Here is a 72,089-nt window from a genome sequence, read left to right as displayed (position 1 = left end):
TCCTCGGTGCTCACAGATCTACGGCAGGAAGCACACAACAGCTTGCGTTTGTCACCTATACCCTGTTTTTCATAGACAAGTCATAACATTGGCTCCGGCATGGAACACACACAACTCTAAGCTTGGTTTTGGCAGGCAAATGAGAATGAAAAAAAGGCATCCACCCTTTCCTTATGGAATGTAAACACCTCACTGCTGGGCAGAAATTTACATCCAATTTTCATATTTGTAAGGAGATGTATATATGTTACTCAGCAGGAATGTATATTTTTATATATAAACATAAATATATATTTTTTCAATTTTTGAATGGTAATTTTGAACCAGCTTATCAAATGGTCTCTGATTTCTTTTTTTTTTTTTTTTTTTTTTTTTAAAGATTTTTATTTATTTATTTGACAGAGAGAGAGACAGCAAGAGCAGGAACACAAGCAGGGGGAGTGGGAGAGGGAGAAGCAGGCTTCCCGCCGAGCAAGGAGCCCGATGCGGGACTCGATCCCAGGACCCTGGGATCATGACCCGAGCTGAAGGCAGACGCTTAACGACTGAGCCACCCAGGCGCCCTGGTCTCTGATTTCTTGATACACACTTTTTTCCCCCAGTCTAATATAATAGAACCTGGGCATATAATGTAAAATGTTTTTTCTTAAATTCTTGGAGTATTATTTTGACGATGTCATTCTGAGCTTACTGCCGACCCCCACGATGAAGTGTGAGAGCAAGGCTGAGCAGTCACGTTACACGAAGGTCTGATGGCAGGAAAGAGTATTGAAAAGGAATGTGAAGGAGCAGGGTCCAGCTTTAAATGGAGACACTTGCCGCATATGCACCACTTGACCTACTTTCTGCTTCATACAGTCCAGCGTATGCAGTTAGGTGAAAAGGAGGCTGTAGATGAAAACCAGATACTACTTCTCAGCTGAGATTTCCATGGCAAATTAATTATGAAATTAAAAGAGATAAATCCTTGCACATGGATTGTGCAACTCATTTCTAAGGAACCTGATTCATAGGCTGTTAGATTTTCATGCACGACTATTTACATTCAATTATTCAGTCAGTCTCATGGAGACAAGGTTATAAGATTGAAGGATGCATATTTCCTCTTACCTTTCTGAAATTTTTTTTAACATAAGAAAAAACAGTTACCTAGATATCAAGATGCAATCACCTTGCAGTTAATATGAAAGATTTAAAAAAAAAAAGAAAAACAAACATTGATTCATCATAGCTATCCAAGTAGAACATCAGTAACTCTCTGAACAAGCGGCCAGCCTAAATTAAATCAAAAGGCAATCACAAGAGAAAGTATGTGGGAGCCATAGATCATTGCACAGGAAGGTCAGTGAGCTCTCAAAACCTGATGACATGACTGGCCCTGAAAAACCTACATAGGTCTCTCCTGACCCTTACCTGGCTCAGAAGCATGAGAAGCCTAAAGAAGATCAGGCTAATTATCAAGAACCAGCTAGTGACCCAGCTGAAAAGCAGTTATGACTTCAAGGACCCAGGAAGGCCATGTGTCTCCAAACATCTTTCGACAGATGGCTGAACCTGGAAAACCCAAGGTTAGGCCCTGGGTTTTTGCCTTCCCTACCAAAAGGCAAAAACCCCTTCATAAGCCATTATTTCCTCAGTAGAAACCTGGTGGATGCCCAAATTGACTTAACATGGGGGACACAGAGGAAGTCCCCATTGTTTTCTGTGGCTAGTTGAATCAATTAGTGAACAAGCACAGAATGGCAACACAAGTAATAACCCTAAAATTTGCCCCAAGGATTGCTAAGACTGAAGGGTATGAGAAATCAATTCAAATTCCTCCCATTGCTGTGCCTTTTTCCTTTTGGAGTTCCAAGGTCTAAATAACTGCATAAAACAAATCAAGGGAAAATAGGGCCCAGCTGCCTGTGGCCTTTGTTGATGAATAGGGCTCTAAGTCAGTCACTCAGCTGTTTTATTACTTGTCTTTAAGGCTGATGAGTCCCAAGCAGACCTGCATCACTGAATTCTCAATAAAGGGTTAGTGCTTGTCCTGCAGAATAATAAGAACCGCTAATGACACCAATTAAGAGCTGTAAATGTCATTTATACTTGTTTGTTATTTTTCAAATCAATAAGGCTGGAAAGACAAAGCAGCCTGAGATAATTTAGATTGGAACAGTTTGTGGGGACGTTTTAATGGATATATTGCAATCGGGATTCTTGTTCTCCTTTTGGAGAAATTGTGTCCCTCATCGGGTCAGTTCTGATATTTATTTAAAACAGAACTTACCCCCCAAATAATTAAGCATAAGGGAAAATACTTAGGGCAATAAAAAGGAGACAAGTCTATACCTTTCTTAATTCTGTTCATTAAATCCCTTTTTTGGAAATGTTCTCATTTTATCTGAGCAGGTATCTTTAATGGAATAATGAATAATTTAATTAAAAAGAAAAAGAAAGAAAATAAAATGATCAGTAAAGATTAAAGCACTATGCTTTGATGCTGTAGGAATTGCAGGGACACCTGTTTTTAAAAGGTTCTTACTCTTTTGCCAAATGTCAATATTGGGCTTGTAATTGGTGCATTGAAAAGATCGTGCATAAGGTGTTTGTTTTGCTGGAATATGAGGCAGTTGGTCAGAACTCTAGAGATATGTGCCTTTTTAATTACAAAAGTTGCATGGGAGTCTCATTTCTCACTGGGGCCCTATTCGAGCAAGAGAAAACTATTAAACATTTCACTGACGAGGCAGCAACAAGGGACAGACAACCCATTCCCCATAAAACAACTGAATTGTATGAATTGTCATAGCTAAAGGGACAACTCACCAGAAAGTTTGAGAATAGCTAACCAAACTATCTTCTGGGTGTTCCTGTGAATGTGTTCCTAAACTTTTCTGTTGTGATTTGGGGTGTTGACAAAGATTATAAGAAGAGACACATGAAATTTAAAATTGCCTATCCCAGTTGTCTACATTCTATACCCTTTCTTCTCTGAGTAGGTTTTCTGCTTTGTTTCAAAAATCAGATTTAAGTGGTTAATCTTTTGAAGGCTTGTTTTTAATTACTCCATATAGGACAGTATAATCAACAAACAAGAGGAAAAACTTAAAACTAAAATTTGGGAAATTACTGTTTTAAACAGTGATCATTTTATGTAAATGTCTACCTGACAATAAAATAATTAGTTAAAAACATAAAATTATAGATACTTAACTTATTGTGACTACACAGCACTCATTATCCAGTTTGATTATTTATGTTGAGGTTAAGCTTGTGTATCTGAAGCTGTAAGTTAGAACAATTTGAAAAATTAAGTTAACCAGTTTTGAAATCAAGCACATGGTGATTCAGTAGAGAAAATTGAAGGATATAGCGAATACATTCTAGCCACATATCTTCTGGAGTTGATTTATTGGTATACATACTGTTGGCCTTTTGTGAGTTTCAACAGTAAGATATCATGGATAAAAGAAATAAAGAAAAAAAGGCCAAAAACAGATTTAGGTATCTGTCTTGGTATGCTGCCGCCCAAATTCTTTAATACATATTTGATACAAAGCTTCATCTCCAGCATTCTCAGGCTTGTCTTTGTTTTGAATAATGTAACTATTAGGTGGCGCCTGGGTGGCTCAGTCGTTAAGCGTCTGCCTTCGGCTCAGGTCATGATCCCAGAGTCCTGGGATCAAGCCCCACATCAGGCTCCCTGCTCTGCAGGAAGCCTGCTTCTCCCTCTTCCACTCCCCCTGCTTGTGTTCCCTCTCTCGCTGTGTATCTCTCTCTGTCAAATAATGTAACTATTATATCCATAGGTTGTCTCTAACTTACCTCCTCACTTGTAGTTTTACTATTCCATTATACTTTCCCAGTATTCTCCATTAACCAATGAGAATACTCATTGTTCCCCAAATATCTCTCATATTCTCTTCTATGTCATTGCCTCCATCTAGAATGTATTCTTATTTACCCTACGTCCAGCTGTGAAAATTCTACTGTCCTCCACAGACCAGTGCATAGTTCAACCCCTCCGTAAGGCATTACCTGATCAACCCAGTTGGAAATAGTTTATCTCATTCATTTGTTCATTCATTCATTCAACACAAGTTTATTGAAGGTCTGCTATGTGCCAAGCATTGTGGTAGGCCCTGCTCTCCCTTAAAAAAATACAAGTTTTTTATTTGGATCATTAGCGTAACACTGGCTTTATGTCAAATGATGTTACAGCAAATTGTGCATGGGTTTTATTTCCGTCCAGTATTGGAAGGGTCTCGAGGGCTGAGACTTCGCTTCAGTCACCTTTGAATTGGTGGTGGCACCTTTCACAGGATAAGTGAATGAGCACCAAGCTATGTATATATGACTCCAGGACAAGTGAAGTGCTCAGTTTTGGGGGGAAAACTGATCAAAATAGGAAGCCCGGTGTCGATTTACATAAAACACTAAGTTGATTGGCTTATTTTCTTCTTTTCCCTTTCTTGTCTGGGTATTATACAAAAGTGATGTTAGATGTATGTTCTTACTTTATGAATTTGGTTTCTTTTGCCAGAGGTGAATCAGAATGTTTCAATAAATGGAGTGAATCCAGAAGACCTAGCATTGAGATGTGGTTTAGTATTTTTTTTAACAGAGATGTATACTCTTCAAGTCACTTGCGTTCATCACTGACAGTCACAGAGCTGGATGTAAAGGTATATAGGATCCCTCTACCTCATTTGGTCTGTGAAAAACGGAACTGTGAAAGTCTTCCCTAAGTCTTTTCACTACCTGGTGAGCTCTGCACCAACCTAAAAACAATCTCCAGTGTTTATGGCATATTGCGGTTTCTGATACTAACAAAAATGCTCAAGGCCATGCAGAACAAAGTAGATGGACAGGACCAAGTTTGTTTCACTGTACTTAGTACCACACAGTTTCCTTTTTTTTTTTTTTTTTTAAGATTTATTTATCTATTTGAGAGAGAGCACAAACAGGAAGGGCAAAGGGAGAGGGAGAGAGAATCTAAGTAGATTCTGCACTGAGGGTGGAGACCAAAACAGGGCTTGATTTCACAACCCTGAGGTCCTAAGCCGAAACCAGGAGTCAGATGCTTTACTGACTAAGCCACCCAGATGCCCCCACAGTTTCCTTTTGATGTCTCCTTTTTCTCTCTGTTAATTCCCACTTTTTTCCCTGTCTGAGGCTACTTGAACTCATTCTTTTTCTCTCCCAAAGAGAGCCATCAGAAAAAATCAGAGTTTGGAAGAGGGTTTATTTTAAGCATGGGGAAATTATCCTAAGGGATTCATCACTATCTGTGGAATGTCAGACACCAGGAAGTTGGGTGAGAGTGGACGTTTTAGAGGCAAACAGCCCTAAATTTAAATTAAACTAATTAGGTAACTAACATTTTAATCACTCTGTGGAAAGGTCAGTATGACCCAGGGACTTGGGCTCAATGGATGTCTGTTGACAACTGCATTTATTCATTAGTTTTCTGAAGTTTAGGTATTTGTCTCTGTTACTGACAAAGAATCCAATAAGGCATCATGACCTCAATGACAGAATGGACATCCACTGTTCATATTTTTTTTTCTTTCTGGAAAGAAATGTCCAACTACTTCCCCATATATGGGAGTCAGAGGGTCACTAGTAAACAATACTGTCTGTTCAGAGAGAATTTATGAGTGTGACCTCTCAGCTATCAAATATAGGTCAGAGAGTCTCTCGTTTCCTGAAGGGAAGGCCCGGTCCAGGTCAGGCAGCTCATATAACCATGTATCAACACTGGGGATGATAGAGGGGGGCAAGATGGCAGCAGGCTGGAGTGCAGAGGACCTCCTTCTGCTCATTGCCATACAGGAATGCAGGCTCAGTGTCGCCAAATTTTCACAAGAGTCAGAAATGGACTTTTTATGTGAAGTCTCCCAATTTTCATATTTTAGCTTAAAAATATTAGGATGCTGTTAAAGATAAAATGTGTCTGTGGGCCATATCCAAACTCCTGATTTGCCACCTCTAGTTTTTTAAAAGCAAATTTGTGGTATGATAGAGACTGTCTTGAAAGCAATCCCCATTCTTATCCCTTCTCTCTCCCTGCCCCCCAACTGATTTGACCCCCACCTGGTCAGGTTCCTTGCCTATCAAACCAAGGGAAAAGATATTTCTTGAAGAAGTGCCTTTTTAAATGGTGCATGAGAAAATCTGCAGTAAATGCCTTTGAATCTTTGACATCACTTTCTGGGGTGAAAATGTAGTTTCTACAACAAAAGAAGTAGTGGCCTTTACCTGATTCCCGTGCTTATGCTTGTTTTATGGTAAACATGTATGCACATTAGTTCTGTATTTAAGTGTTAAAAAAGGATTTTTCAATTGCCATTTGTAACTGCAACAAAGAATTTCCTTCTGCATAAGCCTTGCCTATCTTAACTAAATACTCAGTGATTTTTTTCTTATTCTAATGCCCCTAATTAGATTTATAGACTCTTTACAGTGTTTTATGTTGATGAGGACTTAGAATACAATGCACACTAATAAAATATCCCCACTACCCAACTTGTGCTTTTGCATGTTTTATTTCAGTGAATAATGAGTCTTAAATAATGTTCTGAATATGTTGTCGAGGATGTTCTAAAGAAATATGGACTGATGATCCATCAGGAAACATTAATAAACATACAACCACATGGAATTGGTGACCGAGAGAAAGTGATTCATTGGGCTGTAAACTATTAAAGAATTTGGGTCATGAATGCCTGCTACAAATAAAAATGTATTTAGAAAACAATAGTTATACATTCTCATTTTTTCATTTCCTTTCTGTGACTTTTAGCTTACCTTAATGTTTTAAAATTGAAGGTAATCATTGTATAACATGCTCAATCCTGGGGTAAAGAAATTTACTCGACATACTTTCCTTTTCACATGACACAGCCATTTTCACGGTTATAGCTAATTAGCTTCCTTTCGACATTAGATACAGAGGATGTTTAAGCAACGTAAACTAGCTGTCATCCAGCAGCATCATAATCAAAATGGCATAAAATTTGCTATAAAACCTGCAGCTAATAACATTTATAAGGCACCTTATTCCATAAGGATATTGAAGAAGCTCAGACACTGTATATCACAATGCTTCCCCAGGGACCTGGTTCATTTTCCTAATGACTGTGTATGGGTTTACTTTAGGAGCTTTTATGCACATGCCTGAGCACAGAGCTAACCCAGCCAGACTGATAAGAACTGAAGAGTGACTTCCAAATCCAGCAACAAAGTCCTAGATCTGTCTGAAAAGGAATCAGCAATATGGCCGTCCTTGTCATTCACCAGCTAAGCCTTCTCACCATTTCCTGGCCATGATGGTTCTAATATTCTTACATATTTTATTTGAAGGTACTTATACCTGATTTCTACTTGAGAGACTTTGATATTTTCTTCTCCATGCCCTGCTCCTGTAGCCTTTATGCTTCTACTCATCCTTCAAGTTTCGCCTCAAACCATGTTTCTTATATGGGGCTTTCCTTGATGCCTATAACCCTCACTGACCTTTACTTTTGAGTTTTTATTGCTTTCATTATCTGCTCTGCACAAGCAGTGCCCATTCCTGCCCACCCTTTTCTTTTTTAGCAAATTAACAAACCAAATAGCTCAGCCTTATCTCATCACCAAACCACAGTCAGCCACATTATGGCCTTATGTTCCAGCATTAAAAATTTGACCAGTCCTTTTTGGGACTTCCTTTTCCCATGTTGGTTTGCTGCCCAAGTCCCTGTTCATCGTGTTCACATGATTCCTAACTTGTTAACCTAGCTCCTGCCATTCCCCAGTGTCAGACCTTATTTCTGGTGTCCCTTACATTACCTTGAATAGAACTTCTGAACTATGACTCAATCATTGGTTACCAAGAACCAACTGCCACCTAGAAGCCTCACTACCAGTCCTGCCTAGTAATTTCTCATGTAGCAACTTGAATATCAGATATAATCTGCATGGTCAAGATTTTTCTGTTCTCTTTACTTGGTGATCCCTCTTTGGGGAGTAAGACCAACTTTATTATCTGAACCATCTCCCCTATCTCTTAGGACAGTTCCTAAATGCCATATATAACTAAGATACTGTCGATGATAATGAGTTTAGTTTATTTCCTATCATGTGATTTAAACATTATTTTATACCTTAGCTAGTTTGCTGATTATGCCATGTATAAAACTTGCCTTTTTTCCTAACTAGATTATTATCTTCTTATGAAGAAAGACTCTGTCATTACACTTCTTTATCAAAGATTTAATGTGTTCTCTAGTCCTAGGCATGTGGTAGTACTCGTACATTCATCAATAATTATCTTCCCCAGAGAACTTGTACACAGCATGATTCTAATGCAATAAAGACATCATTCTACCACCTGATAGGCTCTGGCTACCCACCAATGAAATGAGCACCATAATCACGGCAAGGCATGCTTCAAATCCATCCTAAACCTTCCTTTTCTTATTGTGGGCTCTCTTTTTTCTCTCAGTTTGATTCTACACATCATTCAGTCCTCAGTTTATAACTTCTGGCTTTATTCCCCCATCCCCTAGCTCTCTTCTGCTTCTTAATCCTTGACTTAAGGACCTTTCTGGTGGCAAACTTTCTACGCTTGATTCTGAAGTTATTTCCTGTGAGCTGCCCGGCATACATCCTGGTTAAGTGTGACCTTTCATCTTGGAATCTCTCTCTCTCCCATCCCTGGATGGCTGCCTTGCAGAAACAATATGCTTTCCCTGTTCTTTAGTACTGCTCATACCATTACCTTTGCCCATCCCATGGAGTTCTTTATGCCTGTCTAGACAGATACCTTATTTTCCCCATCTGATATATACATATACATAGAGATAGAGACATACAGTGTAACATAAAATATAATATTAAGTGGCTTAGCATCTTAAACGCAAATGGTAATGCAAAATACTATAATGGGAACTTTGGAAAGATTTTAAAAATTGGAACCCATGCAAATTAAACAGGAATGTTAGAGATCACAGAATGCCAAAATATGCCAGCAATGGGAAAGCATCATCAAATTGGCCTTCCTATTTGTTAAGTGAGTTTGTGCATTATGGGTTATAGGTTATTATGGTGAAAGGGATGGGAAGAATTGAGAGTAGATGCATTACAATATGGCATGCATATATCTATAACATCTTTTTTTTTTAAAGATTTTATTTATTTATTTGACAGAGAGATAGAGAGAGAGAACAAGTAGGCAGGGAGGCAGGCAGAGGGAGAGGGAGAAGCAGGCTCACCGCCGAGCAGGGAGCCCAACGCGGGGCTCGATCCCAGCACCCTGGGATAATGACCTGAGCCGAAGGCAGCTGCTTAACCAACTGAGCCACCCAGGCGCCCCTCTATAACATCTTTAATAAAGGCTTGAAACTTCTTATGGAGTCCTTAGACATCAATTGGCCAATGATGTTTCCTGTGATGGAGGTTACCATAGAACACTTGAAATGGCTTGAAAAAGGAAACTGATCTCTTCATCTTAGAAAGCTAAGACAGTCATATAAACAAAAGTATAGGCACTATGAACTATTCTAGGAAAATTCTTTGCCCTCATCAAACCTACTTTTTTAATGTGATTGAAGAGGTCACAGTATACAAATAAGTAGAATATATGGTATATCGGATGGTAGTAAGGTTGGGAGAAAGTTAAAACAGGATTATGGGGTGCCTGATAAGGCTGGGCTCACTAATTTAAGTAAAAAGGTCAAGATGGATTTTACTGATGTTGTGACATTGAGCTCTCAGAGAAAGAGGTGAGGAAGAGAGCCATTAGGATATCTGGAGAAAGTATCCTCCAGCCACAGGAAACAGTCAGTGAAGGGGAAATATTTTAGTCTTGCCAGGCAATACCAAAGATCCCTGTGAGGTTGGTGGCCATAAATTTAAAGTGGTATCAGTCAGCATGGTTATGTGTTTTCTGTTTGTTTGCTTTGTTTTTGGCTCTAGGGCTCAGAGTAAGTAGGAGCTGGATTTAACTAAGTTTAGCTTTTTTTTTTTCCCAAGTGAGTATAATAAAGAGAAAGAGGATCGAGAGAGTTGAAAGAGTAAACAAGGAAATGATAATGAAGATGGAATCTAAAATAAGGAAGGAAATGAGAACATGGAGAAGGAGTTGGGAACACTGGAAAGGTGGCAGAATCAATTATAGGTCCTTCTGAGGTCAAAGACTTACTAAATCTGATGGTTAGAGTGTAAGCTGGAAAGGTAGGTGATGATCATCAGAGAACAGGATTCTTAAAATGGGGGGCTGTACAGGGTCAGTTATGTTCATAAGGCCAAGGTGTAACTATGTCTTCCAATAGCAGAGGTACAGTGAAATCCAAGATCCTTGCAGAAGAGGGATTATAAAGAACCCAGAGGACAGGGTATTGGAGACATCATCCAGGTGGAAACAGAAACTACAGTGCAGGATGAAATGAAATAGTTGGATAGAATGAGAAGGAACCAGGAGCTAAAATATCCCAAGAATGAAATAGAATGGCCCTGAGAGCTTGTAAATGGTAATGGTGAGGAGGAGCAGATTCTTCAATCTCATGGCATGAGATTAGGGAGAAGAGAAAGAGAAAGACATCCATCTCCCTATCACCCACTCAGTGATAAGTGGATGTGAGGGAGAAACCAGTCATGCCTTGAAAGGACTGTTGGAGAAGCAGTATCATTGGCAAAGTCAGGTTTCCTCTTGAGTAGTGAATCTCATGCCTATCAGACCTAATGACCTGTTTTTATACCAAATATTTTATATTGTTCCTCTAAAGCCTGTTATAAAGTCAGAGATAATTGAACGTATGAAGATCATAACTTAAAAAAATGGAAAGAATAAAATAATAATAAAGTGATTTTTAAAAAGAGAAGCCACTGAATGATTTCACATTATAAATGCTCACTCACATTGACCCTAGAAGGCACAGTGCAGAGGTCACATGTAATGTGTTGGTGACAGCTGCAAGTGAAGATACAGGTGTATTTTCTGGACAACTCAAATTCCATCAGCAGTAACACTAGCAGTGAATGGGGACACCTCTTGGAAAAGTTCTAAATAAAACAAAATGACATCTACTCTTGATTTCCAGCATAGTTGCATTTCTGGACATTATCATGCCTATTATCCCTGCGAAAATAATGTTTTGAGTTTATAGTCTAACACTGAGTTGTGTTCTGGCCTTGACTATTACTAAACTGCTTTTTCACCTACATGGATATCCAGTGGAACAGTGGAAAATAACGTGGAATGCACAGCACTTCTTTCTTGTGAGGCATCACGACTCTCGCCGCAGGATAATTAGCCACCCCCGATACTTTGTGCCACTCCTCGGGCCCAGTGATTGTGAAAACCAAAGCTACCCATGCATATTTTTGAAATGCACCCATGCTGTCCCATCAGAACAAGATTAATATTCATCTTAGTTTATAGAAAAAGGAGCTTAAAGAAAAGTCTGAAACATAAATGAAACTTTGAAATTGTGATCAAGTCGGTTCTCAAAGTGATTAAAACATAGGACACTTTGGACAAAAGCTAAACTTAAATATATGCATCTACTTTGAAGAGTGAAAATTGTCCATAATATTTCATGATTCAAATATTAGATGTGTCTCTCTTCCATCCACTGCCAGACTTAAAATGCACAAGATTAAAGAAGAGGAAAGCAAAAAGTATCAAAGGATACTACATATTGCTCGTTCCAAAAAATGCTAAGAATTCAGAAATTCTTTGGAGAATTCTATGAACGTGAACTTCAGCTGGGTTTATCAGCTATGAATATGCCTTCTGTATGTTTCCTTAATGCGTGTGGGCCATGAGGGTATATGCCTTTGTTCACCTGCATGCTTACATCAAGGTCCACATGGAAAAAGCTGCCCTTTTGTATAGGAAAGTTTAAAGTTAGTGTTTGCGTTCATGTGTCCCCCTTGCTGATCAGGGGCAGCCTCCTGCTAATCAGGAAGACAGCAAAAGTCCTGGCGAGTGGAGGGTGATGGCGGTGGTAATAGTGGTCAGAAAAAACAAACCTGACAGATCAACTGACTATAGTTCCCTACACCGTTTTCAGTAAGAAAACATAGGTGAAACAGAACAACAAAACAAATCGCTCCCCATTCTATCAACACTTATCACAAAATTTTCCCCATCAAAGCCTTTTCAGGCTGTAAAATAAATACAGCCTAGTTCTATCTTTACACATCTACTCAAGTGCTTCTCTATATGGCCATGAACTTTGTGTGCATAGATAAGCAGAGTTTGGTTTTTGTTCATCAAATATTTCAGAGCATTTTTCACATAGTTAGCTCACTCTTCCCTTAGCTTTTTAAAGATATTTAATATAAAGGGGAAGAAATCCATTTTTTTAAATTCATTTACACTTCAATCATCCATGTTGTTTAATATCAGTGATTTGATATTCAAGAGCCCTTGGGCCTTTTCAAACATGCTTTGGAAAATCTTTTTTTTTTTCCCCCTCCTCTAATAGAAGAAGGAGAAGTAGCATTTTGCCAAAGGCAACCCAGAGTGAATGCCAGGGGAACAGGGTGCTATTTCACTCTGAACTGGTGAATTTTGAGTAATATCTAAATTGGAGGAAAAGAGAACCCTTGGTAACTTGCTGTATGTGCATACTCGGGCACCTGTGTTTTGTTCAGTCATATATGCAATCTGTATTATCTTAAGGAATGAGAAATTTAATTTCATTCTAGAAAGATTGCCTATGAAGAAATACAATTAGTGTATTTCCCTCTTCCTCTTCATCCTTCTCCTCTTATTTTTCTTCTTCTTTTTTCTCCCCTTTTCTCCCCATCCTCTTCCTCCCCCTCCTTCTCCCCCTCCTCCTTTTTTTTCTTTCCTTTTATCTTGTGAAAAGAGTCATTGGCTGTAATTAATCTCTTCTCTTAAGATAATCTTTCTTATGTTGAGAAATAGAGATATAGAGCAGCTTAAAAGAATCATGGAATTTTGATGTTCAACTGATTCATAATTTTTTTCTATTAAATTACATGCTGATAATGATCTAACCTCTAGTTTATTCCAGATATATGAGGCTCACTGACTTCTGAAGGAGGCAACATGCATCCTTAAAAATTGTCGAAATGTATCTACTTCTCCAGGATAATATCAAACTAGATATTATAGAACTAGAGGCCTGTAGTTTTAGTGACCCTCTTTAAGGGAAAGATTTAAAAATATAAATACAAAATCAGGTTTAAAAGTTAATATTTATTTAAAATGGTAAGTGAAACCACAGTATATTATGTATTTTTAAAGCTATTGAAATCCAGAAAAAAAATTATTTATTTATTCACTGCCTTGCACACTTATGTACTATTTTCTTGAAACTTTCTGACTGCTGGCCCTTTGAACACATCTCCATGTGTCAACAATTTAGTAGCATCATTTTTTTTTTTTTGGAGTGAATAGAAAGATAATGCAATCTTTCCTTTAGTGAGATTTGATGGAAATGGGTTTTTAATCATTGATAGTTTATTAAGTTTTCTTTCAGCCTCTTCACTAGCTGTCTGTATTATCGCATAAATTGTTAAGACTGTTGTCTTAAGAGGGTGAACATCTCTCAAGTTTTTTCCCTATACAAGCTGTGTCAGGGCATTTCAGAGTGTGTGTGCGTGTGTGTGTGTGTGTGTGTGTGCGTGCACAGTGACAAACTTAAAATCCTGTGTGAATTGATGACCTACATTGACCAGTTTATGATAAATGTCCTTTTCATAGTGGTCTAGTTTATCTTCATCAATATTTGCACATTGTGTCAGATCAAGGAATTAGTAAGAACCAGTATAGATGCAAAGGGAAAGGCCATGTTAGACAGGGAAGAGTATGTGCAAAGGAACAGCTGGTACAGACAAGAATAGTTTGAATGGAGTAGAGTAGAGAGAACACCAAGGACGACAGGACAACAAATGTGTGCAGGCGCCAGGTAGGGAGGTAAAAGATAGAGATGAAGGCTGAGTAGCGGCTTTCAGCCTATCAGGATTTAACATTAAGGAAGTGACAGCCTGTTAATGGGTGATTATGCATATGAAGTGTAGCCTTGTGATCATTTTTTTCGAGTTCCACAAATCTATTGTTACACGTACTGGCCTATGGAACCCAGCTAGGAGTAATTTAATCATGCAAGAAGTGACTGTGTACCCTATAACCTACTAAATTTACTTTAAATGTACCTGCAAACTAACTTCCTCTCACCCACATTTTTAAAAAGCATGCAGCTACCCTAGAGTCACCTGCCATAGGGCTAATTTGGCAGAAGGAAAGTTAAAGTGGAAAGAGAAAGTGGAAAGATCAAGAGGTAAAAATGTCTTACTTTGCAAATTTTACGGAAAGACATGATCCTGTGAATTATTGCAGTGTTGTTTCCATGCCTGGCCTGAGCAAGTGAAGGGTCCTGGTGCCGAAAGCTTCATGGACTTCATATTGATGTAATTCTGCCCTTCCCCCTTTCTGTCCTTTGGTGCTGGTTCTGCATTCTGGGGGCTCCAACACATGAGTCTTTCAAACATCTGAGAGGAGCTTCATGTTTTTGTTCATGAATCTCTTCTCGCAGAGAAACATCTTCAGCCTGGGCTCACACTCCGGGGTATTTGAAGCATCTCCTCCCTGCTCCCCCCTCCAGGCGTCTAGATGTCATCTCAGGAACCAAACACGATGGTTTATGCTTTTGGTGCTTAGGGCTTGTACGTCGGTTATTTCAACTATTCTTAAGTGTGTAGATCAAAAGTTCTGTCAGGATCACATAGTGGCAACTATGTGGGGGGATAGCATCCACTAATCTAAGGCTGGTGAAGATGTCAGTAGGTGTAATCATTGAAGAAAAGTACTTTGAGCAATAGCTATTTAAATTAAAAAAATCTGCATACTCTATTAGGAAGCACCGGCCCTTAACAGGTTCTGCCCTAGAAAAACACGCACATGTGTAAAGTAAATCATGTAGGAGGATATTCACCCAGCATTGTTTAGACCAGGGCAAATCTGGCAGTTATGCAAATGTTAATTTAGTAGGAAAATGACTTTAAAATGTGGTACATTCACATTATGGCATAACCAAAAGATAGATACATAGATTAATCAATTTATAGTTTGACAAGATACATTTTTGACTGATCATGAAACAAAACACTCAGAATAATACACAAAGGATAATATATTTACTGTAAAACAAGGAGGCACAGAATACATATAAACATATGTGGATAGATATAGCAGTAATTAATACTTCTTTGAAGGGCAAGAATTGGGATGATTGGTTAAAGAAATCTTTTTCCTTAAATGTAGCTTTTTCTCAGTTATTGTTTTAAATAAGAACATAGCCACATATTACTTGAGTAGCTAAAATTATCTGAACCAACATTAGTTACAGAACAGATAATGTGGTATCACTATATTTCCTTGCTTATTCACACACAGAAACACACATACACATGCACATGCAACATGCACAAACAGACACACACAAACCCAGGAGAGATCCTCTATGATTGGTTAAGAATGTGAATTAAAAGTTTAGATTCAGGGCGTGCTTGCTCTCTCTCAAATAAATAAATAAATAAATAAATAAATAAATAAATAAAATCTTATAAATAAATAAGAGTCTAGATTCAAAGTGCACACACACACAACTCACACAAACTAGCGTTGAATGATCTGGAGTCATGTGGTCATGTCGTCAGATATAACCAGTTGTCTTTGGGATAATATTAACCTAGCAAGAACCATGAAATTCTCAGGTGAGGTTTTAGATTAAAAAAAAAAAAGTTTAGGTTATCTGATCAAGAATGGACTCCTGAATGAGTATTTGCAAAACTGAGAGAGGACAGGGGTGGGGAGATGAGAGGCAGTAGATGCAAATAATCATGGGATAGCCTGAAATAGACACCCCATTCTCTCTGCTCCATGTTTTCATCTAGACCTGGGGCTAAAATCAACTACACCCACCTCCTGGAAACATCATGAGGGTCATCTGGACAGCATAAATGAAACCTCTTTTGAAAGTATAAAATGCTTTACAAATGCCAGGCATTGTTACCTTCAACTTGGCGATTGACCAATAAACACAAGATTGACATATCTTTGCTAGCCATAAAAAGTGAGAGAAAAGACTGGAAGGAAAGTCCATGTCTGCTTGGTGAATGGTGACTGAGCTCCATAATGTCCAAAGCATGTGACCATGTCCAAGGCACTGACAAGTCAAGGGAATGAAAATAATCACCCTTTAGGTAGACTGTGGGAAACTTTTGTTCTGTAAACAAAGTCAGTTGAATGGCCAGTGTTAGGTAACATGAACCTAAAAAAATATGTGATATTGTCTTTGATTATTACCATTATGTTGTTAATTGGAACACTCTTGCTCACATGATACTTGTTTCTTTCAATTGCAAAAGTCTGAAGCTGGTCAGACAGGGAGAACTGTTCATCAGGGGACCCTTTAACTGGATGTATATTGGACCAAGACGTTAAGAAGATTTACTCTTTTTCTCTCTCCAACAAAATAATAGTTTCCCTGTTCTCTCCTTTTGCTCTCAAGTCTAAAGATGATTTGTGCCAAGCAGAGCAGATCTGAATCTATTGCTTTAATGTTGTTTTAACATAGTTTTCATTTTTAATCTGTAGATAATCCTAATATAATAGACTGTGAATCAATATTTATAAATGAATTTTAATCTTTTATAGCAGATCCATTAACAAACCCCAAATTTATTGAGCCATAAAAGTTAGGCCAAAGCTATGGCATGTAGTCTAGCCTTATAGTTCCCAGTTGAATCACTAGGCGCTGTAGATGTGTTGCTTCACACCACATAAGTGCTCTCAAAAAAAATGTAGTATATTTGTCTCCTCTTTTACTTTTCCTTGGGATAAACATGGAAACAGTAAAAAGGGGCTAAGGCACCACAGGGAATGTGAAGCAGGCAGGCTGCACAGCCTCCGAGGGAACGTTTGCTGGAGTGACAGGGGCCGTGGCCGGACAACCAGCTGCACTTCCGGAATGAGCTGGTGGAAACGAGGCCTTCTTAACAGGACTGGCGTTTTCCTTGGATGTTTCTCTCTTTGCCTTCGGTTTTTATGAGGACATTTTCAGAACTTAACCTCCCACGGGCAGATGTGCAAACAAGGAGTATAACCGAAGTTTTGCCCTCTGGACATTTTTTTTTAATGGTTGAGTTGAGTAAAGGCAGGTGGAGTCAGAACTGCCAGGCTAAGTGCTTGTTTCTGGGCCCTTTGTCCCACCCCAAAAGATCATGAGAATGTGTGTAGTCCTTTCCCCACTTCCTTTAACAGGGTGTGTTGTTCATCGCTGAAGATTCCTGGGCAGGTTTCCTCTCGACAGTCCCTCAGCAATCTCATCAGCAAAGCATGAGCGCTCACACGGACCCTGTGTGTAGAAACACAAAAGCAAGAAGGTCCTTTAGGAAGCTGGGTTTGGTATGTTGGCCCTAATAAGGACCTAGAATTTCATATGGAAAAATGAGGACACTTGGAGTTGTTATAACCTTTTGTAAAACTGGCCAAACCACTAGAGCACTTGGAATAATTCAGCAGGACCTTGACAAAGTACTATGACTTTGTAGTACCCTTATAACTTATTATAAAGCTTAAGAGTTTTTGAGAGTTATTCTAATTGTTTGGAGATTGATGAAATCACTGCACATTGGAAACCAGAAGAACTGAAGAATTATTTAGTTAGTGCTCTTGGTTTTCCTGGAGACTCTGCATTAGCACTCAGTCGTCAAGGGTCATATGGCCTGTGTGAGGCAGAGCCAGAACGAGCATTTGCGAATATGTATTGTTTTGAAAAATAAAATAATTTGCATTTTCTTCCTCGTTCCCCATGGACATGCATACTTTAGTTCAAAACTGGAGAGCAGTTGTGCCAAGCAGTGGCAAAGGCACAGCATTCCAGTCTGGATGTACTTGATATTTCTTCGCTTGGAAAATCATATTTAAAAGCTGTTCAGTTCCCAGAGAACCAGGTAATTGCCCCTGACTTCTCCCCATATTCATTGCCACCTTACATACCAGTCTCCTGAAAGACACTGTCCACCCTGTTAGCTCTACGAACCCCCAGACTTGCATGTGCCTTTGGTCCAGCTGACAATGCTTTTATATAAACATATTGCACTGCCTCTTCAGATGTTATGCTGCTTCTCAGCGATATGTTACACATGCTGGCGATACTTCTAATTTGGGAAGGGAGTTTTTAACATCTAAACTAACTGGCAGAAGCCTGGTGCTTAGTCGTGGAAATAAGATCTGGTTGTGAAAAAATTGTGGATATTAATTCTTATTTTTTTTAAGATTTATTTATTTGAGAGAGAGAGTTGGGGGGTGCAGAGGGAGAGGGAGAGAGAGAGAGAGAGAGCGAATCCTCAAGCAGACTTCCCACTGAGCATGGAGCCTGACATGGGGCTCAACCTCACAACGCATTAGATCATAACCTGAGCCAAAATCACGAGTCAGACACTAAACTGACTGAGCCACTCAGGTGCTCCGTGAATACTAATTCTTAAAACTATAGCCCTTAATGTTGCAGAGAATAGAAAAATAGAAAAGAAGAGGTAGGAAAAGAAGAGTGAGGGAGCAAGGGCCCCTTGTGACCAGGTTAGAGTTGTTTTCTAGAACTCTTTTCTAGGGCCCCTAAAGGTCTAGAACCCTTTACTAGCCTTAAGAGTCTAAAACTCCACTATATTATCCTACAGTTACCTGCTTTCTTCTTCACTGATCCAGTTTCAAGAGTGAGCTAATCCATGTATAGTAAAGGCCAATTCTTGTGTAGAATGTTTGAGAATTCCCTGTGTCCCTATGGTAGATCACAGCTGATTCACTTCTATATCCCAACTTCTCAATGACATTCTTTAATTAGAAATTGATAGACTAGATACACTGAAAAGAAATCTATGTTGTTCTGAGTGCTTGAACAGAACCCTTCAGAAGAACCTCTTCAGAAGAACCTCTTAATCATAGTTGGAATGGTGTGTGACCTGTGACCCTGCCACTCTATACACAGTTGATGGATATGGGAGTGAAGGGTCACTTGCCCACAGGAAACTCCAACAGTCCATGAGGACTCACCATGAGGTACCTAGATATGAGAGCACTGCCCGTGAGGGCATCTTACGGTGTTTGGTCATGCATTGAACTTTTTGTTAAGTTCTTTGTTGGAATGTGTGATTGTAAGATGCAGAGAGAAGGGGCAATATGGTGGCATGACACAAAGACAATGAGATGCAGGGAGAAAAGATAGTGTACAGAATCATGAGAAGGAGAGAAAAGAAAAGTGAATTAAGTGCTACTAGCTAAAGAAGTGGTACTAGTAAAAAGAGAGAAAGAGGGGGAGTCCAGCAACCAGAATGGAGAACAGAGTGGGACCAGCTGGCAAACATTCACTGAGAGGCTACCCCAAGTTTTGTGGTTGAGGCACAAGAGATTCTGCCTGATCTCTAGAGCTAACGAAAAAGGAAATGCCAACAATTCCTTCATCTAAAGGGTAGTAAATGACTTTCCAAGTCCCACATAGCCTTGTAGAGCACCTGCAGGGATGTTTTACTCTTCCTCCTTTCTTCCTCACGTCTTCCTGTGGTAAATCTTTATTCTCAGAGGTACATTTACACGGGTAAGGGCCGATGCGTTCTGCTGTACACTTGCCATATGTATTTGTAATTTAACTCTTTTATTCCAGAAAAACTCTTCATCAAATAATCTGTAGATTTTTCCTGTTTCCAAACCTCATTTAATTACATCATTTATTTATTGAAATTATTATCAAAGATCAAAGTGAAATGCAGGATAATTATGTTCTGATAATGAGAAAAAAGAGGGAGTTGGAAGAGACATAAGGAAAGTACTATATGTTTAGAATTTTATTTAATGAATACTGACATAGTGTTTGCTGTTTGCTGGTCACCATTTTAAGCCTAAATATTCTATATTACAAATATTAACTCTACAAATTTAACTCACCTAATCCTCATAACAACCTGTGAGATAGGTACTATTATCCCTATTATAGATGAGGAAACTGAGGCACAAAGAGTTGAAGTAACTTGCCAAAGTCCTCACAGTAAGTGAGGGGAAGTGCTGGGACTTTTAACTCAGGAATCTTACTCCAGAGTAGACCCCTTATCTACAACATTATGGTGCTCCTTGAAAATTCAACTGAATATCAAATATTTATTAAGCACCTCTGCTAGGGAATGTGAAGCCCCCAAAATATTTATTCCCTAAATGTATAACCTTGCTCATGTGTCAAAAATCTGGTGAGTCAGTTTTGATATTGCTATTATTCTACCTTTTTTAATTTTTGAAGTGATTTAAAGATAATTATTTAATGCTAATGAGCCAAACCCAACCTTAGTCCCTTGAATACATTATCTCTAGCTATCGCAGTAATTCTTCAAGTTTTTCCAATTTTATGGTTCAGGCAATGGAGCTCAGGGAAGTTAGAGATTGCAGTTCACAGGGACCAAGTTCACAGGTCAGGTAATAAGTGAAAAGCCCAAGATCCAAAACTAAATATTGAAAGGCTATAGACACCATATTGGTACAGTTATTCAAATAAATGAAAGATCAATATGGCCTGTTCCACCAAGAAATAGTTTCAAGAAGGAAGTCGGTTTTGACCTTTTGTTGTTTTCTATTTATCCATGAAACTGCGGGTAATAGTCTAATATTCAAAGAACTGAAATGTAAGATGGGACGGGAGCCATACTTCCTGTAGTCAAGCAAGGAAAACATCACAACCAAAGGTCTGGAGACATCTGGCCTGGTGGGGAAAGAGCAGGACATAAATTTGGGTAAACCAGGTGAAGCTAGATTAAGGAAGTCCTGAAAGACGGCAGAAGAATTTGGACTTAATGTGATAAGAAATAAGGCTGTGAAGACTGTTGAGAGGCAGAGGACATGATAAAAGCAGTGCTGGGGGAAGATTAATCTGTCACTGGTTTGCAGGATGGATACTATTTTAAAGATTGTATATTGTTATAGTACTTTATGTTTCCTTGGGGGTGTTTTGTATATATTTTTCTCTCCTCCGTTAGATTATAAACTCCAGTAAGGCAGAGACCATGCTTTCAGCTGACTCTTTCAATTTCTTACAGCATTTAGCCCATTATTCTTGATGGCCAAGTATGTAGAAAAGGCACTAAATGATCAGTAATATTCAAATATTTTAGGCAATTTGGGACAGAGCAACAGTGTCTTTTCCAGGCTAACTTAAGAGGATCTTTTTTTTTTTCTTCTTTTTTTCCTGAGTCGGAGATTCTAGAACCTTGTGTCCAGTGACAGGAGAAGTTATTGAAAAAGGAGAGGAAGGTTAAGAGGGAAAAGAAGAAGAGAAAGAGGAGACAATGCAAACATGAACTGGGTCAATACAAATGTCAGCTTGTTAGGGCACAGAGGCTTGGATAATGTTGAGAATTGCTCTTTAATTCCACATGGGTAGTAGATTGAGTAACTCTGCTGACCACAAAGACAGGCAGTCCTGGAACTATATTACAGCCCAAGAGTTTTCTCCCCTATCTTGTGTGTGCTCACAAGGCAAGCAGGTGTTCTACTGAGCACTGTGTCAAGGACCATGATGCCATGTCTGCGTTCAAACTTTTTAAGAGAATGAATTAATAATATCTACCTTGGTACAGGATAATGCAGTGATAGCACACAGGGTCTGTCTTTGTCAATTCCAACTTCCCTCAATTTAGAAGAATCTGAAATCCAAAGTGAAATGATGAGTGTTTAACAGTGAGTCTGAAGAAGGAAGGAAGAGTGAAAGCCATGTTTCCGGGGTCACAGTCTGGCCCTTGTTCACTATTCCTGTATCCCACATGCTGTTTCGTTTAGGACTCCGGGGTTCTTTATTTTTCTCCATTCCCCAAAAGTATAAAACTAAGTGACAACTTCTGACCCAAATATTTATAATGTCAGAAGCTTTTCTGGGTGTATTTATAGGTGGAAGAACAAGTTTCCTTTGCTTCCTGAATGTGATGTTCAGTCCTCTGTGATGCTAGATTTGCCAAAGGGAAAATAACTGAATACCCTCTGGGATAAACCAGCATCATTAGAAGCCTCTGCATTCCACACCTGCTTAATGCCTGCGGTGTGAAAGTAATTTATCCTTCAAATTTTATAATGCAACATATCAAATTTTTCCTTCATACCTGCCTTTGAGGCCTGACGCCTTATGCAAACACACTCTCACTGGGTAAAGGGAACATCTTTGTTTCTGTGGGTTCTTTATGATCATGGCTAGTCCCTACTTAGATAATCTCCTCCACCTCCACGGTGGTACTCTTGGTAATGGCAAGTGCAGCTAGCAGTATGGTTTACATCACCATATACAGTCGATTAATGGCCACTTTATTAGGTATCTCCAGTGAGATGATGGGCCATGCGAGAGTATTAACACCTGGATTTACAGTCATCATGATGGAACACACTGAAGTTCTTTACTAAGCTGAATTACTCAATAACATCTTGGAAACATAAATAATCAAGAAGCCTCATTTTCAAGCCTAAAAGCCAGGAGTCTGTCTTGCTAATTGACCGTGATAGAGTTATAATAGTGAAATACAACACAGAAAAATTCTCTAGAAGGCTGCCTCGGGCATATAACATCAATAAAGCACTGGTGATCCCATTTCCAGACCTAAGTTCTTATGAAGGGCTCCTTCACGACAGGCCCATGTTTTGAAATACAGATCTTTGGGGAGGTGTTTTAAATGTCTAGTTATTCTACAGAATAGATAGAGAAGAACTATTTCTACGTAATTAAATGTGAGCTCCAGGATACTTCCAAAAGGCTTCTAGGTTTCTCAGGATTAATTTATAGGCTTCAAGTACCCAATGAGATTAGTTAATTCATCAAGGAAATCAAAAAGTAGAATAGAATAGAGCAGATTTGAACAGATTTGAACAGAATTGAAATGGAATCAAACAACAGATGCCTGGAATTAAACAATATGCACCTATACTTCCAAAGTAAAGGGGGGAAATGGCATAAATATAGGATTAATCTGCAAATAGGCAGTGGTCAACTTGACCAATATGAATGATAATGATAATAATGACTCATTTCCCTGGTGTTAAAGCATTATGTTCATCAGACGACCAATACTTAAAATCTTGATAAGGCAAACATTGCTTACGTTTTACAGATTATAAAATTGAAGCTTGGAGAGAGTAAATTAAATCAGGATGGATGCATATGTTCTGATTCCTACATGGTACCTTTACATATCCTCAGTTCTCAAGTGTCTTGTTTTCTCTGAAGCTTGAGTTTATCTGGTATTTGTACTTTTCTGTCCATGTGCAGTGTGTCTGTGACACTTTTTTATGTCTCTGAAGCCAATGGGAATAGTAAATATGGTTTATTCTTCATGCTAATCTGGCTAGATTACCCTGTGGAGCATTGGGCTGATGCTGACCAACCACTGTTAATTGTTCCAAGAAACAGTATTTATAGCTCAGCCTGCATTACTAGGAAATAAAATGGCAATCACCTCTTTAGGATAGTGGTCTCCCAAATGTTCCAGAGTTTCCAAATGTCAAAAATGATGTCACATTTACACACCATATGGGCAAATCAGAGAAATGCAGACTTGCCTCTCAGCCTTTCAAAGTATTTATATACAGTCAAGGTAAACATCCAGTTTGGATCATTAGAAAGTCTGTATATACTTTTGACCTGAGTCACATAACAAGTTATTTCTTCTGAAGAGCAAAAGAAGTGAATAATTGCAAGAAGCTGATTGTTCGTTTGACGCTTTGGTGCTGCAGCTGAGCCCTTTCAAGTTTGCATATGTTGATACCCATTATCATCAAGAACAGAGAATGTATGATGTACTGTGACCAGTCCAAGGAGTTTCTATGGCTGTCTCTTGCCTTTGAAGAGTAAGACATATGGGACATTGCTTGTCAGAAAGCATTCCTCTTTCTCATCTGTCTTCCTTTTGTCCTCATGCTCCCTTCCCCCTTTAGTGCCTCAACTTCCCACTCTTTCATTACTTGTGAAAATAATGTGTTGGATTATGCAGAACCAAGAGTCTGTCTTAGTTACTCACATACACAAGCCTTCAAAGACCTAGAGAAGCAGTATCCTATCAAAAAATGTCTGGCACATTTTATGGTTTGCAGAAATAGAGGGATATATGCAAGGATGTGGACTCACTTTTGGCAATATTTGTTGGAAATCTCCCCTACCAATATGATTGCTGTGTCAAGATGAAGGTAGAACAAGAGGAAAAGCAGCTAGAATAAGTTATCATCAAATAAAGGAAGGAAAGGACACGGTTTTAAGAAGCAATAAGGGACAGACACCAGAGGAATTTATGTTAGAGCCTTTGCAGAGAGAGTAATTAATACATTGCATATGGAATCAACCCATTGAGGGATGCAATGGAAGTAATTAGTATGAAGTTTTAATAAAGGAGTTAGACATGTATTTAGAGGAAAGAGAATGCTGTGATGTACAATTAATAACTCTGAGGCTGGGACGAAGCATATAGGACATGGGCTTTCTGGCTGCTTTTCCCTATTCCCCCATCAGCCAGTCAGCTAAGAATGTGCCTTAGTGAACACTTTCTACAGCAGGCTCCCAGGAGTGTCTTGTCTGTGGAAATCAGGGAAATGTAAAAACAGCTCTGTTCTGTTTCAGAAAGGTAAATGAACCTTTTATGGAAAGCAGAGGTGTGAAAGGCTTTAGACAAACTCATTACAAGCTCCAGCACACACTTAGTGAACGGAATTGTGACTTAGAACCTCATACTGTCCAGTGTCCCTAGGGGCCAGGAATAACAGATAAAGTACAAAGACAGTGCATTCAATTAAATACTGTAAATAAATGGCAGCATGGCTCTTCCTGCACTCTCTTCCTTATTCTACCCCTGCCCAAAGGAATACAGGAAGCCAAGAGCAAAAATTGGGGCCCTCATCCAAAAACATTTGTATACATGGCCTCCTGTTTTTGGACAAACAATCTCTATCATCCCAGCAAGAATTTCCAATGAATGAATGAGACAAATACAATCTGTGACTGGCAGTCAACTCTAGTTCATCCATGTACCCAACATGTGACTTCTTAAGTAAAAATGTAGCCCATTAACTACATTTTATCTATGAATTACCCATTGAGCAAAACAAACTCTGCTTTGGGCCTAATCGCTTGCGTGAAGTTAGGTTGAAGACATGTATAGAGAAAAGGCATTGAGAAAAAAACTAAGAAAGTCATGAAAGGGTTAGAGAAAAAAAGAACCACATAAAGAATCTCATCCCTTACCCCAGAGACATTCCATGATGGTACCTGATATCCCAAGGTTTGCCATCTGTTATTTTGGCAATTAAAGGCTCTTACGGTGGTTGGATCCCACACTGAAATGTGTTTACCAATAAAAATAGGTAAACATTAATTGATGTTTACCACATTTACAGCTCTATGCTCTTACTGCTCATTCAGTATCTCATTTAATTGCCATGACAGTCCAAGAAGATAGGTATTGATAAGAGCATTTTATAAATGACAAAACTGTCTGAAACCACTCAACCGGAAAGTGGCACAACCAGTGTTCTAACTCAGCTCTTCCTGATGCCAAGGCCATGGCAATTTACCCCAGTGCTCTCTGAGAGCAAGAGCCCATGGAATCAAATTATAAAATGAGGACTTAGCGGAAGCAAAAATGCAAGAAGGGGCTATGGTGGCTGAATGGCAAAAAGGAAGACAAGACTTACTTTCACTTTTTTTTTCTTTACTTTTTTTATTTCACAATGGGAGTGAGCGGCCCTATCTGTGTCTGCTTTGTTAATGGCACTGGAAAGCCAGACAAGTTGTGATTTGGCCAAATACAGTATACAGCATTTCTTTTCCTTTGGGGTGAAAGGTTATAATATTGGTTGCATCTTTTATGAAACAAACAAAAAGTCTAGTGTTCTAGTGTTCCAAAAAATATTGGAAAGACAATTCATTGTCCTTTTCCCCTCCTTTCTGTGTCCTTTCTCTGTGAGTGTAATTTTAAGTAATGTGTCACCTGAGAGAAAGAGGGGACTCTAAGTCCCCTTAACTAATTATGTATAGGAAAAAGGGTACTTTACCCATTTGCAAGCCAAATATATAGGTATTCAGAAATGAAAAACAATGTTAAAAGAGTTGAAAACCATTAGATTCAGTAAGAAAGATGTTTTACTTGGATTAATAGAGGAGTGTATGGATTCTTCCAGAATCAGGTTATGATAATGAATTATGTAGTTTTGGGAGACTAAAGATTGATTAGTGCAGAATGAAGGAAACCTGCATGAATATCCACCAAAGAAAGCTAGATTTTTATTTTATTCATTTATGCATTCATATCTTCATTCAACAAATGTTTATTGGACACCAGCTGTGCTGGTCACAATGTTTTGTGTTGTTGGTATAAATGCTGAACAACCAAACATTGTTTTGTCTTCATGGAGCATACATTTCATTGAGGAAGACAGATAATAGGAAAGTAAAATAAGTACAGTTAGTGATAAATGCTGTGATGAAAGTGACAGAAAATAAATAAAGGAGGTGGAGGAGTAGATGTGGTTACAGGAAAAGTTTGGGCAGGTAAAGCAATAGATCTGAAAGGAGAAAGGTATCAGATAAAGAAACAGGAAACTAAGGTTCCCGTTTTATAGGTGAATATATACAAAGGCCTTAGAATGGGAAAGAGCTGTTTTGCTCTAAGAAATGTTGAAAGCCATGGTGCCTGAGGGAGTGGGAGGCTAACGGTGCTGGAGAGACAGATGGCACCAGCATGGCTCTGTAGGAGACAAGTGACGTAGGGATCTCTTGATTGGAGACCATTCACCAACTGAGAATCAGAGAAAATGCAGAGAAGACAGTGAAGATTTACCACAGAATTCATCCAAGCTAGGTTGGTGGCTTGGCCTACAGGTATGGAATGAGATGAGAGAAATGGAGAGATTCAAAATAGATGATGGTGGGTGCCTGGGTGGCTCAGTTGGTTGGGCGACTGCCTCCGGCTCAGGTCATGATCCTGAAGTCCTGGGATCGAATCCCGCATCGGGCTCCCTGCTCAGCGGGGGGTCAGCTTCTCCCTCTGACCCTCTTCCCTCTCGTGCTCTCTGTCTCTCATTCTCTCTTTCTCAAATAAATAAATAAATAAAATCTTTAAAAAAAAAAGAAATGTACATATATAATAAAACTATGTTTTAAAGGGGATGACAAGGGCGCCTCGGTGGCTCAGTTGGTTAAGTGACTGCCTTTGGCTCAGGTCATGATCCTGGAGTCCCGGGATCGAGTCCCACATCGGGCTCCCTGCTCAGCGGGGAGTCTGCTTCTCCCTCTGACCCTCCCCCCTCTCATGTGCTCTCTCTCTCATTCTCTCTTTCAAATAAATAAATAAAATCTTTAAAAAAAAAGAAATGTACATATATAATAAAACTATGTTTTAAAGGGGATGACAAGGGTGCCTAGGTGGCTCAGTTGGTTAAGTGACTGCCTTTGGCTCAGGTCATGATCCTGGAGTCCCGGGATCAAGTCCCGCATCGGGCTCCCTGCTCGGCGGGGATTTTGCTTCTCCCTCTGACCCTTCCCCTTCTCATGTGCTCTCTCTCTCTCTCAAATAAATAAATAAAAAATCTTTTAAGAAATAAAAAAAACAAAATAGGTGATGGTTTTGGAATTGAGGGATTACTCTAATGAACTGGATATTTTTTGAGGAACCAATAGACTGGAGTGTCTGGAGATTTTTTTTTTCTTAACTTTGCTATTGTTTGTTTTGTTTTTGTTTTTGTTTTGTGCAGAAACACCATCCTCAGGACTAGGAATTTAAGAGGCAAACAAGGAAGGGGTAGCTGGGGTTAAGGAGTAGAGTGGTTTGTACGAGATCGGTGATTTTCTCTAGGACATCTGGATATGCTTTACTGCAGAAAAGTCAGAGGAGCAATCAGCGCTCAGTCATCATCTTCTCGGTTTTTACTAGTTTTAATATATTACCTGACTCTGACAGGATTGCTCTGACCTGCCTAAGTATAGCGCTTACAGGCCAGTAATATTTGAGACCCAGCTGTGGGGAGATGGGAAAGCGCAGAGAAATAACGACGTGAGAAGAAACAAAGTGACTTCCATTCCCAGTACGTGTCTGAGACTGATCTTAGAGCTCTGTTAAGTGAACAGACTTTGATAATAGATGAGAAGAAACAGGTAAAGCTGTTAAATACCTGAAAGAAGTCTCACAGCAATTAGGCGGAGGGGCATCAGAAACAGGAATCGGGAGGATAATTTCCCCCAAGTCAAGGAACTCATAATGTTGCCGAGGACCATCCCCTTCGTTGACTGGGAGAGAGAGGGCTTAGTCTGGGGATTGTTTAATCTGCCATCTGTAAAAAGTGCCATTTTTACTCCTATATCTGTTCATTCAATAAATATGATTTTACTGAGCCCCTTCCATGCTCCAGGCTGCTCTCCCTAAGAAGCAGTAAATTAGGTTGGCTTCTTTTTGGTTTGGAAACAAGCAAACAAGGCAGACAGTTCCTCACCAGGCAACTCCATGGGCCTGAGATGGCTGCATTGCCCGCCTGCCCCCGACTGGTCTCAGCCTAATGCCCTCGTCTTTTCTGGTTGCTGTCTCATACGTTCAGTTCCGGGTCACATGAAGTGAACAAAGCAGGCACTGCCCTTACCCTTATGGAACACTTATTCTGAGGGCACAGGGAGAGCATGGATTAGGAAACACGCTGCTATTAGTCAACTAAACACAAAACTAAAGGTAGAATTTCAAATACGATGGGTGTTGTTTTTAGAATTCGAAACTGCATTTAAATAACTTGTTTTTTTTCTCTAAAATTTTTGTAATACCTCCTTTTCTTGCCTGGCATGCTATAAAGTTAAGGTCAATAATTGCAGATATATTAACTCAAACATTTCAGAATGTTCTTCCTATTCCTACTTAGCCAAATGTAGGAGAATGCACTTCAACAAAACTTTGGATCTTCTGCTGTTTTTTACTTTACCACAACATACTAGTCTCTCATTACTGTAATAGCAACGTCTGCAGAGGCTGAAAACTTCAAACGTGTGGTATTGACTCCCTGGGCCATGAAGTCTCGGCTCCTTGCTAAGACCTCCAGCCATATCGTTGGTGTCATCTCGGGCTTCTGTCATCTTCCCAGGGACCCACAGAATGCAGAGCTCACCCTAGGACCTCCATGGAAGTCTGGTCTCCACCTCAAAAGTCAGGAGGCAGCAGTTTTGCGCCTCTGCTGAGCTGCAGGGAAACATGCTGATTGCTGCCAAGAAATAAAGGCAAATCAGTCACAGAGCTCTGCTGAGTGAGAGGAAAACCTCATGAAAGGCAGGTTACAAAGGCACATGAGGTGCTAACATTCACTTCGTTCTGCACTCTTGAAGAAGTAAGAAGGTGGTTTGGATTCTTTGGAAGGAAAGAGGGAAGCTGCGGATGAGTAGAGCCTGCAGTCATCCGCTCAGGGCAATGCCAGGGCCATCAGGAAGCCCCCCTGCCCATCACCCCCTCAAAAATCCTACCTAGGCTCCCCCTCGCACCTGGCCAGTGCCTCAGAGCCTAGAACTGTACCTGAACACTAACTGGTTCAAGAAAGAGAGGCTGGGGGGCTAGAGCCTGACTTCCATGTTTTCCCTGCCACCTCTGTTGTAAGTTACAGCTCCCGGCCTGCTTCAGGTTATAGAGTCAGCATGTTGCCTGTACCAACCACCCCCCCAACAGCTATTTCTTTCTCCAGTCATGGCTATTGGCTCCTGGAAAAATGGCCAGGCTCTTTTGTCTGAAGTGGGGAAAGGAGGCCACAAAGCTGAAGGAGCATGTTCGCCTATCAAGCAGGGGAAATACTCTGAAGTGGGGTTAGTGGTTTGGAGTTGTATTGAAGTAGAATCACTCTGTTGAGCTTAAAGAGCACTTGATTGCCGTTAGTCTACAAATGCTTGAGGAGACCTCGATGATGATGAAGAAGAGGATCAATAGAATCGATTCCGTATATTTCAAGAAATATCTCGCCCCACCACAACTAAATCTCCTCTCTGTATTATGCTCAACAATTTAAAAGCTTAGTCATATTCAGAATGACTTTGTTATCACAAAAGAGTAATGTAGTTAGGCATGAAATGCCATACTTTTTTTTTTAAATGTCAGAAAGTAATAGATCTGATAATAATAGTCTTGAGAACTTTTTAAATTGCTCTCTCCAGGTTTGTTGATAATTTCTGTCTCCCAAGATACTTTCTCCTTAAAGAGTTGCTGTACATAGATTTGCATGAAAAGGGCCCCTTGACATATTCTTGGGACAGCAAAAAAGACGGGAGGTAAGAAGAGAGCATTATCCTTTCCAGCTGGAATGGGTAGCAAGGAGCACGTATGCAGTGAATGAATGGTAGCAGCTATGCAGAGTGGAGAAATAACACCACTACAAGAATCTGCCTTTTGCCCCTCATCAGGCTCTTTTGTGCTAAGCACATTTCATCTTCAGAGCGTTTCTGTTTTAAAGTATCTATGCATGTTCCCTGGCTAGTAAGCAGCAGAAACAGGAAATGAATTCAGTCTTTGGACCTTTGGGAAAGAATAAGGCGTTGATGAGTGTGGGCTCTGCAACAGAAAGCTGCCCCTGGGATCTTGGACAGGAGGCGACATGTGGATTTCCTCGTGGGGATTCTCCAGAACCAAAGTTCAGCTTTAAAAGGAACTTCCACTTTATTTAATATGAGTGTACGATTCTGCAGTGTACAAGGTTGGGTTAACCTTTTCTTTCTGCACACAGAGCAGAGGTACTATGTGAGTAGTTTGAGCAAAGAAGGTAGAGATTTTGAGATTAACTCTGCAAAGGAGGCTAAAGTAGCCAGGGTTGGGCTCTTCTAGAAATCTTCCTTCTGATTTTCCTGCCTGATGCACATCCACAGTTTGCACTGAATGAAGCTAGAATCACTGCTTCAGGCCAGGTAGTATTTGTTCATTTTTACTTGAGTCCTTTGCATCCAAGGTTGTGTTTCTTACTTACTTTGCTACCCATTCCGCCCAAGCATTCCCTACATGGTCTTTGGAGACTCTGATCAGACTGGGAAAAGGTAAATTAATGTACTTTTCATCCAGAAATATCCTAACTGGGATGGAAGAAAAGGACCTTGAAGAATAACCCAACAGGACAGATTAAAGGATTGAAACTTAGACAGTTGTATACAGGTCTATCCCAAACCAGCAGCCTGATTTTTTCACATCTAGTTAGTTGGAATTAGTATAATGCAACAATTAAGAAACCTGTCCTCGAAGAAACATTAAAGGCTAAATAGATTTCTGTAATATGCATATAAATAAAAGAATTAAGCATAGTGCTTTATTCTTCTGTATTGGTCAGAAAATACACACATGCATACAAATTAACACACGAGAGATGTGTGCCATATTGAAAATAGGATTTCACTAATCAGTTTGTTCACCTTACATCTAGAACAGAAGCAAAAGTAAGTATCCCCTCCTTCCTTCTAGAATCTTTATTATCCAGATGTCTGTTCTACTTCTTGATCCCTCAGGAATCTATTTGTTAGTCAGTTGCCATAATTGAAAACATCTGCAAACTTATTTTACATTAAAAATTTTAAAGAATAACAATGCAAAGTGCTCCTTTTTAAGTGGGCACCTGAGGTCTTAACACTGCTAGAGTCAAAAGTAGAAATCTCTATTAGGTACAAGAAAAAGAATGCTGGCCTGGGAACCAAGAGATATACTCCATTTCAAATTCTGCCTGGAGCCAGATCCATGAACTCGGGCAGGTAACTTAGTTTTCCCTGGGCGAAGAAAGAGGAAACTAAGGGAAATGACCTTTCAGATCTCTTCCAGGGGTGGAATTCTATCAATGCATCTTTCCAAATCATAAACATTCTAGGCATCATGGTAAGACAGTAGAGATGATAATTTTCACTAATTAATATTCCTCAGAAATAACCCTACATGGAAAGTTATAAAGCCTTTAACATGTTTCTTTGCTCTGCTGTTTGTGCCTCTCTCCCTCCTGGTGTTCTCAATAAATAGATATATGACTTTCAATATTCTAATCACAAACACTTAGCTGCCAGATAAAGCTAGGTGTCCAGTAAATGTAGATTAATCTCTGTGTTATATGGAGATATGTGTGCCTTCTCCCTCTGAATGAGCTCAGTCTGAGAAATTCATTTAACCTTTAGCTTCAAGTTTGATGAACCTGTGGTGACACTGTACTTTTCCCTTTCCACCGAATGGTTTATAATAACAATAAAACAAGGGGAAACATTGAAATTGACAAAGATTAATTTATTTTTACTCTGCCTGGTGAGAATCGAAAATGACAGTTGTCACTTTATAAAGCTGTAACTTCACTGCAATATAGAGACAGCCCGAGTCATCAATTGTGTCTTTTCTAGTGAGCAACTGAGTTGCAATGGAAGTTGAACATACACTATGGAACATAAACTGAGAATTCATTCTTGTATTTCACCTCGCAGAGCTCGGACTGAAAAATTTTGAAACCAAAGCCAGATTCCTATTTTATAGGCAAAACACTGCATATCTTATCTCTATTCTGATACATATAATAGTTTCTTTGATTTGCCTCACATCATCTTCATCTTTCGGATGAGGGTGAGAAAAGATGCTTTTACTTTAATTCTCCAGATCTATGCTGTTTATTAGCATTAGATATAGAAACAAACTGCTGAATTATTTTAGAATACCTGAACCTATTTCAGTGACTTCATTTATAGTAAACATATATGAACATTTTAAGAATACTACTTACCAAAAAAAGGAATGAAAAAAAAATTATTTGTCTTATCAATTTCATACATTGATATTTCAGAATCAATTAATAATTCAGAATAATGGACTTTTTTCCCCCCCTTCTCAAAACTGATTGCTTGGTGATGTTTAAATACCTGCAAACTGGTTCCCGTGTAAATCTGACGTTTTAAAGAGAATAGTTCCGGACTTATTTTCCAGCTAGGGACTTCGGGAAATTTATATACAACACCATGTTTGACTGAAATCATGATTTCAATTCAGTGAAATAGTGTGAGAGTTTGCTTTGGCCTAATTGATATCAAATCATCTTTCATAGGCCTTCTTACAAACCAATTGTTTTGACTTCATAAATGCACAGAGATATACTAAGAATGTTTGATGATTTATAATTTCTGTGGCAGTTCAGAAAAGTGATAACCACTACACAGGTAAAGAAAAATATTACAGAGCAATTATTCTACACAGAATATTCTTACAGAGATTTAAGAAAACTCTCTTCCTTGTGGTAATTTTCAACCTAATTCAAATGATCAGATCATTTGGAGGTGCTATAGGAGTTTCGAAGGCATATGGAACACTTTCTAAAGATTTTATTTATTTATTTGAGACAGAGAGAATGAGAGAGACAGAGAGCACATGAGAGGGGGGAGGGTCCGAGGGAGAAGCAGGCTCCCCGCCGAGCAGGGAGCCCGATGCGGGACTCGATCCAGGGACTCCAGGATCATGACCTGAGCCGAAGGCAGTCGCTTAACCAACTGAGCCACCCAGGCGCCCTGGAACACTTTCTAAACTTAAGAAACTTCTTTAGTGTTCATGTTAATGTGCACACATAAGCATATGACACAGAAAACAATGAATTTGAGAATTTAACTTGGGGAATAGGAAGACTCCCTTCTAAAGCAGAGAATTAATCCCACCAATTAGTTAAAGTAAGAAATGATCATCCAGCAAACCATCCAGATAATACATAGACCACATAGCAAAGAGACGGGAGGAAAAAAATTTACTGGGATTTTTGAGCCCCATGTCTCAAATGTAAAATATACCAGCCATCTTAAGTTTTTATTATTATTATTATTACAAATGCAAAGGTGTTTAAATATGAAGATGCAAACTGAATTGGATGTCCAAAATGTTATAAATGAACATGAGATCTGCCATCCCAGCAGAGAGGAATGATCTACATTGTTATTATCCTGAAGAAGAAGGCAATTTATATAGCAGTGACAGTGCACTTAGCTCTGTACGGTGGGCAGACGATACCTGTCTCGGTTCAGTGGGCTTCCTGTCTAAATAAGACTGAAAGCAAAAGAGGACAAAGACAAAAACTAAATTCATCATCAGAGATATAGAGCTGATCTCATCCATTCCATTAATCCAGCTCTATATACCCAAAGGTATTACCAAGAAACCCTTATAGAAAGAAGGGATATCTTTTGTCCTCCCTCCCACAATCCAAAATATTCCCAGATTTAGTACTCCTTTCTATATTCCCTGGGATCTCATCCCAGTAATTGTGGCTCTTCAATTCCCTCCCTCTTCTCAACCTCATCTGTCACCAAACTCTGAAGATTGTTCCCAAATGCGTACAACTTGCATGATCATCCAGCGTCTTTTCTAATTGGCAGATGTTCCTTCTGAGCTCATAGTGATTGGGGAATAGAATGAGCAGCCATCCTTAATGGGGGAAGGATGACACAGCCAAACAAGCCAGGTGAAACCACTTGTGTGATTAATGAGTGACAGATGTTCTGGCCCTATCAGTATCACATTCAGGAACCATTCTTCTTTACTTTGCTCCATGAGGTTTCTCTGCAGACTGTGAAATCTTTAAGTATGTAGAGGAGGGAAATGAGAGATCAACTCAGAGGAGATCATTGTTATTCATTCAACAAATCCTTTCGATAAATATTTACTGATCTCTGAGCTGGGTCTCTGAGGACAGCGAGGCATTTTATCAATGGAGTTAAGTATGTGGGAGGGCAGTGTAGAATAAAGGATCAAAGTGAACACAGGCATTAAGACAGAAGGTGCATATTTGAAGGAAAACTGGTGAACCAATTTAATTGGAGCAAAGAGTTGCTATCTGGCCTCTATCTTAAAGTCCTATTTAAAGCCCTTTCAATGTTATACATGTGTGTATGCATGTGTGTTCATATTACTATCAGTGAACATGCTTTCGTTAGGAAAACTGATTGTCCCTGGTAAATTTTTTGGTTTTTTTTAAGCTTACTCCCTTTTTCTTGATGGGCAACTCAGTCTATGAAGGGTATTAAATGAACAAGGGTAGTTAGGGTAGGGGGAGCAAGAGAAGTAAAATGATAAACATAAAGAGAGAGAGAGATTTCTGGAAAAGTACAGAAAGAGAATGGGGGAGTACAGGAACAGAAAGGGAGACATAATCCTCCACACAACACTTATTGAAGAATCCTCTTTTGTCGCTGACTTTGCTTGGCCTTCCTTTTTTCTCGCTCAATCATGGGTCAGTAGTAACTCCTCCAAGGCCAAAGGCCTTCTCTTTACCTCCTCATATAAAGTAGTTACCATGTCACTAACCAAGGCACCCATGCATGAAGAAATAACAACCACAAGGCAGGAAACAAAGGACCCTGATCCTGCTTTCGAAACTCTTGAAAATTATTTTCCTACCGGTTGATCTAGAGTTCATTTTCCAGTGGCACTGCCCCAAAAGATGGTTAAGGAAGCTGGGTCTTTATCATTTACACTTTATCCCTTATTCTCCATGTACTCCTACATTAATCCTGAGCCTACAACTTGAATGCTGACTCTGATTCTCAAGCTGCCTGAGCATTCATCTAATAGGAAGTCTCCTGTAGGAGTCAATCTGCATCATTCCTGGCACATATTAGACATTCAAGAAGTGTCTGTTGAATATATGAGTGGGTTGGAGAAGAGATGACTCACCAACTATAGTCTGAGGGAGATCCAAAGGTAGAGAGCAAAGGAAATGAGAAGAGGCCATTTTATCATAATGACTCTGGTCAAAATTAGGGAGCTGGCAAAACTTATGTATAAGCCACTTATTTTCCTAGTGACCCTTCTCCTCTCCTACTACAATTCCCAAACATCAAGTGGCCTCAGCCATACTGAGTAAGTAGCAAAACCAGTGTAAAGGAATAAATCTCAATTGCCTTGTGCAAAGAAGGTGTCATTGTTGTCTGTTGTTTATTTGTGTGACATGAGAGGTGTCCTCCTGCACTAAGAAGCCAGGGTTAAAATCCTGACTGTCAATTCTAGTTATGTAACCTCTATGGCATTCAATTTCACCTTCTTATTATGGTGATAATAATAACTATTTAATGGAGTTATTTTTATTAAATGACCTAATGATTTAGAAGCACGAAGAGTCATGTGTTGCACAAAGTAGCTTATTAAAAATATTAGCAAAAGCAGTAATGTAGATTCATTCAGTAGTTGTTAATTCGCATCCTATGTTTTTCCTTTTCTTTCTTCTATTTTCCTTATGTTCTTCTCTTTCTTCGTCCTTGAAAAATTGGGAGTCCCCCTAGTACTTAGTAAAATGTCTTCTACTCTGAGTTCTCAGGATATATTTAAACAAAACTGAATGTGTAAGGGTGTGAATGAATGAGTGAGAAAGTGAATTAGTGCCTGATGGTAATGTCCTGTCTTCCTTTCCCCATCTACTCGGGAATCTGAAATCTTTTGAAGTATCACCAGTCTGACATATCCATCCAGGGCCACAAACTTTCCTGACTGTCGTTTCTTAAATGAATTATTCTATTTGGAAAGTAATGCATTACTTTTAATTCTGTATTTTGTTACATCACAGATAACACATTGCTCAATCCTCTATGGTCTTTAAAAAAAATAAAATAAACAGGTGGTTCTGTTCTGCTTTTTTGGGGATATAAAATTTCACCATTGAAGAACAGTTAGGTTTTTAATCAGATAGCTTCTTTGGTCACACAGATAGAAGGCCACTGAAAACCAAAAGACAATGTGGGCAATAAGCATTTAAACAAAGCTAACTACACAATGACTATTTTCAATGGAATTCAGCAAACTTTGATGGTTAATATTAATTCCAATAGCATAGCTTTGTGAACAGGTAAGAGGCCCAAAGACCTTGAATGTTGGAAGAAGTATAGATCTTCAAAGTCATACACAGAAACCAAAAAAATAAAATAAAATAAAAAGAGTGGTATGCAAAGGAAACTGAATAATGTAAAAGCTTTGGTCTGAAAGAGGTTGGGGGGAACAACTGCAATCATTCTATTTGTAGAACTGCCATGGAGAGTATGTTTTGGATTTACTTAATGAGCAATGGGTTGCCTGCTCCAGTCTCCAGTTTTATTTTGGTTTGTTTTTGATTTTTTGTTTGTTTTGTTTTGTTTTTAAGCCGAAGATAGCATCATAGTGTCAGATGTTAAGGACAAAGACAAAGTAGAATGATGGAGAGTTAAGATTTTGAGAGACATAACCTGAACAGTCCTGCATAAGTCCTTCATGGGAGGGTTTCTGGAAAAGGCAAAGGCTGGGTGCAGAGTTGAAAATGCAGACTGAAAGGAATAATTATGTGGATGTTCTATCTCAAAGGGAAGGATCAGTGATGCAAAGCAGTTGGCAATGGAAGTCTCTTTGCTTAACGTTTTGCTTGTTAGTCTTCCTAAAGAGCAGAGGACTCCAGCATTGGAGCAACTCCAGCACTGGAAGCAACATCAGGACAATAATCAGAAACAAATGCAAATTTCTTATTATACTCAACCCAACTATCCCAGGAGAGTAAAAGGCCTATACTGTGGGGGATGGAATGGAGTCAGAAATACTTTCTGAGGAATATAATTTTTTTACTAAGATGTGTTTTTTTAAGTAGCATGTCATATATTTTTCTTTATGAATCAAACTGCGATCGGCTTCACATGAACCCTAAGAGAATTTCTGTTTTAACCAAGGGGGAAGAGAAACATACACCCCTAAACACACACACCCACAGCTGAATGCACAGCATTCTCAAACTCATCTACCTTCACACACCCAGGGACAACTCTGTTGTCTTGATAAGGAATCCCTGGGACAGTCCGTTCTGGAATATAGACCCTTGTGAGAAAATATTATTTTGTGATGTGACTTTTTTTCCTAACTGCACTCTCACCTAGATTAAAGCTTATGAAATTTAGATTTTAATCTGGCTAAACAGCTCTACATGAGCTTAGGTACCAATGCTACATGTGAAAAAATGAGTGCTATGGGTTTTTAAAGAATTGGTGAGTTTTACTGTTTTAGTTTTTATCCAGGGAAGCACTGACCACATCTGATTTGCTTAGGCAGTTCTGTACTAAATACCTACTCACCCCTGACAAAAGAAGGTGTCAGGTTGGACACTGGGAAATCCAGATTAACACACTAGTTCCCTCAGGACCTCAGAGGATTCACAGTGGTCAAACAGAGACACTGGGTTGGGGAGAAGAGACTTAAAATCAGGACTCCACATGCTGGAATGAAGACCCACAGGAATATGAGAACTATTATTACCTAGGATATTAAAAAATAGGGTTATGGGTATTAACACATTTGTAAATCTGAAACTGAGAAACATTAAGAAAATTGCCAAGAGTTAAACAACCATGGATTTGCTCGTTCATATATACACTGAAAAATAGATGACAAATAATAACAATATATGCTAGTTACTATAGAAAGTTGTTAAAAGATGTGCAGTACCTGCCTTTGAGATGCAATTATCAGAATCAGCTCAAAGATAACAGAGCTGCAAGGGAGGTCCATCCACCAGAGTGCAAAAGGAAGACAGTCTTCTTGTGGTAGATAAAGCAGAAGACTTCAGAAGGGAAACACACTAGTGCTGGCATTTTCCAGATTAAAAAAAAAAAAAAAAGATGGAAACAGCTTTATAGTCAATGAAGATCTGTTTTTTGGATGCTCAGTCTCCCAATATGTATGAGGGAATTTTGGTGAAAATGCCTCCCATCGTGCAGCTCTCACCACACATCTGCATACTCCCATCGGACCCCTCGTCTAGATGCTGGCTGGCTGCTGACCTATCAAGGGGCTTCTGGGTCATTCTGATCCCGCTTGGGTTTTAGGAAGGCCCTACGCACCCACTTTGGGATAGGACTTTTACAGCCTACCTGCCTCACCTCCCTGGCAGCCAAACTGCTTTGAACCTGGTGAGTCTTGCGTGCTGCTGCCCCTCTTCTCCCTACCCCTGCACCAGCGACAGCACACCAGCCATAATAACAGGAGCAGCGTCTTACCTGTGCCTCTGGGATGGAGAGTTTTCTACGACCTGTCTACCAGTGGCACTCCTGTGTGTGCTCCCGGAACTAGGGACTTTTCCGTCCCTTGCTTATGGGTGGGCCTGAAGCTTCCCCTCCCGGGAAAGCAAGGTCTGGAAGCCCGCAGATATTTCATGTGCCTCTCCTCAACACCACCACTAGTTCCTGCACCGCCGTTGGGACTTAACTCAATACTGGGCTCTGCACCAGGCTTGCTCCTGAGCCTATGGTGGGAACCCCTGGGAAAGATCTTGCAAGCGATTGTGGATTTTCCTTTGTTCAGGCACCCCCAGCAATACTTAACACTGACTTGCTAAGCCATACTTGGCCACTAAAAGTTCTTTAACTTTTCAGCTGATTCTTATCTGCTTGTTTTGTAGCCTGCAAGGAGCCCTCCCTCCCTCATACTGTGCCGTTAAGTGGGATAGATCACACATCCCACCTATATGTGGAGAGACTTCTTTCTCTTAATATTTTATATGATTAGGTTACGTGCCACCTCATGACTCTGATGAGCTTCAGAAAAAATATAATTTTGTAGTTTATCTGGATATTATTCATTATTAGGATAGGAGTGATTTTTTTTTTAAAGCTTCCTATATCTTGAGGAGAAGCAGAAGCCCACTTCAGAATATCAAAAGCAGAAAATTTACAGAACTAAAAGGAGAACAGACAAATGCAACACAAACATAAGGATTTTATCACACCTAACCAGTACCTGAGAAGACAAGCAGGTATCTATCTATCTATCTATCATCTATCTATCTATCCTACAGATAAACTATTATGTGTAATGAGTAAATTGAGCAATTAGGAAAGAACATATTTTTGAGATAGTATTTACAATACACCAAAATCATCAAGTACCTAGGAATAAAAATAAACTATTACTAAGAAAATAAGTGAAGAACTGAATGATAGGAAGGATATACCATATTGGACTGGTAGACTCAATATATATTGTGTCTCATAATTGAGCTTTAATTAAAGCCATGCTGTTCATGTTTCCAGCAGGTTGTTTTCGGGAAAATCAACAAACAATTTCTAAATTTCATGTGAAAATGCAAAATATCAAGAATACAAAAGACAATCTTGAGGGGAAAAAAGCTGGAGAATGTTCGCTAACCAGATATCAAGAATTATTAAGGTAGTCTGGTATTAGTTCAAAGAGAATCACATAGCCTAATGGAACACAGTAAAGACTCCAGAAGCACATGCATAGAGTCACTTAATTTATTTTATAGATGCTACTGGAATGCAGAGAATTGGATGACATTTTAAAAAATATAAGAGATTGAATATGCAAACTGAACAATGATCAAACTATATATAAAAATAGAACTCTAACCCACAACCTAAAAAGCAACCAGCCTGGAAATCAAACCACCCTCTGCAGCAAAATGTCCAGGAAGTCAAACCACAACCCTGCGGTAATGGGCCCAAAATGGCCAGAACTTGATCAATAACTGACAGCTTCCCAAAGTTGGCCTCTGCTTCCAACTTAGGAACAACTGGAAAAAGCCAGATATGCTCTTCTAACTGATCACCATTTCTTGTTTTCTTGTCTCCAGCTTTTCCATACTGATAGCTTCTAATCAAGGCTTCAGTCCTTCCCCTTTTTCCACTATAAAGCTTTGCCTCTCTTCTGCCTGCCTTTGAGTCCCTGCCAAATGTAAGTGAGGTGGCTGACTCACTCACTTGCTATAGCAACCTCTGAATAGTCTTTGCTTGTTTATTTCTACAAATATTACAGGATCAACTGGATATCTGCATATGAAAACAATCAACCTAGATCCCCTTGCTTACAGCCTTTACAAAACTAAATTCCAAATAGATCACTGATAGCAAGCTAAAAGATAATAAAAACAATACAGTAATATTGGATAATAATCTTCCTGACCTTGTGGTAAGCAAATGCATTTTTTTAAGCTTTACACCAAAGAACCTAACACAAGAATAAAGTTGATAAGTTGAACCACACTAAATTTAAAAATGTCTAGTGATTAAAAAAATTCTTAAGAGATTAAAAATGCACAATAGGAGAAGACACTTGTACTGCCTATATCTGTCAAAAGACTACTATATAAAATGTGTTTTGAAACTCCTGTGAATCAAAAGAAGAAAGACAATGCAATGAAATTAGGCAACAGACACAAATAAAAATTTTACAAAAATATATGAAAAAGTGTTACACATCATAACCCATCAGAGAAATGCAAATTAAAACTAAAACGAGATACTAATACACACTTAACACAAGGGTTATAAAAAAAAAAAAACAATCTGACAATATCAAGTTTTGAAAAGGATCTAGAGCACCTGGAGCACTCATACAGACTGATAGGTACAAATCGGTACAATAATTTTTGAAAACTATTGGTCTTATCAATAGCACTAAACATCTGTATAACCTGTGATCCAGAAATTTACTTCAAGCTATATACTCAACAGAAATAAGTGTAAATGCATGCCAAAAGACATGTAAATAAAGTCCACAGCAGTTCCATTCAGAATAATTAAAAACAGAAACTGGGATAGAAGAACAAAGGGGCATCAATAGAAGAATGAATATCGTGGTATGTATTAATATAATGAAATAATATAAAGCAAGGAAAAAATGACTAACAAATGATACATACAACATGTTTAAATCTCAAAAATAATATTAGTAAAAATAAGCCAAACACACAAGAGTGCATACATATGATCTCATTTATATGAAGTTCAAGAACAGGAAAAACAAAAGCTAATCTAGGGCAATAAAAATGGAAAGCAAAATCATAATGAAGAAAGAGTGAGTATTGAAGGAGGTTTCTAGTGTGCTGAGAATCTTCATCTTGATACGAGTCCTAGTTACAAGGCAAATATATTTGAAAAAATTCATTGAGCTACACACTTAGGGTTTATTCTCTTTGCACATGCAATAAATCCCAAGAGAAAAGGCTTTGACAACTGGAAAATTTTTACAATGATGGCTTCAGGAGTCTGGTGACAACAGCAGAGTTGAGAGTTTAGCGCAAGTCCCGTTATTAGTGGGCTTGTCACTACATTGGCGGCATGGGGAGTCCAACAGGATCAAGATCAAAAACTCTTCCTGTGCCATTACATGCCTACAGGGTTACTGTCTAGACTACTTTAGTTTTTGCCAACTTTTGTGAACATGGTTTTCCAGCATTCCCTTTGATTCTATAAGTTACTCGTATCTTTTCTGCATAAATTTGTTAGAGTTGATTTCTGTTCCTTGAAACCAAGAATCTCAATAAAAAAAAAAAGTAACAATTTGAGGGGTGCCTGGGTGTCTCAGTTGGTTAAGTGTCTGACTCTTGATTTCAGCTCAGGTCGTGATCTCGGGGTCATGGGATCGAGCCCCCCCTTTTCCACCCCCCATAGCTCTGCACTCAGCGGGAGTCTGCTTGTCCCTCTCCCTCTGCTCCTCCCCCGTTCTCTCTCTCTCTCTCACTCTTTCTCTCTCTCTGTCTCTCTAAAATAAAGAAATAAACTCTTTAAAAAAAATTTTTTAAACGTAAAATATAAAATATTGCAAATTTCCAGCCCCAAAACATCAAACCGGCTAACCACAGAATATATGGTATAGGAGAGAGAAGGCCTCAATATTCCAGGCTGGAGAATTTGAAATACTTATTATTTGATAGTAAAATGGTATTTGAACCTCAACTTTTGTATATTGAAAGTTAGACCATGTATTTATCAAGTACAGCCCTAGCCTAGGAAAAAGAAGCAGTATATTGGAATACTTGCTAGCTTCAGAAAGAAACAAAGGTACAAGCTTAGCCGGATACTGGCCCTGTTGAAAGCAGTAAAAAAGGAAAATACATCATTGTTAACAGAAAACCTCTTGTATTGTAAGATCTAAAATTTCAAAAGCTGCCTTGACATCTTTGATCCTCGCAGGGTCCCTAAGGCCTAAATATGAGCTCCCCTGCCCTAGTCAGATATGCCCCCCACTCAGTGGGAAAGGCTTCCCACTAAGCTACTTGCACTATCAGTTGGGCCAGCTGCACCCCACACAGTCCTCAATCTAATGGGTTTCACCTCCCTGCCAGCCCTCAAAATTATCCGGTGAAGCCAATCACATCCTCCCAGGGCTAGGGTACCAGGGGGCACCTCACCCTCTTGTTATTACAAAGCCTGCCTCCCACAGACCCTTATGATTCTCTCTGCTCTCAATTGCAACCCCTGTGTGGTCTTGCATGGCAGGCAGTGTCCTCCTCTCCCAAACTGTGGGCATATGTGACTAATAAACTACTGTCAATTTCATCTGTCTAGTGTCATGTGTTCTGCCATCTTACTATTTAGGGAGGGGAACCCCCTCCATCATCAACGTGGTGAGTAGGAAATGATCAGCAAACTTCTCTGCCTGCAGACTGAACCAAATGGCTCAAAGTCTAGACATCTAATGTCCAGAAGGACTAGAAAAGCCCAGTTCTCTTCTTCCAGCTAAGGTCTGCATAAAGAAGTCAGGCCGTAAATGACCTAACATAATATGGCACCATCCAAGCTTAATACAAAGACCTTTCCAAGCATTTCCTATTGGTATTCTATGACTACAAAGATGACAGGTGAACTCCTTAGAAGATGCAGCCTACCAGCATCTCTCTGTTGAATCTGTCATTGTGAATCACCTAACAGCAAAGGCCGTGCATGATACAGATGCTCTTAAAGTAAGGGCCTCAGAGATGGGCAGGACTTTGAAACCTTTTGCTTGGGAGACAAAGATCTTTGGACTCAAGTACTCTGATGAGACAAGATCTATGGCTCTAGCAAAAGACCAATTGTGTTTCAAAGCTAGTCATTCCCTCTGCTAGACAGTTTGGTGTAGAGATACAAAAGTTTGAAATGACTACAGCCAGTCCGCCATTATGGAAATAAACCTGACATTACAGAAGACAGAGCAACAGGACTAGAAGAAACTGGCTCCTTGGCATCTTTAGCTACTGAATCAAACAAATTCTGAAGCCAGACTTATGGCCTTCATATATGTAGGGGACCATAAATCCTCTTTATTGTTTAAGTCAATTTGAGTTGTTGTTGTTGTTTTCTATAACCTGTTCTTAGTGATATAAGCATTCCAGTCAGGAAATCATAAGGCAATACTTTTCTAAACCACTAAAAAAGATAAGATTATAATTATTGGGATATTTCCAGACACCTTAAGATTTAAATTAGATGCCTGTACCTCTGAAATGATTAACTCTTAATGGCTTTCAAGGAAAGAAGGATTCACACTATGGGGTAGATAGAAAGGAAGAGACTCAGAGGTGGAAATGAACAATAATGGTGGATAGCAGGGAAGATAGGGTGACAGTTAGGACCAGGTAGAAGTCAGAGGAATGGTACGTATGAGTGGCAAAAATAAGATAGAAACATTCAAAGGTGAGTTCACATAGACAGGAAAGACTTGTAGACACAAGCCAGGAGATGGACAAGAAATCTTTTTAAGAGCACCAAATGGATTCAGAATGGCATAGCTGTAAGTTATCCTTTAAGAATTTTGGTCAATGTTTCTAAATATTTATAGACTTTTATTAAAATATATTAACTAAGAGAGGGACTCTGATTCAGGAAGAACACAAAAATCAGAAAAGTTATTATCTATAATTATGTTTTTCAAAACTACGAAATAACCAGGCTTAAATTTGGTGCATTTCCATTCTCTTCTTTGTGACTGTTTTCCTATTTAGAAAAATTATTTTTGCTCCATTTCTTAAATATCCATGAGAACTCTTTTTGTATCTATAAAGTTTTATCATGAACTCAAGGAATCCTGTGTGTTCCACACAATCATACTGGTGGGCTTATTCAAATACAAAATGAATACATTTGTATACATTCCAAGGACTTCCTTGATAAATTTTGAGATGAGCCCAGAAAGGACACAGAAAGGCTAAAGGAAGGGAAACCCTATAAGTACTCATTATATAGAGCAAGGATTACCTGAAAGGGGTGGGGGTGAGTACCCAGGCCACATTTCTGCTCATGGTCCCCACAGCTTCCCGTTACCTACAAATTAAAATTCAATTATGTGTACAGCATATTAGTCATATATTCCACCTACCTGACTAACCCAGTTTATGGCCTTCTTTTTTTAACTTTGCACGTCTACAAAGATGAAATGTGTACTTCCTATAATATATTGCTCCTCATTGTCTTAAAACAGAATGTTATTTTTGTTTGGAATGCATTTCTACCTACCTATTACTTATACACACTTATATGTAACAACTTTAGTAAAGCTTTTCTTGGCATATCCAGGCTGGTCTAAATATCCCAATATTCCTCAATTATCTTTGTACACCACCACATTACAACACCATATTTTTTAATTTCAATCCATTGCTTGTGTCCCTGACCTATGGACAGGGAACATGTCTTATTTATCTTTATTCTCATGGTGCTTTGCACAAACCAGGCTCATAATACCTGTCGTGTGAATGAATGAATGATCCAGAAAGTCCAGCTTTATTAACGGATAGTAAAAATGTATTGATTATTTTTATGTTCACTATAAAATCCTTCTAAAACACAAATAATGTTCCTATTTAAATGCAGAAATTTAACTATCAGAATTCTTTTCTTAGTTTAATTTATGGCTTTAATTCCTGTTAAATATAAATGGTTTTTGAAAAGGTAACTCATATATCAGTTTCTAGGCTATCTTTCATTTATTGCAATAACAACTAAATTCACTCCCCTGGATGTACCTAGTCTTTCCTGATTCCCTTTGGTCCAAATATGTTGCTTGCGGGTGGGGGGGGGAGGATAGATATTTTGATTAGTTATAGTTTTTAATTTTCTGATAAATTGCTCTAAGTCTCTTAGTGATGATAGGAACAAGGGCACATATACTCCTGAAAGAAAAGGGGGGACTCCTACAAACGAGATTGAAGAAATTTTGGAAATAGAAATTTCAAAATTTCTTGTATACTGAAGGTCAATGTACCTGTGTGGAAAGGCTTCCTGATGGTAGGTTTCCCTACCCACAATAAATCATGGTATTTTAACTGACTCCCTAACTGATGGAAATAAGGAAATTCCATACAGAGAGACTTGCATGTGAGATATAATAAATATTCCAAATGAAATAATATCAGACTTTAAAAAATGACCCAAGTAACTCTCATTGAACCTTTGCACTTTGACTTCTGTTAGTTTCTTTTGTTTACTTTCTAAATGGAATAGACATAAAGTAAGACCCTTTGATAGGTTTCCATGCAGAGAATGGATGGTGATAGTATCACAAAGCCCTTACCAACAAGGCCACATTGCTTATCACAGCCAGATGAATTATTCACCATTTCAGCCTTCTTTCAACATTGGGATATGGAAAGAAGGTGAACTTTATAGTCAGCTTTGCACTCTGGGGTCAGCCAAGCACTTATCTTCAGAGCAGCAGAGGAACGTTAATTTTACAAGGTCCTCTACTCCATTCTCCTGGAATGGAAATCCAACCAAGACCTTATCAGCCCGAGATCAGCCTTGGAGCTATATGAGAATAAACTCACCTTGAAAAGAATGAACTCAGGCAGGGAAAGGGATGGATTTTACTGCAGTGAATTCGCAGTTTCAGATATGAAGCTGCCTTCAATTTGTGCATAAGTATCTTTTTTTTTTTTTAACCTTTTCACTGGGGCTTCCTATCTTTCTGCCACACCTCAGAAATACTGAATTCAAGGTTTCCTGTTTCTCTGACTCCATTACCCTAAAGTGCTAATAATCCCTTAGCCATTATACTTCCCCCAACTACAGGGTGTGTTTAAGGCCCAAGTATAACATTTGCTATATCTTTCATCTTCCTCTTTGCACTGTTTCCCCCATATAGGTCCCATTGTCTTCTTTGTCTTTGTTTTAAGCTCACCAGCTGCTCTCAGCAAGTAAAGAAGTAACTAATTTATAATGAAGTTAGACAATTAATAAGATTTTTTATCCAGAAGGAATTTTTATTTAAGGAAGGCACAAAGCAGGAAGTAAACCAAGTAGGTTAGTTTCTTGGTAATTTTTTTTATTCACTCTTTCATTAATTACATTCATCCTACAAACATTAATTAAACACTTCCTATGTGCCATACTTGGCAAAGTGAAGCGAAAAACTCAGGCACTTTCCTTAAGGAATGTAACTTTTGGTGAAGACGCAAACATAAAGTAATTATGATAAATGATTGTTTATCATAATAGAGTGACAAAGGGAACTATGGAGGCAGACTAGGGTATATGGACAACAACAGTCTTTCTACTAGGATTATCCCACTTCTCTGGGTTGATGTTCTTCCTAAGGGTATAATGGTTCAGAGAGTGTTTGAGATAACAACTTCTAGACTCTCAGCAGCTTATATGTCATCTGCTCTGAAACTGATCTTCCTCCCTGGTTTTCCTCTTCTGCCTACCTCCTCTCAGGAGCCAGTCTCTAAAAAAGGCTTACTAGGGCATATCACCTTCAGGTAGCAGAACCTATGTCTAGGACATCAAACAAAGGAACAATTCAAAATGATGGTTTCTGGCCCAAGAAAGTGAAAGATTCTGTTGACTAAGAAATCCTTTTACAAATCAGATGTTTTCAATGAGTTGCTTTCAACAAAATTGAAGGAGGGCTAACTGAATCCGTGGCATATAGAATATTAAAGATAATTTTTTTGTATAAAACTGTATCTTCTTTATTTTGGTTACCTTAATATCAGAACAAAATAAACAACAACAACAACAAAAAACCCAATACACATCCAAACCTTCATCAAATATGGGAAAGGATAGGGCTTGAGGCCCTTGTATCCTGCGTCAGACATGCCAGGTCACAGTGTGTGTGTGTGTGTGTGTGTGTGTGTGTGTGTGTGTTGTTGTTGTTGTTTGTTTGCGTATAATTCAAAAGGAAGTCAAAGAGCTGAAAGACACTTGTTTAACAAAAGTCTTTCCATTCAAATCTCCATATGTACAAGAACAAGATTTATCATGCTTAATCTTTAAAACCAGAAAGAGAATTTTTGGTGAATTCTGCCTCGTTCTAGACATGATTAATATTCATAACTAGCTGCATGAATTTAAAGTTAAAAGCAAGAGCCCTTTTATGTCGTTAAGAAATTAGTTCCAATAAATTTTACTTTTCCATTTGAAATATTTATCAAAATGTAACAGTATTTATATCATTTTGACCAGTTGTATACTATAATGGATAATTATAATGATAACTCGGTCCAGAAAAACTTTTTAACACTTATAACCTGTGGTCACTTAGAACCTATGAAATTATTTTTTAAGGTACATTAAAATATTATTTATTTATTTACTTATTTACTTACTGTTTGCAAATAAGTATGAGAGAGTGATCAATAAAAGCTTTTTGAACATAAAACATTAAATTTAGATAACTTGCCTGTTGGACATGAAATGGAAATGTGAGTTCAGAGGAAAAAGAGCTTGTTACTTTACATAAAAATAGGATTCATCAGGAGAAAGGCTCAGAAGAGAGGAAATGAAAGTAGAAGAAAAGAGCAGTTTAGGGAGAGGACATGGCAAATACCAAAGTATGAATTCAAGACAAAGCTTTGCAAGTTGAGGGGACTGCAGGGTATTCCCGAGTGATTCTTCCCTCTATCAGTGAGAGAGACTGAGTTCTCCTAAGACTTCGAACTCTTCCCAGAGTGCTCAGCCAGAAGTTCACGTTTAATTCAAGTCCAGTGATTTTGAAGGCTTGGCAAAAAGCCAGATGAGTTGTGTCTGGAATTTCTCAGATTCTCCTGGACTTGGAAGTAAATTCCAGAGTTCAGCTAAGAGAGCTAACTATCCCAGCAGCCAAGAAAATTAAAGTTAGTAGTGGTCAGAGAGATGTTACAATCCTGTTTCCATTCCTCATGTGAAATCTTTCCAGAAGATCCAAATGCAGCTAGTACATGAATTGGAGAAGCGTTAAGTGGGAAGCACGTTGTCACTATTGCTCAGGGAAGAATTCTACCTCATATGTAAAAGACATAAAAAGAAAAAAGAAAAGACAAAATGTTCCATGATGCAATTCTTCAAGACTTGGGTCTTCCAAGTAAAATTGTGGGTGAGCGAATTCGTGTGAATCAGGACAGCAGCTGGTTCCTAAAGATACATTTGGATAAAGCACAGCAGAACAATGTGGAAGTGAAGGCCAAAACTTTTTCTGGTTATATATAAAAAGCTCACGGGCAAGCTTGTGAATTTTTAACTGCCACAGTTTCAATTGTAAGCATAGATACCTACATAAAATCTGTATTTAAAAAGAAATGAAGAGGAGGAAAAGAAAGGACAGAAATCACTTGAAGAGATTTTAAATATCTGAAATGGAGAGCCTTCTAGCTTAGGTTAGAGATACTGAATTCATAGTGGCATCAGTCATCACAGGTACAGCTTTTTCTCCAAGAGCTCTAAGGTCCTGACAAGGAGTGCGGAAGGGTCGCATTAAGCAGCACTGAGGTTTTACAGCATTGGTTGGGAGGGAAAGGTGAGAGGAGAAGGACGTGGAGGTGACTGGCAAGAGAATGACCCAAATAGTGGACTTTGGGACCCAGGCTGCCTAGAGGCGGGACTAGAGGCGGAAGCTGTGGCTACAGCTGGGATGCACAGACTCGTGGGCCCTTGGTGGGTGGAGGGCACAGTCAGGTGTGCTGGTGACGGTGATTACAGGCCAAGGAGCAGAAGTGGTGGAGAGACAGCTGGAATAAGATGAGTGCAGCCAGCGAGTGATGTTTGGGAACCTGGACACTAGAGAGGGATTTAAAGCATCAGATAAAACCCAACGCAGTTTGGGGGGGGCGGGGAGCCTGGGTGGCTCAGTCATTAAGCGTCTGCCTTCAGCTCAGGTCATGGTCCCAGGGTCCTGGGATCGAGCCCCACATCGGGCTCCCTGCTCAGCGGGAAGCCTGCTTCTCCCTCTCCCACTCCCCCTGCTTGTGTTCCCTCTCTCGCTGTCTCTGTCTGTCAAATAAATAAATAAAATCTGTCAAATAAATAAATAAAATCTTTTAAGAAAAATAAGATAAAAACCAAGGGGGGAAATATTTTGGAAGCCTGTTGGGATGATGAGTCTGTTAATTTCTATTGTAAAGAAAGTGCAATTCTCTGCCTTGCCCTGACCACCCCCTCTAGAAAGCTGGCATGTTGTCTCAGGATTTTATAAATGCCTCTTAGCTCTTTCTACATAATGTGAAGTCAAAAGCAAGAATCCCAGATTTGGGTTGTATCCACACAATAAAAAGTATGAAAAGGAAGAGAGTGAGAGTGAGAGCTAGGGAGGGGGCGGGGGAGGAGGGAGGGCAGGACAAGGAGAGAGGGTGAGGGGAAGGACAGAAGGAGGAAGGGGAGGGGGGCGAATGAATCTGAATCTAATTCTGTGGATTCCTTTATAGAAACTAAACTAGAGTTAAATAATTCTTTTTCAAGTCACCTTGACCTTATTATGGTCTTAAAATTAAATAGAAAGGAGTAATTTCAGTCCTCCTTTTAAAATGGGAGGCAATTACATTGACGAAAGGGCTGTCACTGAACCAACCAGCTTAGGTCTTTCTCCAGCTTCCCATCCCTTGCAGTACGCCCATAAAGACAACCCTGGCATGTTTTATTGAGCATGTACTATGTGCCAGGCTCCAACAGTACCTAAGTACTTGGAGTTCTGAGGGTGACACTCTCTCATACCTATGTGATCTTTGTACCTGCATCTTCCTCTCCCTGGAATATACTTTCCCCGCTTTTCCTCCTGAAATATTCCTCGCCTTTTATCAAAACCCAACACATATCACATACTTTATGAGGCTTACTCTCTTAGGCAGATGAAAATGCATTTTCCTCTATTAAGTTCATTATTACTGCTATTGTAATATAGCTGTTAATATCATTTTTCTAGCCACAATGTCATGTTTATCCCCAAAACCAAACATACTCTTAGGTGAATGGAAAATATTAAATGAATATTTGTTGAATTAGTGGTCTGATGCATAAATCAATTAATGAATGCATCTGCACCAATATATTCCAAACTCTTCTACACCAATAAATTACTGCACACAAAGGGAAAACTTTGGGCTCCAGTCATAATTTCCAGGCAAGTAATATCCTCTGTGTTTTAAGAAGCCCTTCCAAAGACACCCTGCATTATTTGTCTTATTATCTAATATTGATAGTGACAATGGTTGTATTTGTACTGAGAATTTCAGGAGCCTTGATACCAGTGACACTGAGTACCAAATATAAGAAAAGGAACCAGATGAAGAAGGTGGTTGGAATAAGCATATTAAATTGAGGCCACATAGCTCTGCTACGTACTGCAGAAGCTCTTATTCCTCCTTTCCTGCTGACTCCCACCTCTCTCACTTGTTAGGGCATTGTCTTCACAGTGTTCATAGAACCAACCAGATATTGTTGGAAATTACACTGTAAGTAAATTAGGTACAGGATAGTATAGGCTGATGAAGTACTATAATTTAATTTTATTGCATCCATGGAAACAGTAAATAAATGCACAGCATAATATGCTGAGATAGTCTATTGATCTTTTCAGTCAATATTGGATGAAAATTCCTAACAAAACATAAAATTACAATATTGTTAGAAAAGATATTAGTTTCGGGCGCCTGGGTGGCTCAGTCATTAAGCGTCTGCCTTCGGCTCAGGTCATGATCCCAGGACCCTGGAGCCCACATTGGGCTCCCTGCTCTGCAGGAAGCCTGCTTCTCCCTCTCCCACTCCCCCTGCTTGTGTTCCTGCTCTCGCTATGTCTCTCTCTGTCAAAAAAATAAATAAAATCTTTAAAAAAAAAAAAAAGAAAGAAGAGATATTAGTTTCAGCTTTTAATACTACAAGGTAATTGTTTCATTTTACACACATCTACTATATATGTAGATGACCAAGAACTGAATTCATAGTTGATTCTATCACATGTAATAATAATACATTTATCCCGAGGTTACTTATTATGTTAGCTCCTAGAACTAGTGAGCCTAAGGGTAGGATAGGCTTGAATGTTTATGTTTAACCAAAAAGATGTCACAAAATCTGGGGACCCAAGGAAACCTCTAAGATTTCCCTCAGAGTTAAAGTATTTCCTTCTAAGAGCCCATCTCCAATTTATAATCTTGATTATCTATTTAACACGTTATACAAATATATATGTGTGTGTGTGTGTGTATATAAACACACACACACACATATATGAATGAGTTGTGTGTTAGAGAGGATTTACATAATGATAAATTGATGGTTGCTTTCTTGAAGTAGAAGGCATGCTTCAGAAAATATGGTTAAAAACAAGCAAATAACTACGGAGACTTTCAATACAGGGAACGTTGTTTCACCTACCTAAGCAGATGCTTTGGATGTTTTGGATTTTAGTCTGCCTGGGAAATAACTGATAATAATCCTCTTTTCATTGAGAATCAAAACTATTTTTAAGTGAATAAAAATTTCACCTGAAAATGTGTCATATCTAGAAAATGATTTTAGTTTTCCTGTTTTGGTGAGTCTTTGACTATATTGAGATGATCTTTGTGATTCAAAAACTTTTCAATGAAATTCAACCAATACATATTATATGCCTACTATGTGCCAACGAGTATGATAGTCTCTTGAAGAAATGGAGGGATGATTGGCATGCAACTCCTATTATTATGGATTGAAAATGTTAGTGGGCCACTTCAATTTAACTGGGAGTGGCTGCTATGCCACTTTGGAGAACTTAAGTTATTACAGGTTTTAAACAGGGGGAGTCAGAAATATGTCACGAGAATAAGTTGTGTCATTTCTGAAGTATTAGGACTCTTTTTTAAATATCCCAAATAGAGGTTTTTGTTTTCTTTTTAACTGTAATTCCCTCTAAATGCTAATATTTCCCCCTAAGGATGTTATTATACATGGCACATCATTTAAAAATCTCAAACTTTTTTCAAGAAGAAATTTTATTTAAATAAGGCATTTAGCTAGGTAATTTTGAAAAGAATTATTGTTGTGGTTAAAAATTAAATGATCTCCTCGAGACATTTTTCCCCCTCATTCTCCAATATTTCTTCTTCCTTTTTGACATCATTGCTTTAATGCTTCAGATGTTAGAGAAAAAGGATGAGTCCTTCTATATATGAGGTGGGATTCTGAATCAAAAGTGAATATCAGAGGTATATTGGAAGCCTACACACTTTGTCTAATAGAATAAAATTTCCGTGTGGAATACCATATATATTCATTCTGGAACTTTCAGGCTCCTTAAATTCTGTCATTGCAATAGAATTAAGCTCTCCTTGGTAACTCTCACTATCAAGGATGATAAAACGAGTGGATTAATCCTGGAGGAAGCAGGTCCATCAATAGTAGCTAACTTTTTATTAGGAAAAGAAAATGGATGTCTATGACTATGAATAGTAAAATAAAGCTGATCTTTTTCTGTTTATTTTTCACACAATTTTATTAGATACAGAGAGGATCAGATATCTTAGAAATGCACTCCATGATGAGAAAGTGAGTACAAAATCAGGGAAAGGGAACCCTCTGAAATTGAAGTACATCAGAATCAATGTAATGCACCAGAAAATGAATGAATACAGTCATATCTGGAAACAACCTATGTGTCTACCCTCAGGAAATTTTTTAAATAAAATTTTAAGGAAATAGGAATAAGTTCTCTCCCCAATCCAATGAGGCTAACTGGGGTCAGGCTGAGGAAAACTATAATCTCTGTTTTTAGGTCTTAACTGATCTTGAAAAGGCAAATAAGTTTTGTTGATTGAAAATGCATTTAATTTAATAACAGAAACTTGTCAAGGCTTATTTAGCACCACCCAAGAAAGAGAAATATTTCTGAAATTCATCCAATTCTCTTTGCTCTATTTTTATGCCAATCAAACAGCATTCCGGTTATCAGTTTCGATGCCAAGATACCTTGAAAAGGTGTTCTGGTTAAATGACACGAAGTTACAGAACAAAATAGCTGTCTAGTGAGTGATTGCACCAGAACTACTATAAATATGGCACTTGGGACTGGGCCGAGGTCTGTCATCACTCCGGGACCTCTTGGGTACAGGACCTCATGCCTATTTGTGTTTTCTTCCCTCTTCAACATGTTCTAGAGTTGTTATGAGAATAAAGTGTCTCAGGAAGAAAACCTCATTGCTAGCTACCTAATTATTGCTTCTGAAACTCAGATAAAATTTTTGGATCAGAATTGAGAATGCCAAGGCCTACCCCTTATAATCAGTAAATCTAAGAGAATAAAGATAAACAGAAGACCATGGAAAAGCATTTGATAAATATTTGGGGAGACTTCCTATGTTGAGTGAACCACTATCCACATATGGAGACCAAAAAAAAAATTTTTAAGCCGTTTGATTATAGCTTAAAGTATAGAAAAAAACAATCATCATCACTGAAACATAAACTCAATAGGCAGATTCATAGTTGGCCTGGAAAACAGTTATGAAAACCTCTACTTTCCCCTGCCCAGGAGAGTGAGAAGTGGTTTTCTGTTGCCATTCCCCTCCTGGGAGGACCAAGCAGGAGACAAACAAAAGGTCCGCTTTGCCTGGCATAGACTGGGCTCCACACGACACCCCAAAGGAGTTTGTCAGGCATTGTGCTTAACTAAGAACCCTGAACTCCACCTGCCACTGCCTTGAGACCTCAGAACTGCACTGATTTAAAGAGGCATTCATTTTCATGCCTGATTTTCCTGATGCTCAGTTGTACTGTTTTATAGGTGAACGTGACTCCGGCTACTACTAACACTTGTACGTTAATGACAATGTTAATACCTACACTGATACCAGTGACATTTGAAACATGCATATCCTTTATACATTTCAAGGTATTTTCATTCTATTTCACATGAATCCTCATGGTGAGTCTGGGCAAAGAAGATAATGATAGGCACCCCATTCGACAGATGAGAACACTGCAAATCAAAGGGCTTATTTGGATTTTCAACAGCAGGTTAGAAGAGCCTGGAATAAGATCAGAGGACTCCAGTTTCTCTTTCAGAGGCATTCCTGCTATTAGTCACAACCAGGCACTCTGAGTCACAGGAAATGCTTTCTTTGGGGCAAATGGAAGACAACTCTGGAGGCCTAGAAACAAGGCCTGAAGGGAACACACGAGTTTAGCTTTATGTCTGCCATCCTCCTCATTATTCTCCTTTGCCCTATAAGGCCCACGTATCCAGAGGAAAAAATAACAAATCAACATTATTTTTTTTAATAATTGGCATAAATCTTAATTCATCCCACGTATGTGGCTCTTCTACTGCTGCCTATCTGCAAGGGGCTGCCCCTCCACTGAGGCAGGCAGTTTAGCCATACCACACAGGCGGCTGAGCTGGGATGGGGGAAGGAAAACACAGGTAGTAACTATAGATCCCTACGAAAAAATCAAATCAAATAAAAAAGAAAGGTTAAGGTAGAAACAGAGAGAGCACATGAATATACTTTTATTTCTCTCGATCTTCTAAGAGGAGACAATGAGAAGCTTTTAAGTGTTTTGGTAGAAAAATGCAGGGAAAATTTAAAAGACGAGAAGAGGGGATGATTTTTAAACAGTACATTTTAAGTGCTTTCCTTTTGAAAATGTCTGAGAGAATTATTCCGTATGTGCAACCAAATATACAATTCCCTTGGACATTCATTTTTTTTAATTACCTTAGCAGCCAATCATGAAAAAGAAACAGACTCTGGCTTTTTCATTCTAAACAGAAGAAAGCAAGCTTGGAGGACTTGAGAATGCAATGTAATTGGAGAGAAAAAATAACCACAATTAAAGAGGATGAAGGATTGAAGGGAAAGAGAAGGGCCTAGAAGAAGGGAGCTTAGCAAATAAAAATGCGGCAAAAATGACTGTGCCTAGCAAGAGGAGCATTGGTGGCTTCACCAGAAGCCCCTGAGAAGAGGACATTTTCTTAGTCGCTTTTGAATTCCCTCCTGCTACCGAAACACTTTGAATTTAATAGACAAAGGTTAAACGTATGGTTGGTTGCTGACCTGAGGGTATCTTTCCTTCCGATGAATGAGATACTACCATTGCTCCTTGTCTACTGAATTCCTAAAAATACAGGAATGTAAGACTTCAGAAGTAATTTAATTCCACTACACACCTTGTTTAATCAATTTTTTTCTGTCTGGCTTTTAGCAGAATGAAGGGGAGAGAGCCCAAGACTACAGAAAGGTGGTAAAGAGCTGAGTCTCAGCTCAGTCTGACTAGCTGTAGAACCTCTGTCAGGTGACTGACTCTGTCCGGGGTTCACTTCATTTAAATGTACAGGGAAGGAGCTACATTCTGTGTACATTTATATTAGAGTCCCTGTCCTAATCACTCAAATGTTAGTGGAAAATAACCAAATACACGTTTTCAACTGCCTTGATAGCTGATTCAATGTGAAATATGTAGTTTTCGTAGTGATGGCTTTATTTTGAGTGCAGTGGAGATTACTACACAAGACAAACCACCCTCTTCATTCCTACCATTCATGAACTCATAGAGCAAAGTTGCAGTGGTTGGGGAAATACTGCTTCAGCCTTCATTACAAGCATGTATGAAGGATTTGATATAACTAATGATTAAATGGCAAGAGAGAGTTTCCCTTTTCTTTCTGACCTTATTCTCTGGAATACTGAAGATAAAATATATATAATCAGCAGAGAATATACTTGGTTTCCCTGATTACAAATAGGTTTGCCACTATTATTGTAGTTTTACAACTGAAAAATCTAAAACAATTGTCTGCCCTAGTGTTTAGGCTCTAGGCTCTTCAAACTAAAATGCGTTGTACTGATTTCTGCATCCACAGCATGTAGCCCTGTCTCTGGCACAGGAAATGGTACTCAAAATGTGTCTATGAAATTGCATGGTATGGGGTGATTAAGAAACAGTTGTTCAAGTAAAACATCTAAATACTCAAATTGTAAATATATTGACTAATGAATTACTGGGAAGTGAACACACACATATATCTGCCACCCAGGGTGAGAAATTATATATATTGTAGAAACCTTTCCCATCCCCCCTTCTTTCCTGTAGAGATTCATCACCTGACTTCTAACATGATAAAGTATTTCTACCCGCTTTTGAACTTTATATAAGTGCCATGTTACAAAATATACTTTTTCTTGTCTAGTTTTTTTCATTCATTGGCGTGTTTGCAATAGTCACCCATGTTATTGCTTGGAGCTCTAATACAGTCATTTTCACTGTAGTATATTATACCACTTGTGAATGAAACACACTTTTTCTTCTAATCACTGCTGCTATTGATGGACATTTGAGTAGCTTCCAGGCTCCGGTTCCCATGAAAACTATTTCTGTGAATATCCTGATATCTTTCCTGTGGCGTATAATGGGAATTCATTCTGGCATGCGAATGCATTTCTGTTGGGTAGATACCTAGACATAGAAATGTGGCTTCATTTGGTAGGCATTTATTCGGGTTGGTAGATAATTATAGGTTGATTCCCAAACATAGTTGTTCAAGTCTGCACTCTCTAGAAGTATATTACAGTTCTAGCTGCTCCACATCCTCACCAACAGTGCATTGTTGTCTTTTCAGTTGTAGCCATGGTGGCCAATGTGTGATGGCATATCATTACGGCTTAATTTACTTTTCCTTCATTTCTAGTCATTGCGAATGCCTTTTGTTATCTTTGTTGGCCATTAAGATATGCTTTTTTGTGTGTGTGAGTTGCGTGTTTGAGTCTTTCACTAGTGTTTTGAATAGGTTGTCAGTCTTTTCCTTATTCATTATAAATTTATGTGTAGATAATTTATGTATTATGAATACCAGTTCTTTACTGAATATATGTATTATAGGGATCTTTGCCTACTCTGTGGCTTGCATTTCCACTTTATTAACTGTGTCTTTTAATAAAGAGAATTTCTAAATTTTAATGTATGCAGTCATTTTACTCATTTCTTGAAAAGGTTGTCTTTTCCTGTCTGTCCTGTGTTACTACCTTTTCATAAATCAGGTGTGAATTTGAATCTGAACTCTCTATCCCCATTCCAGTGGTCGACTTCTCTGATTTTATGCTGAGATCACATTATACTAAATAATGATTGCAGCCTTCTGAGAAGGCTTGATTATCTCATAGTGTAGAATCTTCATCTTAGTTCTATATTTCGTTAGAAATCTTGAGTCTTCTTGGCCCTTTGTATTTCTATACATACTTTTAAAAAAGTTTATCATTTTCCACATAAATAAACTGCTAAAATTTTGTATTGTGATGGCCTAACTACATTGAATATGTACATCAATTTCTGGAGAATTTACTTCTCTCTTTTTTTTTTTTGGAGAATTTACTTCTTAAAAATATGGCCATTTCCAATTCATTAGTGTAATAATTTATATTTTGTCTGAAAAGGTCTTGAACATTTCTCAAATAAGTTTCTTCATAAGTATGTGTCTTTTTGTTAAGACTGTTGAAAATAGCATGGTTTGAAGATATTTTTTAATTGCTGTTCAGTGCTATTTAGAAAAACAATTGATTTTTGTAACTCTACTATGTATCCAACAACCTTTCTAATTTTACTTATTAATTGAAATAGTTGATCTGAAAATATGTGTGTATGTGTGTGTACAGTCAATTCTCATTATTCACAGAGTCCATATTTAGGAATTCACCTACTCACTGAAATTTGTTTTAACACTGAAATGAATACTTGTGTCACATTCATGGTCACTTGTGAACAAGTGGAGAAAAATTTGAAACACCAGCACATACATTCCCAGATAAGATGGAACAAGACGATACTCTACCTTCTTGTCTCATCTCTCATACTATAAACAAGTGTCCTTTCTGCATCTATTTGGTGCCATGCTTTTTGCATTTTTGTGCTTTTTGGGGTGATTTTATTGTTTAAAATGGTCCTCAAGCTTACTGATAATATGTGCTGAGTGTTACTAAGTATAATTAGACTGTGATGTGCCTTACAGAAAAGATACATGTCTTAAATAAGCTTTGTTAGGCATGAGTTATAGTGTTGTTGGGCATGAATTCAAAGTAATGAATCATGAATATGTCTTTATATTTGAGATATTTCTTTTCTACAAAGTATATGTATATATTTTTTAAATATTGTCTGACAATATTTGTGATTTAGTTAGCGTTTAAGTCCATTTATATTTAATGATTATGATTTATGATTAAATCATGATTTAATGATTGGTCATATTATGTGATTTAACTACAGGTTACTATTTATTTTCTATTTATATCACAGATGATTCTTTTTCCATTGGGTTAATCAGTTATTTTTATTATACCATTTTAACCTGTATTCATTTATTAATTGTAAGTACTTTTATTATTATCTTAGTGTCTTAGAGATTGCAGTATACATAATTGACTTCTACAAATCTACCTTAAACCAGAACTTTTACCACTTACTAGAAAATATAAGAATATTAAATGATCTTAACTCCATTTTTCCTTCTGCATTTTGTAGATTTTTTCATATATTTTAATCCTGCTTAAATTTTGTATCCTACACTACATTGTTGTTGCTTTAATCAGGGTTCAGTAAACTACAGCATATGAGCCAGAGCTAGGCTCCAGTTTGTTTTTCTATAGCATGTGAACAAAGAATATTTTTAATATATTTTTTTAATGTTTAATGAAAAGAAGGAAAAATATGCAACAGAGGCCATAAGTGGCCTGCAAAGCCTAAAATATTTGCCAGCTAACCCATGATGGAAAATTTTGCTGATCCATGCTCCAAACTACCAATACTAATTTGGAATAACCAGCAGGTTTACCTTTTCAGAGATTTTCTGTCCTTTTTACATTATCAGGTTCTGCCTTCGATCATCTCTTTCTGCCTGAAGAAGTCCCTTTAGCATATTCTTAGCACAGGTCTCTTGGCAATACATTTTCTCATTTCTGGTAGATATTTTTGCTTCATAAAAATCCTAGCTTGTCAGTTACTTTCTTTCAACTCTTGTCATCATTTCTTCTTTAAAGTCAGCTATATGTCTTATTATTGCTCTTTTGAGGGTAGTGGATTTATTTTCCTTCTGGCTGCTTTCACAATTTTTCTCTTTGTCTTTGGTTTTCTGATATTGTAATATGCTGTAGCTAGTATTTTCTTTTCTTTCTTTTTATTTATTCTGTTTGATATTCTGTTTGTAGCATTTCTTGAATCATCAATTTGATTTCTTGAAATAGTTTTGGAAAAATCTCAGCCAGATTTTCTATAAATATTGCTCCTAGCCTATTCTCTTTTTTTCTGGGACTCCAATTATTTACATGTTAGAGTATTTCACCAAGTTTCATATTCTTCTTATGATCTTTTAAATTTTCTATTCCTCTTTTAAACTTCAGTATTTTCTAAAGATCAATCCTATAATTCTTTTTCTCCTATATCTAATCTGCTGCTAGGCTTATTTATTAAACTTTTAAGTTTTTATTTATTTTTTTCATTCCTAGGATTTCCATATACACACATGTATGTATGTATGTATGTATGTATAGTCCAGTTCTCTGATAAAATTGTCTGTTTTTCAGATATAGAATTTTCCTTTTGGATCAAATGTGTAGCCTTTTTGTTTTCTGCAATACTTTTCTCTTTTTTTCTTGAATATTTTAAGCCTGCTTATTTTATAGTTCACGACCATTAACTCTATTGTGGATATCCTGTTAGTTTGTTTACAAAGACTAGCTTCTCTTGGTTTTTAAATCATGCTATCTTATCTTTCATTTTCCTGACTATTTTTGATTGAATACTAGCCATGTATAGAGATACTTTGAGGTGAAGGTGTTATTTTCCACCAGAAAATATTACATTTAATTCACATAAAAGGGAACTAGCAATTCTAAACAACTTCATTTTTATCAGAGACGAAGGTGATTTTAATCTGAGATTAAATTTTTGTGAGGCCAGTCTATTTCTGGCTGAAAAGTGGTCTCATCTCTCTGGGTTTCCTTTTCACAGATTTTGGGCTCAAAAAATATATATAAGCTTTCTGAAGGCTCCTAAACATTTTTAGTTTTATATTTGGTACAATTTTCTAGTTGTTTTCAGTGGGAAGGTCTTAATTATTATTATTATTATTATTATTATTATTAATCATCTATTCTGTCATTTTAGAAACAGAACTCCTATAAAGGCATTTTTAAAAATATGATCATCTAGGGGAACCTGGTTGGTTCAGTCAGTTAAGCGTCTGCCTTCAGCTCAGGTCATGATCTCAGGGTCCCGGGATCAAACCCCGCATCAGGCTCCCTGCTCAGCAGGGTGTCTGCTTCTCCCTCCCTCGGCTGCTCCCCCTGCTCATGCTCTCTCCCTCTCTTGCTCCATCTCAACTAAATAAAAATAATAAAAATCTTCAAAAAATAAAATAAAGAAAATAAAGAAATAAAAATAAAATATGATCATCTAATATTCCCAAAATGAATATCATAGAAAATGACTATCATAAAAAATAAAAAAAATTAGAATGCATATATAGTCTGGATTTTTTAAAGATTTTATTTATTTATTTGACAGAGAGAGAGAGAACACAAGCAGGAGGAGTGACAGGCAGAGGGAGAAGCAGGCTTCCCATTGAGCAGGGAGCCCAACATGGGACTTGATCCCAGGGCCCTAGGATGATGACCTGAGTCGAAGGCAGTCATTTAACCAACTGAGCCACCCAGGCGCCCCTAGTCTGGATTTTTAAAAGAGGGTACAAGCATATGGATACTTATCAGCCTATACTTTTGTCTCTTTGGTTATTATTCATATATATATATTACTGTACTTGCAAGATAAAGCATATGAACCAGTAAACCAGCCCCCTCTCCTGAAAAGTTATTCTATGAAAGGGATATTATTTTGATTTAACAATTTTAGGGAAGAAGGCTCAATTATGACCTGATGCCAACTTCTTATAACATTAGAATTAATAAATAAGAGGAAAAAGAAAAGAAAAAAAGACTATTTTTGAATTTGGGACCCTAGCAAGAACTGATGTAAAGAGCTGTATAGCCCAGGTCATGAGATGTTTTGAGATTTAACTCAGCTCTGACACTTCACTGAAACAAGGCATTAAAGATGGCAATCCAGTAGTGATCAAGATTTATCTAAGAGAGTTATTGTTCTCATAGCCAATAACATCCTCCTTAAGGAGGACATTTAGGAGATCAGAGGACCTCTACTGGTACTGTTACTTCCCTTTTTATACACTGCCTTCCCAGGAAATAAGCCACCTGAAAAAACTGCTTGTTATGAATATATGTAGTGTGCTAATTTGTGAGAGCAGTTCTTTATATTATTGAAGTCGAACGTCCTATGAGCTATGCATTAGTCCTGGCATTTACACTATGGTAAAGTAATACAGGGAGGTCAAGGGTTGTGAGTTCTGACTAAAGCAAATATCCCTAGTGGAACCCAGAGATACACAGGAAATCAGGATATTTACATGATATCAGATATGGAGACTGAGATTAGATCATAAGGGGAAAAATGCATGTAGAAGGATCTTTTAAATGTCTCTCACACCTTTTCCGTACCTGTTGGGTGTGATTCCCCAGATCTCATTTGTTTCATTTGTTCTATACCAGGTCATCCTTTTCTTCTTTCTCCGATCAATTCTCAGTCATCTGGAATAAGAATAAAAGCATAAATAGATGAAGAAACATTCACCAGATTCACTCAACTTCCCACATGTGATTCTAGCAAGAAGTTTAAACACTCATGTCTATTATGTTGATTTATTGATTTACAATATAGTTAAACAGATGATGCAGCATACCAATTATATCATCATGAAAGAGGAAACGACCTGTAGACTTGGTGTTTAACACTAAGATAAAGCGTGGTCAACAGCACTGTAGCTGGGTCTATAAAAGTGCAAAAAAAACCAGACCACACCATGGTCAATACAAACAGAATAATACCATATTAAGGATAGTATTGGTTGTTAACTGCTATCACTAATGCTAATAGCAACAATTGGGATGAGCATTTTGCTAAAGTTCTAGACAAAGGATGAAGGTAGTGTGTTGTGTGGTTCAAGTATCTTCCATTTAGTAAGAAAGTACCATATTTAGCATGACAAACCATTCACACAAAAAATGTGTATGTTATAGAGTGGTAAGTGTTAATTAATAAAAACTACTCAAACTGAGTATATAACCATTGAAAGACACTGAGTAGAAGGGTGGGAATAAAAATGGAATGGCTTCTTAAAACTGTTGAGTCAAGTTTTAGAAAACTATGATAGAGGACTTGGTACAATGGAGAGCAAAACTGATCAAGAAAAAATAAGCAATGGCTCAGTTTGAAGAGATATCAATAATGTTAAAGAATGACCAAAATTGTTCAGACAAAGAAAGGGAATGGAAATGTGTGATTGCTAATTTGTATGAGTTTGGTGGCAGGGGTGAGATTTGGATGACCAGCTGTGATTACTGTTATATAATATGAATATATGCATATATGCAGATAATGTGATATGTCTGTCAGAATTCTAATACACTTAATTCAATTTGGCAGATCATTTAAAATAGATATATAGATAGATATAGATATAGATATATGTAGTAATCTTACTTGAATTTATAAGAAAGCCCTATTTTTATTAAAGCAATGCATCTGGTAGGCTGGTAGTCCCAGATTTCAAATCTATAGAAATTCTAGTGAAAATTGTTACACAGCGATATGGAGAGGATTCCTTACATTCATAACTAATGGTGGCATAGCAGTCCATGTGGACTGTACCTTTTTTTTTTCCTTACCTCCATGGTGAAATAAATTTACATAAAGATTTATAATAAATGGCATGGTTTTGTTTTTGTTTCTGTTTCATTACTTAATAATACATTTCAGTGAGTTCCTCTGCCTATCTCGTCGCGAGTCTTTTATATGTCCCATGAAATGTTCATGCCATTCCAATAACGGCAAAGCAGCTGTTGGAGGCACTTGATATTGCTCAAACAATGCTCCAGCGCGCTCTGTAATTTCATAAAAGTCAGTCAAGGGAGGGTGGAGCTCTTAGACGTGCATAATGGGAACTTCTCCTGTAAAGAAAAATGGGCACCATTGCTTTGCCATTTGCATATAGATTCCCCCCCTACTGCTACCTGAGAAAATTAAGAGCTTCCACCCTATCAGTTTCTTAAACATGTTCTTGAGAATGTCCACATTTATGTCAGCACTTTTTCGACATCCTAATGATGCTTTTGCGAGGACTATGGCATCTATATGGCTTGTTACCAGCTTAATGAAAAGTTGCTTTAGGTGTCAAAATAAATCTGAGAATGTTCTACACTTTAGCTGACTGTAATATATCATCATGGCCTGCTTAAGTAGTATAAACTGCAACATGATAAAGCAGCTAACAAAAACCTATGAGAACCAGTAGCTGGGATAATGGGCATTCAGTGTAAGGATAATATAGCAGCAATAAAAATTTCAATAACCAAAGGTTATATACCATACTTTTTAATGGAGTTCTTGGCTAACTGAGCTTTCTTCAACAGTAGACACCTGGGTAGGGTGATTCATTACATTCCTCTGACTTTCTTCCCACTTGGAATAGTATTAGTGAACAACTTCCTCCGGTCTTGAGATTCTTTTTTTGTTTAAATTGTACTTTTTGGAAATTAGATTGAGTCTTAGCTGTACTTACAGGTAAAGATGCAAATTGGTTTATCCTAAAAACAGTAGACTCAATGATTTTGTGATTTTTTTAAGTGAAAATACTATTTCCTGTAAACTGAAAGACAGAGCTCTAAGACTGACAGGTGGACGCATCCCATGTCCACCCACATTCATTTGTTTGATGATTACTTGGTGACTTCTTTCTCTTAGACTGGGGTCTCACCATTTCTGAAACTCGCACTTGACATCATGGTACATGCTCTTTGTTAGGACTCTCCTTCATCATCACAACCTGCTGAAGTCCTACCCGTTTGTTTTTCCCCATCCACTGCCTGTATTAAATGTCTTCATTTCTGTGAAAACTTCTCTGATAGCTTCAGCCAGAGTTTTTCCCTTCTCCACATGAATAACTGTGGAAGGAATATTATAGTGATGCTAGTCCTACTGTCACTAATTGGGTCGGAGTCTTCTCTCTGCTGTAGAGATCTTTTTAATCAGCACAATACTTGCAGTTGATTTGCTAATGGAAAGTTAAAGTACGGGATGAATTTTTTTTAAGGATATAGTCTTTACATTCTTTATTCTAACTTAAAACTGAGATACATAAAATAATTATTCAATCTTTTGGTATTTCCCAAGCCTTTAATTTGAATATAAATCTGGTTTTTGTAATCTAGTTATTTTTCTTGTATGAACTGTTCCCTAAAAAAATCATCTATGATTTTCATATTGAGGCTCTTTAAGGATTCATTTATTTAGTTTAGAGAGAGAAAGAGAGCACCGAGGGGAAGGGGCAGAGGGAGAGGGAGAGAATCCCTAGCGGATCCCCCACAGTCAGTGTGGAGCTGGACGCGGGGCTCAAACCCACGGCCCTGAGATCATAACCTGAGCCAAAACCAAGAGTCAGACGCTCAACTGACTGGGCCACCCAGGCTCCCCCATATGGAGGCTCTTTAAAATGGAGCAACATCTTTTTTTTGTTTTTAAGATTTTATTTATTTATTTGACAGGGAGAGACACAGCGAGAGAGGGAACATAAGCAGGGGGAGTGGGAGAGGGAGAAGCAGGCTTCCCTCCAAGCAGGGAGCCCGATACCGGACTCGATCCCAGAACCCTGGGATCATGACCTGACCCGAAGGCAGACACTTAACGACTGAGCCACCCAGGCGCCCCTAAAATGGAGCAACATCTTATATACACTTGTGTAAAAATCTGAAGGAAAAGTATGTATAGACTCTTACATTTTTTTCTCAAATATTTATCATTGTCCTGCCTTGACTGAATTTGAAAGCAGCACTTATGTGGTGGCTCTTTTTGTGACTAACAAATTGACTTAATGATCCTTTCTAAGGCTTTGTATTAATGTTCTTTGCTGCATAACAAATTACCCCAAACTTAGCAGCTTAATACAACACACATTTATTACCTCACAGGTTTTGAAGGTCAGGACTCCTGGTATAACTTAGTTGGCTCCTCTGCTCAGAGGCTCACAAAGCTGCCTCAAGTCGTCAGCCAGACTATATTCTCATCTGAGGCCAACTAGGGAAGAATCCTCACTGAAGCTTCTTCAGGTTGTTAGCTAAATTTTTTCCTTGTGGCTTTGTGACTGAAGGCCCTGGCTTCTTACTAGCTGTTTGCTGGAGGAGCCTCCAAGTTATAGAGACTGCCTACAGCTCCCTGCCACATGGCTCTGTCCATAGGTTGTTTACAACATACCTCTTTGCTTCTTTAAGGCCAGCATAAGAATCTCTATCTCTAGCCTGCTAAGATGTAGTTTCGTATAATGTAATATAATCAAAGGAGAAACATGCCATCACCTTTGCCATATAACATAACATAATCAAAGGAGTGGCATCTCCTCATCTTTGTCATATTCTGTTAGTTAGAAGCAAGTCACACGTTCTACATTCACTTAAGGTGAGGGATTATATAAGAGTATGACTCATTGGGAGTCACCTTAGGGTTTGTCCATCACAAGCATTAAAACTAAATTACTTCTCTTAGAAATAATAACACTCTTTTTGTATTCATCTTTAGTCAGCTTATCTAATACATAATTAAATTATATAATTAGAATACCACACTAAATGACATAAGCTGATTTGGGAATAAACACAGCTGAGTCTTGGGAAGTACACAACTCAATTGATATAAGAGGAAGTTTTCAGTCTTTGTAGGACTCCATCAGTGTGTTTTACAGAAAGAATGGACATTGTCTATAAAGCCAGTGAATCCATGTAAATGGAGTAGTTCAGAGAATTTCAGTGAACTAGTTTGTAACCCACTTGAGGTTATGGCTCATGATTTTATGTGCACACACGTGAACACACACACACACACTGTACACCCTGTGCTTTGTATATAGCAAGTTCTCAATAAATAGGAACGAGGTAAAGGAAGTTGGTCATGCATTGCAATACAAGTGCCATACAAACGATTTAGAGGAGGTAATTGCAAATGCAAAATGATGAAAATTTTCTATTCTACAAATAAATCATAGCATATTGGAGCTAATAGAAGTATTATGTGATATCTATGCTAGTTCTCTCTTTTTATAAATCTGGAAACTTAGACCAAAAGAGATAACCGATGAATTGCTATTGCATGCCTATTTTATTTATAAATTCACCATAATAAGGGGAGAGAGAGATATAAGCAAAGTGCTGGGAGATCATGATGAAACACATGCATGGTCAGGTTGAAAGCAGAGGTCTGCGGGAGTTTAAATGTACTGGAGATGGACCAAAAGAATTGGGATAGAGAAAGGGAGAAACATAAAGGAAAGCTTAGTCCTGTTGGAAGACACGGAATTTGCTAAGGCATGAAGACATGAAACTCTCATAGTTTATCAGAGAACATAAAGTGAACAATCTCAGTTCTAGAGAAAAGAATATTTTGAAGGAAATTGATATGTAAGGTCCAAGTGAAATTTTGAAGGGACTTAGACTCCATGCTAAATGGTAAAAATGATATTTTCTAATATATAGTCAGGATTCATAAGAAGTTTGTAGGTAAAAATAAGATCATGGGTGTTAAGAATACATTAACTGATATAGTATATGAAATGAATTGCGGAAGTATTATATGGCTGAAATATACTCCAAGCCTGGATATAGCCCTCATCTTGGATGACCAAAGTAGAAGCATATGGGAAATCCAACTGGAATAAAACTCAGTGCCCAGAGTTCTTAAAGGAACATAACTGTGAATCCTCACAGGATAAAGACAATAATAGAAATGGGCAAAAAAAAAAAAAAAAAAAAAAACACAAACAAAAACACCTTCATTGACATTGTGGGCATGATTTGGACATCAGTCAGTGATGGTGACAGGTGATGAGAGTAGTATAATGGGAGATGGGCTTTCAAGAAAAGGTGTCAGGGAGAGGAGCCACTGGGTGAGTAACATCCAGGGAACAGTCATGTGGACCCAAGAGAATTTCTAGCTCACTTCTGGCTCTAGAAGAATGCCTGTAGGAGAATGAAAAGTTTCCACTTAAAGCTCAAAAAAAATGGTGTTCTCAAAAGAAAAGTTCATATTGTAGTGCAGTTGAAAAGTAGAAGCAATCCTAAGAATAGTTGAGAGATACAGGACATTTTCTGGGTAATGAAAGAGGAGATCCTGAGTGTGTAGCACAGGGTTAAAAGTTGGGGCAGACAGATAAGATTAAAAAAATAACTATCAATTTCCAAGCTCATAACAGAATCAAAGTCCTCTCACTATATACAAACACCGTATCAAATAGTTACATGGTCTGTAGCTAAAGGTAAATGTCCATTGTCTCCTCACCACAAGACATACAGCTTGTTTAAACTTCAACTGGATGACATCATTAAACCAGCATTAGTTCATCATTATCATGTGTCTGAAAATGTGTTTTCTTGTTGTGGAATAAGCAAAGATACTAAGATATTTCATGTGGAAGTTCTCCATACATGCTGCTCACTCAAACCGTCTCTTCTTCATAAGCCCACCATATCTATATGTAAATCCACACAATACCTGCTCAACAAAGATGGTATGAATTTCTTTCATGAGATATTGAAGCCATCCGATGACAGGGAGAACTCAATCCTACTGCCCTCTCCTCCACTTTAACTCTTTCCCCCTCCCAATTCAATGTACCCTTTCTGTACTTTCATTAAGCCTTCCTGTTCACCTTCACCTTTATCTGATGACCCCCCTTTAGTACTATGTTTCATCAATGATGCCCTGTTACTTGTTTCATTTTTCCTCCAAGTTGACTTCTCTCTGTCAAAGAACACACCAGATCAGTTCTCTCCCGTTCTAAAAATTCCATCTTTAAACATGACTTCTTTTGGCTCCACTTTACCTATTTTAATATTCAGTCATTCTTCCTAAAAGAGCTGTCCACACTTTATCATCATAAATTTACTTTGGTTTTCATCTAAAGTTGTTTCTCTCAGTGAGGTGGTCAGAAGCATTGTATTTGGAAAAATCTAAGCCTTCTCTCGAGAGTTCTCCATAATGCTTCATCATAAGGAAATGTTTTAATGATTTTCATCTACTTTCTGTAGATTGTTTTCTGTCCCATTGATAATCCCTTTGATTATAAATTTACATCACACAAATCTCCTTCTATCATCTCCAGAACATAGCAAGGCTGTGACCAAAGCTGTCTCAGGAAGCATTTTAAACTTAGAATGGATTAATATTGAATTTTAAAACTTTCATATGCTTTCCATATCTCATTGGTTGACCCCTTTATTCTCTAATAGACCTAAACATAAGGCAACTCACATTTGTTTTATACAATTAGACAATTATTTGCCCATATCATGCCTTGACACCAGTGCATGGGAAGCTCCCATAAGAACAAAAGAGAACATTCTGTTAGACTTCTGAGGAAGTGAGAATGAGATTCTCAAACTATAGTCAAGGTCTTGCCATCTTCCAGTGCACCTCAGTAAATCACATTATAATAGTCTCTTCATTCATTTACTTGAATTAATTCTTCATAACCTTTGTTTTTTTGTTTACTGCTAGATCTCCAGTCTTCTAGACTAGCACCTAGAATATGTTAGGCACCTGATAAATATCTGTTGAATAATGGAATAAACAACAGATTTCTTGTCCTACACTCTATTTTCCCTCTTAGCTTAATGGAGAGCCTTCAAAACTAAAATAATAACTCTCACTCATTCTGTTATACAGGTATTCCTGTATAACTTTTGAAAGCTCACATTTTGCTACTTCACTTTTATGAAAGACCTACATTAGAGCCTTTTCTTGCTAACCAAAAGAAATCTGAAAAGGATTTTCACTTTTACCAAAAAAAGGCAAAAAGCAAAAATAGCATTCAGCCTTTGTTTTGCAGGGAGCAGTTATTAGAGGCGGTGTACACCTCAAGGAGCAATAGTGGCCCCACCAAGCTCCTTCTCCGGGAATTACGCTCAGCATCTCAACATCAACTGCCAGAGCTTTGAACTGTGTCTGTGAGCATTTGTGCTTTATCTCGATTGATTTTGTGCATCTGTTAGCAAGATGTGACCTAAGGTATCAGAAAAGCCTAAGAGAGGTTATTTTGGGGGCCTGGGAACCTCAACAACTTTTCCTATAAATTACTATTAATTGCTTCTTCATTTGATGCTATTTTGGCTTATGAAAGTTTTCATAGGAATGCTCTACATCCAGATAGCAGAGGAAACCTGCAGTTTCATTTTCAGATTCTCCTTTTAATCAGGTTGGTTTGACACTTATTCTCTTTATGTTTCTGGTTGCTTTGTCATTTTCCAGGAGGGTACTTTCACAGAAACAGGGTCAACTTTCAGCCTCCCTGAAGCTACTTCTCAGGTTATGATACCCCTCGATCCTCACAACCATTGACTATCTTCTCTTTCATTGAAGAAAGTTAGGTATGGAGGTGCTAAAAGCTGTATAAATAATTAATGGCATGGAGACACTTGGATGCATAATTCAATTGTATTAGACAAATAGATCAGATACGTTAGAGCCACAGCACTGGCAATAGATGGGAGACTTCTTCAGCACTACTAAAATACAGGGCCCAGAGAGATACTGGTGTTACAAGTAGGATGAATTACTGCGACCAGCCGCGATATAATAACGGTATGAATTATTGAATTGGCATCTTCCTGAGACAGCTTTGGTCGCAGCCTTGCTATGTTCTGGAGATGATAGAAGGAGATTTGTGTGATGTAAATTTATAATCAAAGGGTGTTCAGGATGAAAGATGACCTCCAAGGTTATGAACCTGAGCAGGAGACTGCATCATCACATGAAAAAGGCACTGTAAAATATGAAGCATTCTTCAGTTAGTAGTTGAAAGCCAAAGAAGCTCTACTCCCTTGCAAATTTAACTCTAGGAAAGTTTCAGATAGGCAGAGATAGAATGTAGGATACCAAGATAATCATGTTTTCAGCAGCTGAGGTGAAAAAAGTAGATCTGGGCAAAATCAGTTTAAACATGTTTCCTGAAATTATGCCTGAGAAAGGCTTAGCAACTAATTAAAACATTTGGGCTCTGAATAGCACAGAGACCTATGGTTGTGCGTGCGCACACACACACACACAGACACACACTCCACTTCCCTGGCAATTGGGTAATTGGGGTCCCATATATAGTTAGAATATTTTGTTAATGTCCAGGTTGTTTCATTATAGCTAGATCAGAGGGACGCCTTTATTTTGGAAAGTGATCTGAAAAATACGCTTCTGACCTGCTGACTGGCAGAATCTTTTTTCTTCTTCTGAGCTCAGCTAGCTGTGTAAGAGAAACCCAGACACACTGGGAGCACTTGCCTTTGCCACCACTGCTTGACATGCTGAGAGATGGAGATGGATCTGGGAGACAGAAGCTCCTTCCTGAAAACAAAGTAGCCTTTAAAAAGGGCTGTTAAACTGCTGTCTCGTGTTTGATTATTCTGTCCTCAGTAAAGTCCTTTATTTTTTACTACTAAATGGTCATTTTTATGGATGACATTATTTTAGTCCAATGACTGTTTCAAGAAACAATAGGTCAAAAGCAGCAAAGTATAGACCAGAGCCAGGACTGTGGAGAAAATTACCCCAAATAATAGACCTTAGTCAGTTCAATCCACGAGAGCATCCTCCAGGATAGTGTGTCAGATATTCAGGGAAAATCTCTTATAGACATGGTTTTAATTTAATGCAATGAAATAGTAATGCATAGATTTATACCATGTAATAAGACATTTTTATGTCTATACATAATTTCAAATTACATATGAAAAATACAGTAACTCAAATTAATGCATTTCTAACATATGATCAATTGCATTGCATTTCCTGGCTGTTAAAATTGTGTTTTATAGCATCAATAACAAATGTAATAAAATGTATTTCCTTATTAGGTCCCTCATCTTTTTTTTTTTTTTTTTTTAAGAAAGGCAATAACCTAAAATTGTTATCTCCAAAGTTACTTTTTTTAAAAAAAATGACTTAATTGTTCTTATATTGTGTAGTAAAGAGAACAGACGGTAT

General features: G+C 38.1%; 1 pseudogene; it reads left to right on the top strand.

Moving 5' to 3' along the window:
- The first annotated feature begins 44,392 nt into the window (after nucleotides 1–44,392).
- On the top strand, nucleotides 44,393–49,230 carry LOC110576962 (annotated as a pseudogene).
- The last annotated feature ends 22,859 nt before the right edge of the window (nucleotides 49,231–72,089 follow it).

The sequence above is a fragment of the Neomonachus schauinslandi genome, chromosome 14 (assembly GCF_002201575.2).
Source record: "Neomonachus schauinslandi chromosome 14, ASM220157v2, whole genome shotgun sequence".
Lineage (NCBI taxonomy): Eukaryota > Metazoa > Chordata > Mammalia > Carnivora > Phocidae > Neomonachus > Neomonachus schauinslandi.
Note: the sequence above shows the minus strand (reverse complement) of the source record. Positions and strands in the feature narration are given on the sequence as shown.